The sequence below is a fragment of the Clytia hemisphaerica genome, unplaced genomic scaffold, assembly GCF_902728285.1.
Source record: "Clytia hemisphaerica strain Z4C2 unplaced genomic scaffold, Clytia hemisphaerica genome assembly, whole genome shotgun sequence".
Classification (NCBI taxonomy): Eukaryota; Metazoa; Cnidaria; class Hydrozoa; order Leptothecata; family Clytiidae; genus Clytia; species Clytia hemisphaerica.
The window spans coordinates 1,353,973-1,426,061 of NW_027103680.1; the positions used below are offsets into that span (position 1 = coordinate 1,353,973).

At 34.9% G+C, this 72,089-nt stretch overlaps 4 protein-coding genes across 7 annotated transcripts in view; 1 reads left to right on the forward strand and 3 right to left on the reverse strand.

Annotated features, from left to right (window-relative positions):
• Positions 1 to 1,674: 1,674 nt before the first annotated feature.
• LOC136803759 (copper homeostasis protein cutC homolog) lies at positions 1,675 to 10,652 on the reverse strand. Its single transcript, XM_067060483.1, has 7 exons — positions 10,528 to 10,652; positions 3,482 to 3,541; positions 3,070 to 3,238; positions 2,771 to 2,811; positions 2,611 to 2,646; positions 2,389 to 2,522; positions 1,675 to 2,022 (listed from the first exon to the last, which is right to left on the reverse strand). The coding sequence occupies exons 1-7, from the start codon at positions 10,577 to 10,579 to the stop codon at positions 1,783 to 1,785; spliced, it is 732 nt and encodes a 243-aa protein (XP_066916584.1). The 5' UTR covers positions 10,580 to 10,652; the 3' UTR covers positions 1,675 to 1,782.
• Positions 10,653 to 18,512: 7,860 nt separating this feature from the next.
• On the forward strand, positions 18,513 to 32,284 carry LOC136803760 (uncharacterized). Of its 4 annotated transcripts, none has more exons than XM_067060485.1 (5): positions 18,513 to 18,759; positions 25,399 to 26,093; positions 26,298 to 26,354; positions 26,692 to 26,771; positions 31,708 to 32,284. In XM_067060485.1, exons 1-5 carry the CDS (start codon positions 18,734 to 18,736, stop codon positions 32,104 to 32,106), a joined length of 1,257 nt encoding a protein of 418 aa, XP_066916586.1. In that variant the 5' UTR covers positions 18,513 to 18,733; the 3' UTR covers positions 32,107 to 32,284. The 4 variants fall into 4 exon arrangements, with proteins under 4 accessions (XP_066916586.1, XP_066916587.1, XP_066916585.1 ...); XM_067060486.1 differs by lacking the exon at positions 18,513 to 18,759 and adding an exon at positions 20,132 to 20,331; XM_067060484.1 differs by lacking the exon at positions 18,513 to 18,759 and adding an exon at positions 22,775 to 23,214.
• A 4,538-nt stretch (positions 32,285 to 36,822) lies between these two features.
• On the reverse strand, positions 36,823 to 44,650 carry LOC136803761 (pleckstrin homology domain-containing family A member 1-like). The gene is made up of 9 exons (XM_067060488.1): positions 44,371 to 44,650; positions 43,595 to 43,651; positions 43,293 to 43,329; positions 42,742 to 42,830; positions 42,047 to 42,184; positions 41,621 to 41,713; positions 40,956 to 41,086; positions 39,375 to 39,435; positions 36,823 to 38,572 (listed from the first exon to the last, which is right to left on the reverse strand). Exons 1-9 carry the CDS (start codon positions 44,593 to 44,595, stop codon positions 38,477 to 38,479), a joined length of 927 nt encoding a protein of 308 aa, XP_066916589.1. The 5' UTR covers positions 44,596 to 44,650; the 3' UTR covers positions 36,823 to 38,476.
• A 20,328-nt stretch (positions 44,651 to 64,978) lies between these two features.
• The window catches only part of LOC136803763 (catenin alpha-2-like), a gene marked incomplete at its 5' end in the record, with an annotated part of 15,625 nt that continues 8,514 nt past the window's right edge, over positions 64,979 to 72,089 (reverse strand). Inside the window, 6 exon segments of the mRNA XM_067060489.1 lie at positions 64,979 to 65,148; positions 65,770 to 65,951; positions 67,012 to 67,224; positions 70,414 to 70,526; positions 71,307 to 71,576; positions 72,064 to 72,089. The exon segment at positions 72,064 to 72,089 is cut by the window's right edge and continues 175 nt beyond it. Of these exon segments, the coding sequence (XP_066916590.1) occupies positions 65,082 to 65,148; positions 65,770 to 65,951; positions 67,012 to 67,224; positions 70,414 to 70,526; positions 71,307 to 71,576; positions 72,064 to 72,089 (871 nt within the window).

A 72,089-nucleotide genomic window follows, 5' to 3' on the forward strand; every position in this document is an offset into this window, starting at 1 on the left:
TTAAAGGCCAGCCAGATACCACGTCCCTATTAATGGGGTATAATCATGTAAACCGTTTGGCTGGACGGAACTACTTATTTTGCACGAGGAGAGAAGGCAAAACTAAAACAGGACGAACAAGTACGAACAGGTATGAAAATGTTAAATTCCTAAATGATCCCCCTTCTTGGCATCCCCCAACCTTTAAAAATTCCTATTCCAAAGGATTTTGGACAAAAATAGCTAACAAATATATGTTAAATATGTTCTGAGAGAGAGAGAGAGCGAAATAATAAATTTCTTTCATCTTTTTGACTCAGACTACTCTAACAGAAAACTTCTTTTCATGAAGACCAAAATTCATAAGTGCTTGAAAATAATCTACAATATGTAATATGTAAGCCCCCCTTCTTAAACTATCCCCCCTTTTTCATGAAAACTTCTGACCCTACTTCTACATTTTTTCAGAAGGTGTCACCCCCCCCCCCTTAAGAAAGGGGGATCCAAACTATGGAAGAGAGCTGTGAATACTGAATAATTGATGAGCTATATGATCAAATAGCATATATAGCATTTTTATTTTGAAAGTAGCGTTTTTAATAACTTGAAATTTGAACTTTACAGAAAAAACATCTGTGAAAATTACAGTACTCTATTATTGCTTGAAATCACAAGAGCTGTAAACTTTGCTAACATTAAAGATATTGAACTCCATGATAGAGTCCCTCAGAAGTCACTCTGATCATCGCCAACAGCATTGAAATATTGACATTAAAAACAAAGGAGCTACAGTAAGACAGTTCATTCTACATCAAAATACCGTGGTTTTGAAGAAGTCCAATATTTCAAAAAAGATAGCCCAACGTGCTCAAAGGGAGAAAAGAGATGACCAACGATAATTTCATACGAAATTGGATGCTAAAATGTTCTGGAAACCAAAACAGCATTCAAAAATGCGAAGCAAACTGATTCAGCTTGGTGTGGAAGCCTATTGAGATAGACCATATTCATCTGGTCTTCTAATGAATCAACATCGGGATATTGATGTACTTTTTGGTGGTGACGTGAATCAGGCAAGAATGTGAATAAGAATGTGATATCAAAATTGAAGAGTAACTTCAAAACCAGCAGCAAACAATGCGATATTTAATATGAAACTGGTAATTCCTTGACCAAAATAAAGACGGGACAACCACAATCCTACAAGCCGATTATATCAATGATTTAGAGTCAATCACTCTTGGTATAGTCATTACGATGACAGCTTGTTATTAAAAAGACATTGAGACAGAAAGAACAATCATTTTCGGGAGGAAGCAAACCAGGAGACTAAAGCTTGATATTTTCATCCACATTCACAATTCCTCCTAAATTTTATCAATTGAAGTCAATTTTTCAATTTCAATAAGTTTAGCTAGAGGTTTTCTTGTGCCATATCATAAATCTTGATTAACATCGAAAATGTTAGTTGAATTTGGAAAAAGGAAGTAAATTAGAACTTTAAAAGGCAGTCATCTTAAAAATTCAAACTGATTTGATGAAGTTGCCTGAATATTATATGCATTTGAAATTATGTAAAGTTTGTTTTCGGCCATCCGGTATTTAAACCTACCCACCCTTAATCAATTTCCATTTTTAGGAGACAAGTTTTTAAAAGCTGTCAAATCCTAAATATCCATAAAAAATTGCCTATAATTCCATAACAATATTTTAATTGCCTTATCTTTCAATTCAAAAACCATCAGCATGAACGAACGAGTGTTTTTTGGAAAAATCCAATTACTTAATTCTTTAAAAAAATCGTCACAGCTTTGCAATGTCAATCATTGTCCGTATTCTATTGATATTACTCGTTTTAATAACATTCTCTGCTGGATATAAAGCACCTCCCATGGGAACACCACTTCTTGTGTATTCCATTCCAGAGGGCTCTGAGGATCTAGCAGAACCATGAAATTCCTTAGCATTACAACCATCAAGTATTCTCGAAAGATTCTTTTCCGATATGCCTCCACCAGGCACTATAATTATTCTATCACCAGCCTTTTGAAAAAACAAGAAGATGAATCATGAACAACCAATTTCACTGATGTGCAGCTCTAATTTTACGCGCACTGGGTAAAAGGCTTCAGATATCAACTTTTAATTAAATCTAATTTTATCAGTCTATTATTATCCAGCTATTCCATTTCTCTGAGAGAAAACTTTTTCTCTAGGAAAAAACTCTAGGGATTTTTTAGTAGCTCAGAGATTAGAAGTTTATAATCATATCAATTGTAACGGTGATTCTGCAATATGTGTGCTGTTAATAAAAATTGATCTTAGTAATATCATAGCACAATCTTTGAAATTTTGGATCAATATCTGAATCAGAATATGAAAATGTTTGGGGTGTCAAAAAATGTGTACCTGATCAACCAATTGTTTCAGAAATGGTAAACCTTCTAGTACTGTAGCTTCCATACCACTTGTTAATATTCTATCGAATCCCATTTCAATTATGTGTTCAAGTGCTTGATTACCATCTACCGTCACATCAAAAGCTGGAGATAAAATTGCAGTAATGATACACAAATCAACTCAGATTACAGATAGTTTAAGTTAAAACAAATAAAAAAAATCTATCTTTACCTCGATGGAAGGTTACTTTCGAAGGACGGCATAAGTCTAAAAAAAGAAAAATGATAAAAGTATGAAGCATTTTTTCAAAAAACGCTGCCAAATTAGTGTTTTCTTCTAAAAGAAAGGATGTTCTTAATATTCTTGACTGAGACTTATTAAAAATACAAACCTAATAGTTCTTTGTTTCTCTTCTTATCTACAGTGCCATCACTAAAAAGTAAAAAATAAATAAAAATGAGGAAGATGCTGTTTAATTTGTAAATATGCACTGCAGTACTAAATAATGTGTAATAAATGTTTGTCAGAGGTATTTGAAAGTATGATTTAGAAGCGATAATATGTAAAAAATATAATGCATGGACAATCATGTTAAATAGTTCGTACTGCGTTCAGATATTGCAATAATTAATAAACCTTGATGCTCAAAAAAGCCTGATAAAATGGTGTTAAATAGAATCTAGACTAAACCTGTTTAGGATGCCAAAGACGAATCCATCAGCTTTGTGTTCTTTGAAAATTTCAATTTCTTTTCTCATGACATCAAACTCTGTGTCGCTGTAAAGAAAGTCACCTCCTCGAGGACGAACCATAACAAACACTGGTATTGCTGTTAATTCTTTAATGACTTGAAAAGTCCCTGAAATCAAGTACTGAAAGATTTAAATCAAAATTGATCAAATTAAAGTACAAATAATTCATTTATAATTTTACCTACAGTACTAGACATGATCTTAAAAAATTTTGAGAACTTTTTGTATCTTTCTTTCTTTTTTAAAGTATAGGGACTCTTTAGAGGTATTTACTCATCATAATAGAAGACAAATGATAAATGAATATAGAGTTTAACACAGAACTTTTTTTTTAAGTGAAACTTCTTTACCCAAAGATGGTGTTGTGCCACCTTCAATAAGATTTGAGCATAGTTCCACTCTTGATGCTCCTGTCAAAAATTAAAAGGAAATGAATTTTATTGGGTTTTCTTCAACACCCAACCCCAACAATAAAGTGTACTTTGAAAGGCAATCAGACTTCCCAAAATTTGAAATAGATATATACAAATTAATTTTATAAAAACTTTTCTGAATGTAAAATGACTTTAAAGGTGTGTATTTTTGCATATAATCCAAGATGGCCAATGAAAATGTGTAAAAGTTTTATACTTGTTTCTTTTTGTCTAATGATTTTTTTTTGTTTATCACTCTCGATTTGCTAAGAAATTCTTGAAATACCTACCTTATTGGAACTAATTTTCGCGGGTTTTAATTTTAGCGTTTTTCGCAGTTTTTCGTCTTAAAATCGCGAAAAATTTGATCCCACGAAAAATTTTGAGAGTTGAAAACCGCGAAAAATTTTGAGAGTTGAAAACCGCGAAAATTAATTCCCCGCGAAATACAATTTTTTCCAATTTTATCGAAAAATTTGAATGGAAAAAACCGCGAAAATTAAAACCCGCGAAATGCAATTTTTCGGATATTTTTTCGACCGCAAAAATTAGTTCCGCGAAAATTAGTTCCAATAAGGTATTTTGCTTTAAAGGGACATAAAAGTAGTAAAATGTAAACATCGCGCAAACCACGTGTCATTAAAGAGAACAATTAAAATCACATGTCCAAAACTAACTTGTAAAACAATTAAACAATCAAAATTAGCCATATTTGGTTTGATTTTTTATTTTGACATGTGATATTTGTTTTCATTTGTATTGGCTGCATACATTTTGTTTAAAAATTTCGCAAGTACTGTTATGTCCCTTTAAAACATTTTATCTAATTTTTATTCTAAAATTTCTGAGCCATTGTAGGTAGGGATAATGGCTGTTACTCACACAAAAAATTTAGAAATATCTTATTTTTAGGCCTATTCTCATAATTTTGATGATGTCAGAGGAACATGAATGAAATACAGCTGACCTGAAATGTAATTCAATGAAAGGAAGCATTTCACTAAAATTTCACATTAAAATCAGCACATATCAGCATTTTTAAGCAAAAATGTTTTTTGCTGAAGTCAGCAAGATATTAATAAAAATTTTCTTTTGTCGAAAACTTAAAAACATTTCATAAAGGGCCTGAACCTCATTCAGCCATTGGGAAGAGCCTAAGGTACCCTTAGAATAATATCACCCTCTAGGATGCAGCGTCTCCTATTTTTCCCTAACTTCCTATTTTCCTATCTTTTTTCTAATTTTTTGACTTTCTAAAGTTTTTTTTGCGTTGGTGCAATGCAACATGCTCCATCCCACAGACCCGAAACCCTTTCTAGTGTCTCCAAAACCATTTTTCTTTCTACAAATGAAAGTGAAATCGACAACACTTAAAATAACGCTCGTGTGTAACAACATATTTGCAAAGAGGTTTTTTTAAATGGTTAGTGTAAAACACAGGTCATAGGACACAATGTGATCGCCACACTGGCCATCACAGGGATGGAAATGAAAAATAGGGAGTTGTATGTATGTGTGGCCTCTTAGCACCTAGAGCGTGTGTTTTTAATAAATAAGGACGGGGAAATTAGGCCGACTAAGCTTGCAAATTGTTTCGATCACGCGACTTGAAGCGTAATTTTAAAGTTTTAAAATTTTATGATTGACACGAGAACATTTGCATGCGTTTCATGTGTTGTGTAAAATTGCTTCTCTTATTTGGCTGCGTTTTTAATTGAAAGAATTGCAATGTTAATTGAACTTCTTGTTTGATAGATGAACTTGTTCGATGAGAATAATACCAAGACTTTCATTTAAGATTTGTTTTAACTATTTTGCAGATTCAGTGTCGCAGATAACAAGACGCATGTCGAGGTCAGACAAATCTAGGGTAGATGCCCGGGCCTAGTTGTTCAAAAATCAATTAAAGTAAATCCAGATTAGCGCTAATCACAATTAGATTGCAATTAATTGATCCCGCCGGTTAACTTCTGTTGTTTGATAGTAGGATTAATAATTTTGGACATTTTTCCTGTGTTTTCAAGAATCTTTATCTTGACGTCACTTTTTGAATGTTTCTACTCACTTAAATGTAGAGACTTCACTTTTTTTGTAAGAAAAACTTCTTAATCCTCGTTAATCATGGTTCAAAGAGACCTGTCCTGTATTTTTATAATCTGATATACCCTATACTGGACGGGTATGAGCTGTGAGGCAGATTTCTGCCTCAAAAAATTTACAGTGGGAAATTGGAACTTAGCGATGTCCTCCCTTATTAAAATAAAAACCATTTTTCGAAACTTACGCTTTCTTGAAAAAAGTGTGACCAGTAAAAGAATAACAAAATTTGATTGGCTACCATGAAGTAGGGTAACTTGCATCAGTGGAGGGAAACTTGCATAGCCCTCAAATGACTGACCAAACAAAGCAGCAAAATATCAAAACAAATGAACTAACTAAACCGCTCGCAGATCTACTGCTCCATTTTTGTTTTGATTTAACTTTGCATTTGAGGGGTATGCAAGTTTCCCTCCACTGATGCAAGTTACCCGACTTCACGATGATATGTTTGCAACCATCAATAGGATCTGGGAAATTCAAACTCTTAGCCCATACCATGCTACCGAAAGTTGGTCTAATGTCGACATTCCTCATCTAAAACCTGACACCCTTTTCGTAGATAGGAATAGCAGAAAGTTCTGAATCACTGATTGAAAAAATAAGTTTTCACCACTTAGCAAAGAAATAAAGTTTCAATCAAGGATTCAGACCTTCGATTAATCCAAGATTTAAAGATGGGTGTCGGAATTAGAAGAGAGATCTTGAAATTAGACTAATATACGATATAAAATAAGAAGTCATAGCATGGATCTCCAGGCTCTAGGGTCAGACTAGTCTGGAGATCCATACTCTCTATTCAAAGGTCGTGGCTTCTTCATAAAGACGAAAGACATGCCTGGACTTATTTCGTACTTTCCAGTCTCTTGTTTGTAGTTTTTCTGACTTCCTGGTTCAATGTGAGTTGTTTTCTATGTTTTCTAACTGACTGAATGACTTCCGAATCCCACCAAATGCAAAGTTCCGTCGTTTGGAAAACCAATGCCTTATCCACTGCCCCGCGGATTCATGCCAGGAAAACCTTTCTGACAGCTATTCATATTGTACAAACTTAGCAATAAGCAAAAAGCTCGTCCCAGCTGTTGAAAAAACTACTTAAAGCACTATAGCTCTCACCCAACAAAATTTTGGATTTTAAAAATTAGATATTCAGAATCTATTAAAAATTTCGCTTTCAATGGTATATAACATCATGGGGTTTTGTGAATGTGCTGGAAAGATATTGGTTCTTGAAAGGTCAATAAATGGCCCATTTGGCTTAAAATTTGATGAAACAATGAAAATCACAAATATGAATAATATATTATTCTCATTGTATTTCAACATATTGCCATCAAAACAATTATTAAATATTTCCTAAGGCATGTATTTTCGAAGATCAAAAATCATATACTGAAAAATTAGCACTGTTTAAAAAATATGGACATTTTTGGAAAAAAATGAGAATGAAACATTTTTGAAAAAAAATCTCTTAGTATTTTTCCCTTGGCTATTTCTAAGGAAGTCTAAAATTAAATTTTAGCAGCTAAATATTACCAGATGACTTGTTTGATCATGTCATATAAACATAAAGTTGATTGATGAACAAGTTTTGGAGAAAAGATAATTTTAAAACGCCAACCTGGATTTTCCGTCACGGCGCAACGCAAACTTTAAAGTACACTAAAAAATTACCTTGGTGTTTTAGAGCGAATTCTCTTAGTGATTCTCAACAGTTCCATGTCTAATATTTTAAACATTTAAAAACTGAAAAAATTCTGCTTTGTTCAATTTCATTTAGAAGTTATGATTTTCCGTCACGACACACAGAATTTTAGACCCCCAAAAAACTCCATTGGACATCTGAAATGACTTAATACACCGTTCAGGAGTGTCGACTTTGCACGCGTCCAAACAATTTTCCATTGTTTTGATTTCAGTGACCGCTCTTTCCCGCGTAAAAAACGGTAGGTAAAATTCCGGTTCTCGTAAGGAAACCTAGCAGAGAAACGGTAGGTAAAGAACTCCTTTTAATCATAACTTCTTTTCCTCCAGATGAATTTTTGAGAAATTTTCAGGAGAAATTCATAAAATTATCATTGATATCATGTTCAAATATCTAAAACATTCTCTTTAAAGGAAAGAAAAAAATTGGCAATGTTTACATTCCTCTAACCTTCCACAGTACTAAAGTGCGCATTTTTACCTACCGTTTTCACGGTGGAACACGGTGGAGATAGCGAGACTCCTAAACGGTGTATTTTTTCATTAACTTCAAAATTATCAATTTTTAAAATCATTTGGTAAGGTTAACTACTTTGTAGCCTTTATATGCCCATTTTGTAAAAATCTTAATTTTTGTGAGCTTTCCAGGGATTTTAGCCTGGAAATTGGAAATCTGGTCATAACTTTTCAATGGGGCATGTTCCTGCTCTGATTTTTTTGCATATTGTTCATGAAATGATATTCTTTATGTCTATATAAAAATTGTTGACATTCTGAAAACTTCATTTTTTGCCATTTTTCAGGTTTTTTGGGACGAGCTTTTGCTTATTGCTAACTGCGAACCAGACTATATTATGAGAAAATCCCAGAAGCGTACTTTTTCGAGCTCCAACCCTAACCCTAACTGATAATAACCCAATTCCTAGCCAATCTGATACGAAACCACACCCAAACCACACCCATACCCAACCCTACCAGGTCGCCTGCAGGTCCTGACACTATTCCCGCATGCCGAATCCAAAAAATAGATATACTGTATATATCTCTTTCACATTTATGAAGAAGCCTTCACCCTATTCAAATTTACACCACATAAGCAAAAATCCCATCATCAAAAGCTACTCATTGAGAGTATGGTATTTTTGACCAAGTTTGAATTTGTTTACATTATTTGGTTTAAATTTTATGCCAAAAACAAGAAGCCGCCAGCAGAATTTTTTGAAGTATCTGTTCTTTTTTATAGGAGAGTAAATTTTACGGATAAATCTAGGACTTACCTCAAAACACCCAGGTAAAATCCAGGGGTCGCTTTACAGACATCTGTTCTTAAAATCCAGGAGCACATTTTAATGAAAAACACATACAATTTTCCAGCGGACAATCTAGTTCAAAAAATCCAGGAGCTAAATTGTGAAAAACACAACGAGATGCCAGGCCAGACCCGGGGGTACTACCCTTGTCGACACCGACGGGGGTGCTCTGTTGAGGTTTGAAAAACGGACCCTACGTGGGACTCGAAATTTGCGAAAAAAATGACCCTGAATGCCAGACGGTGTCAATCGAACGAATCGAACGCCGAATCAATTGAACGCAATTGAACACAATCGAATAATTGCGATTCGATTGTCGAACGCAATCGAATCGCAATCAAATATTACCCAGGATTTGCCGTTCGATTGCTTCGATTACGTTCGATTGTATTTGATTATGTTCGAGTATGTTCGATTGAATTGATTTAGATTTTATTCGCTTTCGTACTATACTTAATAAGCGCTCTGCCGCCCCACGCTAAAAAGCTCTAACAGAGTGATCCAATTTAATTTAATCGCAATCAAACTCATCGAACATAATCGTAATCGAACCAATGGAACATAGTCAACTATTAATCGAACCAATCTAACCTTACTCGAACGCAATCGAACACAATCGAATATTACCCAGGAATCGGCCGTTCGATTGAGATTCGATTACGTTCGACAATCGAATCGCAATTATTCGATCGCGTTCGATTACTTTCGATTGGTTCGATTGCAATTTTTGTTCGAAGTTGTTCGATTGACACCGTCAGTATAGACCTAACTCATCATACAAAAATTACGGGAAACGCATGTTTGGACTTTGTACCCTATGCTGCACTCAAGCACTTAAGCCAAAGTCCCGCAAAGGCGGGACAAAAATCAGTTTTTTGAAGTTTGCAAAAAAACGCCACATAGAAGATCTTTCAAATTCAGTATGTGAATAGAGCAGTAAAAAATACAACTTTTCTATTTTTCCTTTTTTTTGCAAAAGTTCTAGGAATGAAAATAAAGGGATAATGATGATTGAATACTATCCATTGATGTCCCGCGGCACTATCGTAAAGCTAGAATCGCTTCGCGTACTCTTCGCTTGAGAAAATGATTGACAGATTGAAGTTTTCACCCGCGCAGGAGTTTGCGGAGCGTTCTCGGCTCAATCCTCGGACCGCGCTAAAAATGGTAGACTGAGCTGTGATAGATCATTTCGATGGAAGTTGTTGGAATGTTTACAAGGCTCTTGACAGAAAATCGTTTGTTTTATTGTCAATGATGACAGTGCGGTTATTAATTTTGTTAGATCTGACAAATTGATGTTTGTAAGTGCACTTTATAGTTTTGATTCCCATTGAAGAATCATATTCTGGTTTTCATGTTATTAGATGCTGTTTTAGAGCTTTAGGTCTACACTGACCGTCTGGTGAATGGGACTGAAATTCCAAAAATTTCTCAAATTTTCTACTTTTCCCCAAATTTTCCAAAAATAGGCACCCTACGAGGGACTGATTTTTCTATTTTGGTGTTTTTGCGACCCTACCTGGGACTCATAGAGGTTAAAAAAGGTACCCTGACCAGCGGAGCATCCCCGTAACCCATCTTGCCCTAGTACCACCCCCCCCCCGGATGCCAGACAGATTTTAGGGAGCTTCATAATATTTCTAGAGAACAGATATACATTTTCCAAGGGAAGAGTCCCATTTTTACCCAGAACAGATGATATAATCCAGGAGAGCCCAGATACAGAACAGATAAAGTTTTTTCCAGGAGAAAGCCGAAAGGGACCTCAAAAGTCAAGAACAGATATTTCATACTTCCTAGCTGGTGAAAAAAGCTGCTGATAAGGTTAGCCAAACCTAAATAACACTAGAAACAGAAACAAAAACTAACCTGCCTTTTCTGCATTAATGGCAGATGAAACAGAGTCGATGCAAATTTCCATTTCGACAACAATTTCTGCACGTGCACGTGGTGTGGTCGGCTCTTCTTCGATTTCTACGCTATTCAGAGACCTTTCGTTTTGGCGGGAAAGGTTATTTACAAACACGGCAGCCGACATTTGAAGACGATAATTACCAGTCAAGGACACCTTCAAATTAGCCTATCATAGGCTGATTAGCCTATCATAGGCTATTTAGACTATTTCATATAAGCTATTTAGCCGAAAATCGATAAAAACTTTGATTTCTGACGAAATATAAATAGTCGCGTCTTCTCTAAGGAATACATGGTTTCTCATTGTCAGAGAAATGTTCATGACAAATTTTGACTTTGGGTCAATTTTGGTTTAGGAAATATTCCACTTTTTGGTACTGCGCATGCGTGCGCATGCGCAGGGTAAGAAAATCGGGCTTTTTGAAAAAAAGAATTTTTTTTAACAAATATGTGTTTTTGTACACGGCACTTCATTATCAGAAAATTAGCCTATAATCGGTTAGTTAGCCGATGGATAATAAATTTATTCATATTTCTGTTTCCAAAATTGAATGTTATATCAGTTTAAGTGAAAAAGATTCTTTTGGCTTTGGGCAATGAAGTAATGGTGAAAAATAGACGCGACTATTTATATTTCGTCAGAAATCGAAGTTTTTATCGATTTTCGGCTAAATAGCCTATATAAAATAGTCTAAATAGCCTATGATAGCCTATGATAGGCTAATTTGAAGGTGTCCTTGACTGATTACCATCATCGTCGTTCCTGCATGGCACGCAGGTTTGCAAGCAATCTGATTGGCCAATAATGTTAACACAATGTCTAGTAAGGATCATAGATTTATAAAGCCCGAAGGGATGGCGTCCCGGGGGGGGGTACTTAGGCAAAAATAGGGGCTGGGTATGTGCGGACGGTAAGGGTCGGGTTTTTCACCTTTCAAAGTGTCTCTAAGGGTTACAAAAATCAGGAAATTTCAAAGTAGTCTCTAAGGGTGGGAAAAATCACGATTTTTAGAAAAAAAATTAGATTTTAAGTGAAAAAATTACAAAAAAGTCTCACTAAGGGTAGGAAATTTTGAAATCAGAGAAATTTTTTCGAAAAAGTCTCTCTAAGGGTCCTTTTTCACTAAAATTTGGTCTCTCTAAGGGTCGGTTTTCGGAGGTCCCGTCCGCACATACCCCTCATTCACCAACCCTAGTTAGTGGGTTTCATATTTCTGTTTCCAAAATTGAATGTTATATCAGTTTAAGTGAAAAAGATTCTTTTGGCTTTGGGCAATGAAGTAATGGTGAAAAATAGACGCGACTATTTATATTTCGTCAGAAATCGAAGTTTTTATCGATTTTCGGCTAAATAGCCTATATAAAATAGTCTAAATAGCCTATGATAGCCTATGATAGGCTAATTTGAAGGTGTCCTTGACTGATTACCATCATCGTCGTTCCTGCATGGCACGCAGGTTTGCAAGCAATCTGATTGGCCAATAATGTTAACACAATGTCTAGTAAGGATCATAGATTTATAAAGCCCGAAGGGATGGCGTCCCGGGGGGGGGTACTTAGGCAAAAATAGGGGCTGGGTATGTGCGGACGGTAAGGGTCGGGTTTTTCACCTTTCAAAGTGTCTCTAAGGGTTACAAAAATCAGGAAATTTCAAAGTAGTCTCTCTAAGGGTGGGAAAAATCACGATTTTTAGAAAAAAAATTAGATTTTAAGTGAAAAAATTACAAAAAAGTCTCACTAAGGGTAGGAAATTTTTGAAAATCAGAGAAAATTTTTCGAAAAAGTCTCTCTAAGGGTCACTTTTTCACTAAAATTTGGTCTCTCTAAGGGTCGGTTTTCGGAGGTCCCGTCCGCACATACCCCTCATTCACCAACCCTAGTTAGTGGGGTCGTTTAGCATAATTTACAGGAAAAAAATAATATATAGCTGAAACTAGACTCCAGACCTTCTCTATAGGATGCTTATGCCTCAGGAAAAAAATCCCCTAGAATCCCACTGGTGGAACATTCCCTTTTTGGGCAATTTCTTTTTTCCCCAGGCAAAACCCTAAGGGCGAAATGTTTTGAAAATTTCAAACTCATTTTCAGACAATATCAGGTATACCATTCGAAAGCTCTCAAAAAACTATACAGAAGACTTTTTAACGTGTATGGCCGATTTCATTACCTAACTCGAGATATCTCATGCGCAAGTTCCACTTTTCGCCACATTTGGTCTAAAATTGACCAAAAATTGCATCTTTGCGTGAATTATCTCGAGTTAGGTAATGAAATCGGCTATACCCGTCTAAAAGTCTTCTATATAGTTTTTTGAGAGCTTTCGAATGGTATACATGATGTTGTCTCAAAAAGAGACATCCCACCAGTGGGATTTTAGGCGATTTTTTCCTGAGGCATAAGCATCCTATAGAGAAGGTCTGGAGAAAGTTTCAGCTATATATTATTTTTTTCCTACAAACAGCCTGTACTTTTGTAACAGCTATCCCCCCCCGGGGGATGGTGTACTTTTGTTGAAAAAAGTGCCGTGATTAGGTAGGGAAATCCTACCTAAGTCACGTGACATTACAATAGAATTTCAGCGCTTGACCAATCAGAAGCTTCGCGGGTTTTCGAAAACAATAGCAACAATATTTTTTCCGATGTTCACTTATTTTGCCTGAGATATGGCTTAAAGCACGACATCTAGGCCTTCGGGCTTTATAAATCTATGCCTGGGATGACATGTTAGCCCAGGGGGCCACTTATAGCTTTTTGATAGACTTGATGGGTGCTGATAAGTGGCCCGGTGTAATTTGGCAGGCTCCATTTTTTTTGGCTTTGCTTGAGGTGGCAGCACCAGCAGCAGCACAAACCCGCACCGTATTCGTTTCACAATATTGTCTGTAAAATGTCTGTTAGGAATTTATGTGGTTTCCAGTTATGGAATTCGCCTCTCATTTCCTATTGGTCAGAAATACGAGAACAATAAGTTCTGCGAAGAATGAGCATTGATTGGTTAGTCAGGTCAAATAATATAAGTAACGTAAAAGGCCCTAAACCCGCGCTAACCTAAGTTTACAAAGCATTAACCAAGGTTTTGAAGCACAAACCTAGGTTTACGGGGCACAAACCCAGGTTTGCGAAGTGTAAGCCTGGCGATACCCCAGAGAAGAATTTTAGGTTTGGCGAGATACGAAAATATAAATATTCAATAAAATTTTAAAACCAGAGGCGCAGTTTCATACCACGTCAAACTTATGAGAGGAAGAGATTTGTAATTGTACTTTCCAAATTGCAAATTTCATTGTCCTTTAACGAGCGTTACACTCCTTCGAATGTTTCCGACTAGATGATGTTATCGAAAATATGGCGGGTATACGAAAAAAAAATCGGCGGGGAGAGTTTCGAAGACTGTAAACTCTTTTCGGCAAAAATACCCATGTGCGAATTTTCTTCGGCTTACTTTGGGCTTATTTCTTAGATAGTGATTCGTCTTAGACTATAGCATAGTCTAATTTCTGACTTTTGCTCTATTGTCTTAAATCTGTCAGTGAAAAAGGCGATTGCATGCTATACTCGATTCAAAAATGACCATACATACTTGCGGCCGAAAATTAGGCCTTTGAAATCGGACCCTTACAGTGCAGAGAAGATTTGGCAAAATTTGAGCAAATTTGAGCGAAAAATCGACCCGTACGGTGCATTTTCTTGAAAATTATTACCATTCTCAGGTAAACTATTGTCAGATTTTTGAAATTTTACACCCTTAGTGCCCCCCCCCCGGGATCCTAGTACTTCTTCTTATGTTTTACCTGTCAGATTTCTTTACAGGGCTATGATTTTCATTAAGCTATTAGATAAAATCTACTGTAATTTAGTACACAATAACAAGTTTAAATTGAAAATCATCATCTTTAAACCATTTTACGTCAATCCATCGATTTCCTACTATTAAAACCTTGTGGTTTTTTATGTTTGATTACAGATCACTTCAGCTATTAACTTCTTAGGTGTGTCATTAATTTTCATGAGGATGTATTAACGAAGTTGTTAACGAAGTTAATATATACACCCCTGTCTCGAATACCCAGTTGGATGTACTCGAAAAATCGGCAATTTGGAGCTCTCCAATATTTAAAAAAAGTCTTTTTCCATCACACAGAGACATCAACATTGGCTAAATAATCTACACTTGGATGAGCTAGGGATTAAAAATATTTTTAATACACCCCTGTGTCACAAAATGGTTGGGACCCTTGCCCAACTGAGAAATTGGCTTTGATTTAATCCTTATTTGAAGTTAAGGCTTGGGGACACGAGAAATTTTTTTCACGTTGGTGTAATGCAACATGCTCCACCCCACCAACCTGAAACGCTTTCTCGTGTCTCCACCCTATTTTTCTTTTAATAAAATTTGTGTTTCTCTCATTTTTGTCCCTGGGGCAATGGAGCAAAATTGATTCAAATCAATTTTGCCCCATTGTCCAAGGGACAAAATCAGCGTGTCTTTTGGGTATTTTCCTCCAATGAAACAAAACAAGAAACCATGAGACACACACTTTTTTCTTGTGTGGGTGGGATAGAGCATGTTGCATTGCACCAACGCAAAAAAGCTTCTCGTGTTATATGGGACAAAGTTCCACCGGGGAGACAGTATCTTTAATTCTCTTATTCAATTATTCACTGCCGGTTTACCATTATACTTAAGTTTATTAGATGCACTATTGACAACCCATTTTATCTTTTGCGAAGACGCCTGTGAAAGTGGTTTTCTCCTTAGTGACCAGCGGTAAATATTTCGATATGAAATTTGGTGCGGGGTGGATGTAGACAATTGTAGACAATTGTTGAAATAATCACAGCTTTCAGCCTCCCGACTGACTAACCTTGAAAATGATGCGATGGAAGCAATTTAACAAAAACTCTCTGCCAGCAGAAGAGCACTATATACCTCTTACAACAGTTTTCAAATAAACTTGAAACTTTCTTTCTAGTTTTTAAGTATTTCTTCAGTTTTTTACAGTGCTCAATACAAAAGTAGAGCGATGTCAGTCAGGAAAGAAATAAATAAAAAAGTGTCTTTTCTCCCTTACTTTCTTTTATTACAATTTTTTTATAAGTCTCATTGTTGGTCATTACACATTTTTATTATAAGAACAAGCTATATTAGCCTCCGTCTCAGAACGCGGTCAGAAAATTTTGCGGATAATTTCACAGCGAAAATGCATCCAGTGAAATGTGAGTAATGTATCATAATTCAAGTCGACTGACATAATTATACACATAATACATGTTACAAGTTTTGCCTACGGATTCTCAAGCTCGGCTATAATAAAACTATTACATGTTAGTAGCAGACCCGACTGACCAATGTTATGTAGCAGGTTGAAACATGAGTTTCTACTGGAAAGATGCAGTTTGTTTTCAAGTTAAATCTTCAAAATAAAACAAACTGTGTGGGTTTCTTTACTTCCAAACAACCTACCAATAGTTTTGGAACACTCCATAATAAAGGAAGATGGCTCTTCTTGTGGATTGGCTTTCTGATACCCCATATAAACACGATGTGACATGAAAGTGAAGAGACATGATTTGTTGGTTTTTGTTTGATTTGTTGACTCATATATCTCATGGCAAATGGGATAGCAAATGACTTTTCATGTATTGCTTGGCTCTACATATGATACCTCTAACTTTGAACACCTCCAGAATGTTGAAAAAAGCATTTTACGAGATAAGTTTCAATTATAATTTTAATGGAAATTTTTAATATCGACAGATTTGGCTTGGCGGGGGTTGATGTTTGGTATCGGGATCATTAACAGCAATGAAATGCCACACAGTCACTCTACACATGATGCCTCCAGCCATGATTGGTATCAGAATGTTGGAAAAAAACATTTTACGAGAAATTGTTGATAGAAATTATTGACTTTATTTTTACAATTTTGGCGGTGTGGGTTTAGTTGGTTGATAATGTTTACACTGTGGGATGGTTGCCAAAAAACTGTTATATTGATTGTTGTTTGTTGGAATTGATTACCAAAAAAAAAGAGAACCTTTTTTTGATAAATACTTTATTTTTTTCGTGAATCGAAAAAACCATGTGGATAGAATGTCTTGTAGTAACCAATGCAGTGTCTGTTTTCAAATTTTGAAAGCTCTATACCTACTGAATTGAAGTTCTGACTAGCTCTGTTTTTAAAACTTTGAGCCATGTTTTTTTTCTTTGTTGCTATTAAAGATAGATTTTTAGATTGTCGTAATGTAAATTTATGGTAAAGTTTTAGTTTTTGATTTTAGTTCATCAGTAGTACATACAGTAGTATTTTTTCAGTAATCCTTTCTTGTAAATTTAGTAACATTTAACCAGACTCATTGCCCTCATTATATTCGAATTTGTATTTTTTAGGACTGATAAGTACATATTTTTAAACACCAAAACAAAGCAAACAACATGCCAGGGTTCTTTCTGGACAAATATATATGTATACTTTATTGTGTGCTTTGATTTCTATTTTAATCAACCCTCTCAACTGCTGATCCTTCAACTATCATTTAGGAGTATAGAATGGGCTTCCATAGTACCATTTTCTCTAAGTATTTTGTGCAAATTTTCAACAAAGAAGTAGACTTCTTGACTGTCCTTGTCCCTTATGTTAAAGTTGTTCTGATGGAGGACATTGCTATTTTTGGTAGCCTTCACATATCAATAAGGAGCTTTGGTGTAAATGTTTTTTCCGATGAAATCATACTAATCTGAAACTATTAGGTCTTTATGAATTTTCTAGAACAATAATCTTGCTCCAATCTTGAGAAACACTGGAAAAATAGGTTAGCATTCCCTGCAATAATTTCACAGATTCCCTCTGCTTTCTGCTTGGAAACGCTGTCGTATAGCCGAAAACGAAAGTGAAACTGTGAAAACGTCCGCAAATTCGGGCCCAGTCCTCTTCCGAGACGGAGGCTAATAAGAACATGAGGCTTAGATGGCCAAAATGTTAGGAACCAGTTAAGAACTGGTTCCTATAGGGCTTTGTGAGCTCTGCTTTGGAAAGTGGACAAAAACGCTTTAAAAATGATGAAAAACATTTTTAAGCTTTAAACTTAAGACTTAAGTTAAGAACATCCGAAGCCTTCAAAAATTTTGGTTGCTCCTATGAAATATGTCTTTTCAATAAAGAATAAAGTGTATGGAATTCACAACTAACCATCACTGGACGACTTGTAATTTATCGAAGCATTCAAATTATTATCACTAGCATCTTTTGTTGACATCAATTATGCTAGGATTTTGAAAGATTAGCGCAAATTTGCGACAGCCTACAATTCGCTAATTAGGTATTAACTTAAAGAAATTTTATCTTCATTTTGCTACGGTAATTTACTCAACGACTCAACCGTTATACGAACAAGAACGAAAGGGAAAGACGCTTCCCTATGACAAAACATTTTTTATAAGAACATTTGAAAATAAATTCTTTAGATGTTTTTAAATTTTCGAGTTTTAGGCTTTGAAATATTCTTAACATGTTCTTTTTTTCCCATTTTGTGAGTATTTATGTCCATTTTCCTGAGTAATCAGGAGCACCCTCATTCTCTAGCATTGCCAATGGGACAGAGGTATTGGACTGACTATGTAATCAATTTCTTTAATAAAATTTGATTTTGAAACCAGGGTAACCAAGCATCGTCTATGGTTTTTAATAGCTTTTTCAACAAACCAATTTGATATACCAAAAAAAGCAAAATACCTAACCATTTCTCGTTTGACTTGTTCCAAAAACCTTATTCGTGGTTAGGGTACTTAAGTACTAATGACTCTATACCAGTCTTTTTTTGCAATAAAGTTGTACTTATTACTGTACTTAATTACATAATTAATAATTAGGGGACTAAGTACTAGATTGCTTAAGGCGCATTTCGGATATGCGATAAGATCATTTTTGACAGTTAAGTTTAAATTATGAGGTAATTTTTTCTTGACGATTTTTTTTCTAGTTTTGTATGGTCTGATATTGTGTTCAGCCTTTGTTACTTTGGTTTGTTGATTTTTGATAATTTCAAGAGCATTCTCAAGTGGATACAATCGTTGGTTGAATATAAAAGATTGCATTGCATATTTTTTAACAAAATTCTTGGATTAACTGTCTCCACAAAAGACTTTCATATTTATATCAAGATGAGGAACCTTAACAATTTAGCTTTGTAAGTATTTCTAATTTCATGCTCATTTATTTTAGTTTTCGCTAAGGATTTCCCTTGGAATTAAATTCTCTTTTAAACATTAGCGTGGGATTTGCATATTATTTAAGCCCTAAATTTTAACATTATTTTTTATCCGTATCATGAATAGAGATAAAGCTCCTCACGTATTCATATAGTGATGAAGTGCTATAATGGTTCCTTTACGTGTGTGTATGTGTGTGACTTCAAAAAATAAAATGATGATTTATATCTTGCATGATTTCAATAAAAGGGCCGAATTTCTTATTCAAAGAAGATTGTCTGAACTGACCAATAAACGTCGACGCAGGGGTGTATTTGTAGAGGAGATTTCTGACGCAAAAATCCAGTGATGGTGATGGTTTTAGAGTTCAATTTTTAAACATTGAATTTTAAGTGGGGATGAAATCAAAGACGATCTCCCGGTGGGGTCGAAATTCCAGAATATTTTCCCACCGGGGACAAATTTTTTGCTGAATTTTCCAGTGGGCTGGGTTCCCAGCGGGTCTGTGACACAGGGGTGTATTTGTAGAGGAGATTCCTGACGCAAAAATCGAACATTTGCTGCCATTAATACATCCAGCGGTCTAAAACAAATATAGAAGGCATGACCTTTTTATGAGCTTCCGAACTTTATGTAAGCAGTTACAAACAGGGTGAAAATGCTGAAAAGGTGAAAGTCTGTTTCTTTATCTGGGTTCATTATATAACGGTCAAACGTTTAAGTTAACGACGCGTTGAAAAAAAATGTGTTAAAAGAGTATTATAAAGTACGAAAATGAGGGGGAGATATGCTCGCTCGCATTTCACGTTTTGTAAAACTTTACAAAGCAGTGAGTTAAACATTTTTGGACTTGGTATTGAAAACACTTGAGCTTTTGAAGTGGTTGAAAAACAAGGTTGTGTTGATTTTGGTGGCTTTGCTTTTCGTCAGTAGCCCACTAGGTTATGGAATGGACGTTAATTGAATGTTCTATGAATGGATACATCTTTCTAATGACATTGAATGAATATTCTGTATTTTGAAGTAAAGAATTTCGAATCTGAATCTATGTTGAAACCTTTTTCAAGATTTCAAGAGGCTGTCACGAGCGTAAATATGGCGGACTAAGAGGTGCTTTAATATTCACGATGAAGAGATTTTTATTTTGCCACTTACCAAATTTGACATTTCTCATGCTTCATTTGAGATTCCCGCTTTAGATATCCCTGAAAAAGGTTTCTTCATCGCAGAGAGGAAATGAGACCTGTCATTTTTATATAAACTAACGACCTTCAAACAGGATATCCGCTACCACGGAGTGCACTAGGTTTGCTTCTGTTAATATTGCCTACTCATTACATAAAAAAAATCGATGACTTTTTTTCTTCTAATGTAATGTTTGATTCGGCCGGCTCCTTGAAGGGGTAATTTTTCTTATTATAAGGACGTGGGTTGTAACAAAAAAAATCTAGTTAAAAAGTTTGTTGTTTTGGATTTTCGCGAGATTGTTTGGATCTTGGTATTTATTCTTCTTTTCAAATGAAGATGAATACGTTGGACGTCTTCAACCCGTAAGTTAAATTTCATTTCATAAACTTAGTATCCTGATATTGGTCAAGAAGATTTTCAATTTTTTTGCCGAGAACTTCAATATACCTATCTATGTAAGGATTATCTTTCGAATTTTCAAAGGTTAAACCGACGGACTCAGCTGTCATCCTCGTGTATTTTGGATAACTTAATACGCGGAAAACTTTTCCACTAAGTGGAAAATAAGACATTAACTACTGTTGAGATCTAATAAGGGGTGACGAGGTGAGGTAAAAGTCGGTTTAGGAACAAAATACAGATCTTGAAATCGTCATAGTACCAGCAATCAGAAGAATTTGCTTTAAAGTTAGCTTAATAACTTAAAGATATTACGTAAAAATTCTTATAAATATAATCACGTTTTAATTTGACGCAACGACTTAAGAATATCAGTATTTTGCTAACTGGTCAAATGGGTTCATCATAGCTCAAGAATGTTCATCGTCATTTTTCCCTTGTAGGTGACACTAAAAACCTTAATAAGCAAGCAGGGTAAAAAATACTTTCCTAGCCTCCCCCCCCCGATGATTTAAAATAATTTATTCGAACAATACAAAGAGCTGGTTAAACAATGATTTGATTATCTCGAATAAAAAATATCTCGTTTTGGTTATATTTAAATAAAGTTTTTTTCAAATTTCGGAATTCTACCGAGATATTATACCTGGTTGAAGCGCCCCCCTGATTTAAGATGCATATTATCTTTCACATTCTGAACTCATTGGCTTTCCCTGGAAATATTTGACAGTTAAATCTTAAATTACTTCTTAGTCTCCTTTTTAATGCCCTTTATGCTTCATATCCGTTAGCTGATGGAAATAAACTATGTTTACTTTTGTCGATTCAATCAATTGTAAAAAGGATTTGATTTCAATTTCCTGATTAGCTAAAACAGGCAAGCAGCCTGTATTTATGTTCAGGTCCGATTGGCGGAAAAACTTCGGCCGCCATAAGGATTAGGCGGTCGCTTAGTGATGCAGATAGAATGTCGTCTACGTGCAATAATAGTTCCCTTTGAATGTACTTTGAAGATCTAGATAACATACCTTTTGAATGTCAGCGTTGTCTGATATTTTTAAGCCATAATCTTTTATAATTATACTGTCTGATTTGATTTCATATTAGTCGTTCAAATTAGCTTTACCCAAGTCTAGTTTGTAAATTATCAAAACAAACTATCTTTTAGCCTATAGACTTGTAGCCTTAAATTTAAGAAAAAATATACGAACAGTTGCACCAAATCTGGTTGCATCTAATCAAGAAAGGAAATACGATGGGCTATTTAATTATTGAAGGGTCGTCTCGATTATTACATCCTGAGAAAGCTTCATTTATTTTCAAAACGAACTAAACAACATTGGTTACTTCATTTAACTGCGGTGATACCATGTTAATATGGATAGTTTGCAGACATCGCTATTTCACTAACCCTGTGGTAATATATTTTGGCCAATTGGAAAAAATGACGGAGTTTAACGATGAGAATGTCTTATAAGGTTTGGGGTTTTGTTATTTTTGTTTAAAAGAGCTAAAAAGTTTTTTTCCAAATAATATATATGGGATCAGTGCATTCTTTCAGTTAAAGCAATCCAGGGCATTTTTCTCACCGGGAAAACTTATTCGACCAATTTTTCCACCCAGATACGGGGATGTTTCTAGATGCATGTCATTTCTCTAAGCAACAAGGTGCCTTCATAGAGTATGAAATTATCCGTTATGTCTAAGGAATGCATATTTTTGTCTTGCAAATCTCAAAATCTTGTTAAAAGATTGCAATTGCAAAATCACAGCATAAAAGTTTCGTAAACACAATCAAGATCAAACAAATTAGTGGTCTATTAAGTATTATCAAAGAGGACCTCCGTCCGAACACCTATCTTGTTTTTAAGCCTATGATAAATTGATTTCTTATAAGATACAATGCATTGAGAGTAAGCTTTCCCAGCTGGCACACAACGTTTTTTCGACGTTTATCTAACGTTCATAACATCCATATAACGTTAGATGAACGTTGAAACAACGTTGTGTGCCAGCTGGGTTCTGGCCTGGTCAGACAACCTCAAATTTAGAAATGTAGAGAATTCTTCCATAGTTTTCTCTTGCTCTGAATCACTATAACGGTCCATTAGCTTAACCTTCGCCTACCCTTTGCAATCTTCACTAATGATACCCCAAAGCTCGTATTTGAAAGAAAGAAATAATGCCCCCACTGCACTTTTTTAGTCTTATTTTTCTTATAAAAGAAATAGATAAAAAAGCGTGATTTTGTCTCTGAGAGTCTTCAAATGCCATGAAAAGGATTACAAACAAATAAATATCTGAAGACATTGCATTGGTCTTGGTTTGACGTCAAAGGTTAGGATGACCCATTTGTTTTTCTTACGTTGATACCCACCTTTACGACAATACGACTTAGCGCATTCCAAATGCGAGTGGGTATTCTATTCTAAAAATACCATTAGCGATTTTTTTTATGAAAAAGAGCTCACTTCACGACTATCTCGTTTCATCATCTGGATTGCATGTTTGTATAATTTTTCAAATGCGTATGGACTTTATGTGACGAAAATTTGCATTTAATTTGTTTGACATTGGATTCGTGACTCACAGTCAATATTTTTTGACTTTTTTGAGTTCGAAGAAAGATATCTTATGTATCTTAGTGAGAGAGGAGAGTGGATGATTCAAGAATACATTTGCTAGAGACATCGAGAAGCATAGTCGATCAGAAAATTTGTATGTTGTTGTGGTGTTTTAGATTCTTGGTTATTTACAACTTTAGTGAACACAAGATAAAATACTAATTGAGAAATAATGGTTGCGGCTGTTCGAAAAAGTGCAATTGTTCCACCACCCCAAACCGGGTTTGTTTCTATTTTAAGTCTATTTGTATCGAATGAGATTGGACAACATTTTCTCTTTAACATAGACTCCGGAAAGCCAAAGAAAACCCCAAATGCCTTGTTTACAGAAGGTCACTGTAGCTCAGTACTACATGAGACAGGGGTGATAGATGAAGAAATCTCAACATATTCTCCCAGTTCTCCTAGTTCTCGCTACCCGCACTTTTTTTTAAATTGTTCTTTAAACCAAATAGATATTATGTTTGTTGCAACTCCTTGCTTTGGAAATTAAATCAAAATCAATTTAAAATTCAAGTTGCGTAATTAACAACATTATGGCCGCCATTCAAAAATTGCGTGTGTGGCCATAATCTTTTTCCTTTTCTTCAATATGCAGACATACTTTAAACCCATAATTGTTTCTGATCGTGACAAGGAATTGGATTGAAAAGAAAAAGCAATGAGTTTGCAAATGCCTTCTCAAAATGAATTGACAGGAAAAAATACAGAAATGGGGAGAAGAAAACTAATTATAAATAGCCCATTAATTATCATTAATGATACACCGTCAAAACACCCGGTTTTCTATTATAATCATCATTTGATTGACAATGCCAATCTTCAGGAAAGAGCTACCTTGTTTGAAAATACTATATATTCTATAAAGTTGGTAATTTTGACGATGCTCTTTTTTATACTTGGTCAGTTGAACTAAGGATTGCTTTTTGCAACATTTTGAAGATTTTGACTTGTAACTTTTTTTACCGAGGGGAAAAAGATTGATTGAAATTTTAATTACTACATCAGTATGTGGGTTCTAAAGTAAGGTGATTTTTAGTTTTATTGGAAGTAAAATGTTGATGAAGAAAGTCTACTACACCTATAAGAACCAGCAAGCTTTTTATGAAACTCGGCTGTTCTTATTTAACAGCCCTAAGTAAGAGCCTCAAATTGTTCTTTTCATGGTTTTATTTCTTGTGATAAATTGGAGTGGTCAGAATTTTCGCATTTAAATTACTTGAAATTCAGCCTTTTGTTGAGTTTGAGCCCCAATATTCTTATAAAATTGTTCTTATAATTTTTTTATTTTAATTAAAAGCACTAAAGACTAAATAGTTCCAGAAACTAATATTTCTTGTTCTACATCCGGAAATCAAATTTTGGAATCTTCAAGACTTTATAAAATATCTTCTCTCCGTGACGTCAAAAGCATTCAAGATTTTAGCACTTTAATGCTACAATATTGAAAAATCTCTTCAAACTATTCATAAATCTAAAAGCTCGTAAATTTAGTTGCCCTTTCTTTTATCCGTGTTGCTATTTACACCTCTCAAATACTGTTAAAATTTGATTTCATTTTTTTCATGCCCTTTTTCTTGTTTGCTTGGTATTAATTTTCATGGAGATTTTAAAACGATTTATTGCAATGTATACTTTTGAGAGAGAGTTATCTTTCTTAAATTTTGTTCTCGAATTTTGAATTTGATAACTATTTTCATAATATTGTCTATCATTGCTGTGAGTTTTTCATCATCTGTCTGTCTGTGTCTCAAATTTTCTTGAACGAATGGATCTTTTCAAAGGTATGACAGATCGATAAAAATAGGCTGGAATTTGAACTTTGTTGCAATTGTTTTAAAGTTTGAAACTTTAGAATAATAAATCTATTATTTGGAAGGAGTGAGAATATTGCTTTTTGGTTTCACCAACTCTAACTTCAACAAAAAGATATCCTAGACATAGACAGGATCATTATTTTGCTAAAACACTTTTAAAAGCAAGAACATTTATTTCTGTATGAAGAGTTTGACGCAATGGCGTATTTAAGCCCGAAGGGCTAATAGCGAATCTCCTTGGTAGAATTTGAAACCAACAAATCCTACCAAAGCTGCGTGGCTTAGAGCGGCCCGCCTGATTTTAACACATATGGCAGATTGAAACAAAAATTTACCACTGAATTTCGAAAAAAATATCACTCGGAAACAAAGGAATTGAAAGATTCAATCCGTCGACAATAACACGTGGCATATCTTAGGGCTTCCCTTTTTCTTGCCTGAGAAAGGTTAGAGATTTGCTTCTAGCCCTTTGGGCTTATACTTCATTGCTTTGACGGGCGGCAATGCTTGTTAAAGTTTACCATACATATATTTTGAAGACCTTATTGGACAGTTTGCTAATTACGTTTATATTTTCTTTTAATTTTAGGCAAGGGGAGGGAATGACAGGCCCATATTTCCAACACAACATATACAATATGAGCAGCGAGCCACATTTCCGGTCTGAAAGTCCAATTCCTCGTAGTCCACGATTCGGTAGTTTACGACGACGAAAACGCATCGACCGAGAATATTTTGATGATACGAGTGAAGGCTCGGATGGGAGGACGAGTTCCGACGAATATGAATCTTCATCAAATCAAACATCGAAAAAAATGGACGATAATAACAACACAAATCAAAAGAATCGAAAAAACAGTCATTTTGCTTTTAGTAATGTTAAGAAAAAGATTACGTCAACTTTTCAGCGTCGGCATTCTGTGTCAATGCACCCTCCCTCAGCGACAGTTCAAGGTAAACAATTACCGATTCGACGATCGTCAACGACCGGAAATCAATCACCAAGACTTTTACGTCAATCTTCGTTTGATGAGAGCCATACCGCCGTACATAAACGTAAAACGTCGCTACGACGACAAGTTACCATGGCAGCTGTACGTTTACACGAACAAAGTCAAGTCAGCGGTAGTAACCCAATGTTAGACAGAATTTTACAAAAAAGCCAATTTCAACTTGAATCAAGTTCCTCTACACCGGATATTAAATCACATTTATCTTTGAAAAAGACACATTTAAAAACATTTAAAATTCATATACTTGGAAGCAAGTCCGTCGGAAAAACAGGTTGGTATCGCCTTCTTATGTTCTTTGGAAGTAACACTCGCTAATTTATCAATTTTTCTGATTTTACGGTTCCACACGAAGCTTAGAAATGATGTAGCAGCACATTCCTCATTTTATTGGATTTGCTTGATTAATTTTTGCCAATCGCATAAAATAAATTTTAGTCATTTTTAATCAATTATAGAAATATTTCATGTTTTTCAGCTCTGACGGTGCGTTTTCTAACGGGAAGATACATTCACGAATATAAATCAGCAGCAGGTAAGCAACGACGTCATTAAGACGTTATTGAGTGTTTAGCAAAGGACCTAAGTAAAATACTTGATAAGACTCTCATGGATCGGTCCACTCCAAATCTAATATTTGAGTCATAAAAAGGATCACGCCATTACACCAAAAAATAGGCCCACTCACACTATCGCGCAAGCGACTGAGGAGGCGTGGTAATAAAAGGCTAAGATTAAGATCATAGTCATGATGTCTCTCTTTAACTTTAATCCCTGCTAGCTAGAGGACTATGAGCTGGTAAGATTCGATAAACTGAGGTTAAAGGTGAACTTTGCAATAATCTATATTTTTCCGACGTTTTATTTTGTAGAAGAAACATACACACGTGTGATGAAATATGAAGATGAAGAAGTCAATGTTAAAATACTCATCAATGATATTGAATCTATGGTGAGTTAAATATGGTTTTTATGAAATTTTTTGAACAGCAGGATGTAAACAATACCTCTTGTCTTATAAATCCTTTGGTACAAATGCATTTTCAACAAATGCTAGGATTCGTATCTTATTTTTTGACAAAAATTAGCACTTTGGTTGACGCTACAATGCATTCTAAAACGGATCGAAATCAACTTTTGTTTTTATTTTCATATGACTTTTTCTTGTTCAAGCTTTTTCTGAACACTTTTAACAATACCTTTTTCTCACAGACCCGGTGGGGTTTTACCAGCTAGTGGGGATAAAATTAACGGACCAAAACTCGATGAGATTGACATTCCCATGTTTTTTATGGCTGGGGATTTGAATTCCTTTGTTTTCCAGCCAGAAAAGGGGATGACATTCTAGGTAATTTTTCCAGTGAGAAGGGTTCCCAGTGGGTCTGTGAGAAGAGGGTGTTTGACAATGTCATGTAAATTTACAAATGTAATAAAATTGGGTAAATTGTATGATTCAGATACAGATGGGTAGAAGATTTAAAACAAAAATACGAAAAAAAATACTCTAAAACTCTTGGACAAATATTTCATCCTGTTCTGGAGGAGTCACAGAAAGTGAGCCACAAGTCAAAAATACACATGAATTGAAATGATAAAGGATGATATCAATATTTTAGTGGCAATGCTCTTTGTTATACGTTTTAGAGAATTAAATTGATGCTAAGTAGATTAAAAATAATTTGAAGATAATTTCTTGCATGTAATAATGCTGCGGGAGTCAATCGGAAATAATAAAGTATGTCTTCCAAATCAGATAGACAATGGATTTAATGTTTCCTAATCAGCGGAAGTGAGAATTACAAAGAAATCGTCAGCCAACACCAAACCAAACCAAACGCCCACGATTCATTCTGCTCTTCAAAAAACCTTTTCGTGTGTCTCTACAATAAGAGTCTGGTAATTGCTACCAAATTCAGTTGTTTTGTAGACTTTAGAGACAAGTGCGTAACGTTTGTGAGGTTCATGTAACGATAAAAAATACAACACAATATTTCAAGATTATGCGATACTTTCCGGCACCCGAGACCAGGGCTAAAACTCATCAAATAAAATATAAATAAAAATATCCTTGATGTTCACCCTGGGAACGAAGGTGGCTACACAGTACAGCGTATTTGATTAGCATCTATGGCAAATCTTTACCGCGATGTATTTTCGATAAAATAGAGTGCATTTTAGTTTGTGAACTGCGCAGCAGGACGGCTCTGTGGAAAATATATGTAAACAAAGTGTAAGGAGGTTTAAGCATTGAACATATAACTTTGTACTTCAAGAAGAGGCAAAAAACGAGCCTTGAAAGTAAGAAATTAGAAACCTGTCGGTAAATTATTAAAACCTCGTATTTTATGTTAAGTGTATGGTTAGTAAAATCAACAAATAACTTTCAGGTACGGAAATACCAAAGTAACCTCAAATCAAAACAAAACATTAGGTAATTTTACTCACGACCATCACAAAAGTCCTTTAGGGGATTACAATGTTTTTATTTTTTGGTGTATTTTGTATTCTCTCGTGTTTTCATTGCAACATCTCTACATTCCAGGAGTATCAAATTAAATCTTGGCGTCAAGACTTATCTTTAGGAGCCATAGAGCCTCTCACATCAGTACTGTTACTGCATAGTCTAGCATACTAGAGACGAAGGGAAAAATTGTAGTCTATTCAAACTGATATTATTCCGTTACGATTATCGTATTATCATCTAACACCCATATTACTGTATTACATAGATTGTGAATGACTCCAGTCTATTACTTCAAAGAAAACAATCTACATGGGGTTGCAACCGTTTCTTAAACCTCGAATCAAGTCTCAAAACACCCCTATCTCACAGCCCCTGTGTAACTTTTTTTCTCAGTGGGGATAAAAATTCTTATTGAAATCATAACGGGGATAGAAATTCCTTTGTTCTAAGGTTAAAAAATTCAGTGGCAATGGATTTGAAGCGCAGTTTTTAAATATTGAATTTCGAATGTGGATGAAATAAAAGTTAATTTCCAAGTGGAACTGAAACTCTAAGGTATTTTCCAACCGGGAAAAACTTTTTGTCAATCTTTCCAGTGGGGCTGGGCTCCCAGCGGGTCTGTGACAGAGGGATACCTCAAAGGAATTTAAAAAGATTTCAAAGTTAAAAATACATCATTTTCGAGTTTCAAAAATGAGTAATTCTGGGAATCTTAGTCATCATCATTTAATTGACTTTAAAATATCACTTTTTGCGGTTATTTTCAATATCCTGTTATTATTTCTCATAAATTACATAGAGAGGTACAATCTCATTTGAAGTGTTTTTCAAAATAAAAGCCATACCTAACGACCATAACACTGACTCAATTTGTATTACGTAGTGCTTAGTCTTTTATTGGGCTTATTATATGCTTAATTTAGAAAGTAAAGTTTGATTTACTCAAATCTCTCTGAGCATCTGATAATAATTCAAGAAGATCAACAATAAAAAGACTTCACCAAGGTTTTGGTGTTGGTAAACTAAATTGTTTCAAACTTCTCATTTATTGCTTTATGGACGTTGTGAATGTTAGGCGGACGTTCAAACAACATATCATCTGTCAGCTATGTGACCAGTATTGATGACAAATTAAAAGCATGAGTTTTGAAAAGCCGGTCACATAGATTCTAGATATGAATTCTTTTACCACGTTCGAGCGTGGGTTGAACTTCCTGATGTGATCTACAATTTCTTAATTCAATATGTCATTTATAAAAATATTCATAAATTGTAATAGATTTGCGGCAGGCAAAATCCTATCGGGAAATGTTCTTTGATAGATTTCCTTAAAATATAAATATTTGATACTTTAATCTTGGAATGACGAAATTCGGTTGATGTTTACTTTAAGTAAATACGCCTACTCCTTATCTCATTCGTTATATCCGAACATATTGCCCTATCGAATTATCAAACTTCCAAATTACATTATTTTTGACATGTTTTCAATAAACTTCACTCTGCCCTAAAACGGCTTAAAGTATGTCCAGATATAATTGGCAGTGGAGACAAGAATGCCTGTAACTTTTGATAGTCAAATATAATTATGAAAATTTTTTTTTGCTTGTTTTAGAGAATCAAAAGCGCTATATTCGAATGTATTTTTGGTTGAAAAATTCGCGATTTTTAGTGGTTAAATTTGCGATTGCAAAAATTGAGCTTTTTTTCTACTTATGCTATAACGTTCATTTTTACATCAGTTGTAGTTCAACCTTAGGTTAAAAAGTTTCTTAAATTTCAAGGCAAACAGAAAAGTCCTTCGGAAGATATGGGACCCGAAATACCCCTTGGTAGCACTTTTCTGTGAAATATCAAATCTCCAATTTATTACTAAAAACGGGGGTTATGTTATCTTTTTTGAACAGTGCAAGTAAAAGTTGGAAAGTGTCGGTTTATTGGTATTATTGGTATCATTGATTATTTCGAAACGAAGTGAAATCACAGTATAATTGCTTTTATTGAAAAGATAAGCATGAACTTATATTGCCTTTGTTATTTTTAAGTCATTAAAGAACTTTGCTAATTCCCAAAACACTAAACACAGTGGTCGTGTTCAGACCAAGGTTTAAAGCAATTAGGTCTACATGTTTCTTTTATATTCCTTTTGTATCTAACGGCACGCTCCTCATTAGTTAAACCAAAGTTTAAAAAGGAATCACCCTCTAGTTTAAAAAGTGAAAAGCATGCTCCTTTTGTAAATGAAGAAAAAAGAACGTGAAATTTATGACTTAGAGACGGTCGGAGCATCTCTAGCAGTAATGGCTTCAACGACCACGAATTAGTGTTTTGCAGAGGGATTCCCTGAAATCTTTTTTGTTTCAAAGTATCTCAAGAGAGAAGATGACATGATTTCAAGTTAGGAAAGGAGATTCCTCGAGATCGCCAATCGATGATGACAAAAGAAAAGTGATTATAATTAAATTCCCATATCAACAAAGTACTACTTGGACCTTAAACTTAAACTTTCAGGTCTGAACACGACCAGTTTGGCTATGAGGTCATTAAAAAGATCGTAAAATGTGTTATGATCGAAAAACTGTTTTATCAATCATATCACTACCCCCGTTTTTAGTAATAAATTGGAGATTTGATATTTCACAGAAGAGTGCTACCAAGGGGTATTTCGGGTCCCATATCTTCCGAAGGACTTTTCTGTTTGCCTTGAAATTTAAAAAACTTCTTAACCTAAGGTCGAACTATCACTGGTGTAAAAATGAATGTTATAGCATAAGTGGAAAAAAGCTCAATTTTTGCAATCGTAAATTTAACCGCTAAAAGTTGCGAATTTTTCAACCAAAAATACATTCAAATATAGCGCTTTTGATTCTCTAAAACAACCAAAAAAAAATTCCATAATTATATTTGACTATCAAAAGTTACAGGCATTCTTGTTTCCACTGCCAATTATATCTGGACAGACTTTAGTTATATTCTTCAGTTTCCATTCTTGTTTTTTACCCAACGCCCTTCATTTTATATCGGATAGTTATTTACACATTGAGCTCCAGGATCTGAGACAGGGTTGTTCATCTCACAGTTTTGAACATAAAGCCTGGACAAATGTAGAGTTATCGTCCGTTACAGTGATAGTAAAGGCGGCAAAGTATGGCGGTAGGGCGTTATGGCGGTATACAGAAAAAATCGGTGGGAGAGTTTCGAAGAAACGACTGGCAAACTCTAATGGCTATAAACTCTTTTCAGCCCGTTTGCGAATTTTCTTCGGCTTTGTTCTTATTTTTTAGATAGTGACTTGTCATAGACTATAGCATAGTCTAGGACAATTGGTATTGGTATAAGTTATAGTCTCAGAACAAGTTGAAAATGCTATTATATCCAATGTAAAATCTAAAATATTTCATTAACTTCCTTTCTTCGTTTTTAGGAAAATGACATTGAACTTGGTCAAAATTCTGGCATCATGATTTTATACTCCATCGTTGACCGCACCTCATATGATTATGCGAAATTTGTTTTAAATTATTTATCAGAGAACAATATAACTGGTTACTACCCTGTCATGCTAATGGGTACTAAACGAGATCTATCACGCATGCGTCAGGTGGACCGCAAGGAATCATTCAAGGTTGCTACACAATACAATTGTACACCTTTTGACGTTTCGTCGGCAAGTAATCGACGTGTGACGGAAAGTTTTCATGCAATGTTCCGACAAATTGAAATTCGAAATTTATTGAATCAAAATGAAGGTATTGACGCACCTACCATCGTTAATCCACCTATTGTTGCAAGGTCAGGTAAACTCCGGTATGGAACTGCATAGGAAAATTCAATCACAAAATAAGAGTCGAATGAATTTTAACATAACACGGATTTTTAAATGAAGCCGCTGGATTAGAGACAAGATAAGAGAGAATAACAAATTTATTGAATTATTAATATTATATTGTAACTCTCTCCTCAAAATCGGCTGTCACAATAATAATTCGATATCATTTTTATTTTAAACTTGTCGATATGTATATATAAGATTTGTAATTTCATTTCGAAAAATAAAGCTGTGCTTTCTAATGAAACGAACCAAAAGAAGTGACATAGAAGTGATAAAAACCCATACTCTAAAACCCCATTGGGGCTTAGAGAATGTTGGGAATGTGCGGACCAAGTTTACCTAAGTACCCCTCCCCCTCCCCGACTCACTCACCCCCCCCCCCCCCCCCCCCCCCCCCCCCAGGGACACACCATTTCCAGTAGACAAATGAAAACAAAACTACAAAATATTTTTTCTCTTAACATGAACATTTTGAAAAGTGAAATTTTTTCTTAAGCTGTGCAATCAGAAACTCAACCAGTTAAATTAGGAGTTTTTTTCAAGGTTTGAGATTAGCGGAAAAATTTCATCATGTGCTGAGTGATTATTAAATAAACTAACTAAAAGTGTCAAATTCATTCTCTTTACTTACAATACTACATCCACCACCTTCTCACAGACCCGATGAGACCCCTTCCCCATTGGAAAAATTCGCCAAATATCGTCCGAGTGGAAATTTATACTCTAGCTTTTGTCCCCGCTGAAAATAACCAAGTAAACTTATCTTCACTGCAAAAACTGCGCTACATTTTCCATCTGAGCTGAATTATCTAATTTGAACGATGGAATTCAAATACTCAGCCATATTTGGACGTTATTCAGATCCTAAAGACCAGTGTTTCAATTTCGGTGTTTTCGAACTAACATTGTAGACTCAGTGAAACAATAATTTTCCCATCCAGAATTTTTTGCATCATGCCAATGAATGCCAGAGTTGCCTGTGAGGTAATTGGTTTCTTCTCCACAAACTTGACTGACAAGATCCACCTTGTAGCAGCCTGTAAACCACCAGCCAACGTCAAAATCAATTGCACATTCTTTTGAAGACCAGTCTTTGTCTTTTGTCGAGAATGGCGCACGATTGTGTACATAAAACTGATCATCTACACTTTGCGGTAAATTGATAACGCCAGGTATTTCTCTGTGTTGGCCAATGGTTAATTTGTAGTTAGATCCTTCGTCACCAATAAAGAAAGTTTTGTAGTGACCATAATACATAACTGATTGATCATCCTTTAGAATCACCAGAAGCTCTGTATCTTCATTCGCTGTCAATTGATGAATAAAGTTATTACCAGCCCAAAATGATTTTCTGTAATCTCCAAATCCTTGTTTGTAAGCTTCCCAGTCACCAGCAAATGTGATATCACCTTGATTATGCATAATGGTCGTCCAACCACCTCCTAATTCATTCATATTGCAAAGAATATACTGGAGGTGATTTGATGAAGAGGTTTTTATGGTTTCATTGATTTCATACAAACCGGATTGCGTTCCACCAAAGTTTTTGACATCAGAGCAACTTTTTGCTTCTTTGAATGTGCCTTGAATGGATTTTTCAGGTTTTTCCAGCGGACAAGGTACACGTTCAAAGAAAGAGTGATTTCCATTCTCCACGAATCTTGTCGATACTTGGGTACGTTTTTCAGATTTTCCAGGATAAACTGAGCATGATCCAGAATTCTCTCCATTAACTGGTTTTCGGAAGTCGAAGATAGAACATTGGTGTTTCTGGCATTGAGCAAAACATTGCTGATAATATTGAATTCCAGGAATTTCGATCGGCGTTTCTTTTAGTTTGATGGTCCTCTTTTCAACTTTTCTCAAATAAAAATTTTCATTGCTACAAACATTTTTGTCTTGTAAAATATTTGATGTTTCTACTCTTTGAATAAATATAAGATACAATATCATGATTTTAAGGAATAATTGTTCCATTTTTTTCTTGATATCATGTCATCTACTTCCACTTTCTTCGTTCTTCACTTTTCTATCCTTTTTCTAACCAAGAAAATTTTAGTCTCCAAGTTTTTATTGATACATGTTATGATTAAAAAATGTTATTGCCAATAAGGAAAATGATTCAACATGCTCTGTGTACCATAAATTAATTATAAATCTTATAGGTTTAAAATCATAATGCGCATGAGCATTTTGATAAACATTGATTAAAATTCATTATTTCAATTATTAATTTTCATATCAAAAGAAGGTTAAATATTTTGAACATTTCCATATCTTCAGTTTCAACCCAGCTATCAGAGCAATATGTATATAAGCAATCGGAGATAATATTAGAAAAATTATATTTTTCGGCTATACAGAGGGTCGAAATCGACACAAATCCACATTTCAATTTAACTCTTTAGCAGTCTTATCCTAAAAAGTTTCAAAGTAGTTCCATTTTGTCTCAATTCTTCGAAAGGCCTCGAAAAGCTTAACTGATCTTTCGTAAAACCTTCGGTCTTTCGATACACATTTCTAGTGTCAAACATATCTTTCCAATTTGTTCGAAATTGGAAACACAGGAGCTATAGTACCTTAAGGGAACTTATTTTGGCGGGAACTAATTTTGGCGGGCAGCAAAAATCCTAAAAACTTTCAAAATGGTGAACTTTTTTAATTTTGGCGGGAACTAATTTTGGCGAATGACAGCGTAAATCTGTTCTATTTTGCCTTATTTTGAGCAACTTTGCTGAATTTCAGGGTTTATTTTGGCAAGATAACAAAAAAAAATTTGGCAGGAACTTATTTGGGCGAGTGAGCAAAATATTTAATTTTGACGGGAACTTATTTTGGCAAATTTTGCCTAAATTTGCCAAATCCTCCAAAATTAGTTCCCGCCAAAATAAGTTCCCTTAAGGTATACCCTGAGTATCAGAGGCCGAGTTTTTAAAGAAAATATCAACCTCTGACGACCAATGAAAGAAGTTTTATCGCGCATGTGTCAATCTAATCAGTGTAGAAAGAATCAAAGATGAAGAGCAAATATTATCATCTTAATGTTTAGCAAACTGTATCAGTCATTGAGTTTAAAGCCCGAAGGGCTAGAGTAGAATCTCTAACCTTTCCCAGGCAAGAAAAAATGAAGTCAGTGATTTCACATACAGAACGCGTCTAAAACGCACCGCAATCATGACAATATATTGTATCTATTGGTTCCTTTGTTTTTGAAGACTGCATTCTTTGAAATCTAGCGATAGATTTTATTTTCAATCCGGCGTTTGTGTAAAAACCACGCGCGGGCGTTCTGGATAGGAAATAAGTGCCTTCATTTTCCATCCATTAGTCAATGATATCAGTATACATGTTTTACTATTGACGAATTCCCTGAAATCTCCGAGTGCATGATTCACAATGCATAACAGTAATTACTAAACTATTAATTATAGTAGTATTACCTATTATCGGTCCTTATTGGCGTTACTTTTGGGCTCGTGGCGTAATAAGGGCCGGCGTTAAAAGGGCCGATAAGGTACTTCAATGGAATCGAAATAATAGAAAGATCTTTATGTTATGATTCTCTCACTGCCTCGTTTTTAAAAAGCATTGATGACATTTTTGAGTTGTTTTTTCAACGACGCGAATAAAAATATCAACTTTGAACTTTATCCAAGATTTTGGATTGTTGTCATGGTTACTTTTCTCTGCGTTCATTGCGCTCTGAATAGAATCAGGGTTGGTCGACACAGGTGGGAATATGATTTCGGCATGCGCTTTTCACGGTATAGCTATAGTAGGGTGCCATTCTTTAGGACAACAATTTCCGGTATGGAATTTTGGACGGCCACAAATCCGCCATCGGAAAATACACGCTTTTTTATACGAACCAGTATATTTTAGCTCGGGCTGGGCTCTTCTTAAATTTTTGAATTTTCAGGGGTTGATCTAAAAAGCAGGGCAGCCAATATTGGCTACCCCAATTGGGCTAGGTTGTGGGTATCCCTTTTTGCCCAAATATTTGAAGCCTCGAGTGTTTCAATTTGCGAAAATACAACGTTAGGACGTTCTTTCTCTCCTTCTATTTACTGAGTGTGGTCGCCATCTTGTCTTCCTTCCTCTCACACTTTGAAAAATGACAGACTAGACCATTTTTATGGTTGAAAGTCAGAATATTTTTGGATCCCCAACATCGTAACAGAGACTCAGAATGAAAATCAGAACAATGGGAAATCTCATAACATCAAAGGATAATTTACCTTACACCTATCCTATGGTAACTTAGGGATTCACATCTTAAAGGAAATTAAATTTGACAGTTACTAGACGATTCCCGTCGTCGCAAACGCCGGTTAAGTGTTTTTGAACGCACACAATGCTCCTAGAGATAGCTACCATAATAATATGATAAAAACATAGATACCTTTGTGTGTATGGCTTGATGTCCATTTGTTATGTTCCGATTTTCATTTATGTTTCTGATTGAATATTACTTTTTTTATTATTATCACTGAAAATAAAAAAGGATAGTTATGAAGTTGACAGATCAACACTTGCGTATCATCAAAGACTTTTTAATGCTTACTGATAGCACCAGATACTTTGTATTCTCTGGCGCCCATCAGTAATGTGAATAAAGCCTGGGATACACGGAGACGAGGACGCCCGATCCCTAGATACAAAAACCTAGGGGTAACTTAGGAGAGTATTATATTATTTTAAAGATACTTCTTTTATTTATAAGAAATTTGTAAAGATATTACAATAAAAAAGTAATAAATTTTATATAAAGTTCTTATAATATAGATGATAATCTTTCACTACAAAGAAAATCATATTCTAAATATATACAAACTATAAGGAGTTAAAGTGACCTAGTGTATTTAAAAACTACTTCTACATTTTAGTACACACTACAAAGTAACCTACTATTTAACACCCATTTTACAAGTATCAACAAAAAAATCTTGTTGGAGATAAAGGATAAAGCCCAGGTCGGAATTTTGATCTCGACCCTAAACAAAGAACCTAAGATGTGGTTGAATGGGCTCTTCCAGAAAAAAATTCGTTCATGGGAGTGGGAGTGGATTATATTTTCAATGATCTACCCCTGGACATTTCGACTTTTCACCCCCTGGACACGCGTTTTATCCCTGGACAAGCATCAAACCGTCCCCCTGGACACTAAAATTTACCCCTGGACATCATAAGTTCACCCCATGGACAGTTTTTCAGGATTTTTCGATGCCCCTGGACAATATATCTTCCACCCCCTATGAACGTTTTTTTCTGGAAGAGCCCAATCTCACCTTTATCGGGTGCTATCAAAATCATCAGATCCAACCTACGGGACTGGAACGAGTGTTTAATCATACGAAAATGTCTTTTTTGAATATTTTTTTCCTTTGAGGAACTTAACGGTATTAGAAAAGTATTGAATGGGTAACTTTCCACCCTTTTGCAGGTAATATTTTTCGAGGATTTGGATAAATCTTTAAGACTGATCTTTTTTATCTTATCCACATCTAAACTCATCACATGTCATCAAAGCTGAATCCAAATTATAATATTATTCATGACATGCAAAGTTGAAATTATCTATCTAAATTATCTTGGGGCTTCCTGAAAAGTTCCTTGAAAAAAAGGTAAATACAAAAATGTCCGAGGGTAAATTATGTATAATCTTTTTAACCTTAAGTCGAGTAGAGAATTTAAAATTTTCACGTGGACAAAATTTCGCGAATCGGCTTGGTTATCACCCGATTTGTTTCATTTTCCTAGGGGCTTTGGCCAATTTTTTCGCGAAAACGGCCAAAATTTGCTAAAATCGCTAAAATCGCCAAAATTAATCCACGCAAAATTTACTCCACTTAAGGTACCCGATCGACACGAACATTCTGCGAAAGAGCCCATTGTTATTATCTAACACAACCCCGTAGACTAAAGTACTAACATAAACATAAATTATATATAAAAAATTAAGATTGAAAGTAGTTCGAAACGGTACAAAATGGGTATGTGTGTATGAATTCTTAAGATGAGCTTTTCTTAACGCTTTTAAATTCGATACAGATGTGTATATACAGTTTATATTTACAGTTTTCAGGGTTGAAGATGCAAAACAAAAAAAGAATCCTTAATGATGAAGTCAAAATAAAGATGAAAATAAATCCAGGATAAAAGAATTGGTTACCTACGTGTAGATACATAATATATACAGACATGACATGATATATTACTTTTCTAGATACGACATCTCAAAACGAAAATGATGGTTGAATAAACAGTCCACAAAAAGAAAAATATAGTTTGGTTTTTTAGCAAAAATAAATAAAGGCATAAATGTTAAAATTAATATAAAACCGAAACAACCTCTGTCTTATTAAACTGATTTGGTACGTGGTAGATAGACAGAGTTACTTTGAGCAATGTCTTCTAGAGCAGTTCTCCAAACTTGTACTTCTTCAATGTTCTCTGGCTAAAAAAGAACAAGACAATGTAAACTTTGTTACTTTAAATGGACAAAAGTAGGAGCTCTATGTCATGGGAACTTTTCATAGGCTTTTCCAGAAATAGTCTGTGCCCCCTCTTGTTGAGGATATCGGATATCCAGTGGGTTTATCTACAAAGGAGCGGATATCCAGGGGGTAAAGTGTCTTTTCAAGTAAAAAATACGATATCCATCTTTATAAGAGTGGATATCCAGGGGGTTCGATACTTCGAAAATCAATATCGTCAACAGTGGGGTAAAATTGTTTTCTGGAAAAGCCCAATAACAAGTCATAAAGCCAAGTCTCTATTCTAAACTCCGACATCAGAAAGAGGGTAAGGGGCAGTAACAGTACGAGTTAAAGACAATCCGATTTATGGAGACATAAAAGTAATTAACATTGACAAATTTTGTTTTCCCTCTAATGGGCTATTCCAGAAAAGATTTGTACCCCCTATGTATGTTGGGGAGATCTTCTTTTTTTTTAAAGTGACCCCCTGGACTTTTTTCCAAATTTTCAGGATCCCCTTGGACTTTTTTCTCCCATTTCTTTGGACCACCCTGGATTTTATCATTCAAAAAACCAGACCATTAATTGGGGGTACAGACTATTTCTGGAATAGTCCAATCAAGAAAGTTTCTTGGTCCAATAAGCAACGATACAACAATATAACAACTCAACAACAAATTTTAATAAAAATAACCAGAAACCTTTCGGTAAAATAAACACCACGTTATGAAGGTTCGAGTTTTGAATTTGGAATTGTGATAAGAAAGAAAACCACCTTACATGCATGTAAAACTTCCTTCCAGGGGTATCAACTTCAATCACGTTAATTCGGTTACAAAACCTACAATGAAAATATTGGTATATTGACAACTATCATAAGTATACCTGCGCAGTCGGGGAGGCGACCCTAAGGCTCCTCTTTCGATAGCTATCTACCCGAAAGTAGGGGATGGCGCCACTCTTTCTCCCTGGATTGCTCCACTTACCCTTGATCCTCTTCTTAATTGCTGAGCATCAAGCAGAGAGGATTTAAGTACCATTTTGATAATATTTGGTATGACCCGGCTGGGGGTTGAACCCACAACCTTGCGAACCGTAGCAAGATGCTCCACCACTGCATTACGGTCGCTATCATAAAACGACTATCATAAAATATTATAAATCAGTTCGATCAGTCAGCTAAGTGCTCATGAAGAAATTGGGTGTGGGTGGGAATTCATTTTCAAAATAATCTAAAATTTCTAAATATATTATGTAACCGAATTTTTGTAAGCGAAATTACTTTTTTCATTGAAAACTCGATGACAGTATCACAGGAAAAAGTCATCAGATCCCACGGGTGGGAAAACCCCAGCGCTGGAAAATTGTAAAATTATTTGTTCCGGGTAAATTTTCTCAAGCTGTGAAGTGGAATTTTTTAAGCCCTAGGATTCGCAAAATCACAATGCGGACTTTTTCCAAAAGATATCATAGTCTATGAAGTTTAGACGTGTAATATGGAAATTCTAACTACAAAAAGTACATCATACGAGTGTGAAACATAATTTCCTCCATTGGAATTTTCCCGCAATAAAATTACGGGTACATAAATAAAATTTAAATCTTTAGGATTTCTCATTTCACACCCTGGACTTTATCTGAAATATGTTGATACATCGATACATCGGTATTACTAATACCACACTGCGGAATTATATTTGATACATATAATCTTAGGTGTGAATTTCAAATAAACACTTAGCAACTATAGTTGACGAAAACTTACACTACAAAACTCTAAAAACGCAGAAGGTCAAGGCAGACAAAGGAAAAAAATCATTAGTTCCCACGGGTGGTAAAGTCGAATTAATAGGGTGTGAAAGTCAAATTAATAGGGTGGGAAAGTACAATTAATAGGGTGGGAGAGTAAAATTAATAGGGTGGGAAAGTACAATATATAGGGTGAGAAAGTACAATTTCCCATACTTGTACTACGCATGCGTAAAAAAAAACCACAAGTGAAAATTGGGTCAAAACTGTTCAGATTGTATGCAAATCATTAACATCATAAGAGTGTATTCGATCAGTGTGTAACACAACGCTAAAGGTGAGGCGTCCCACAGGGGCGGCCTCGTTCGTTTGCAATGGACTTGCGTCGCAATGGCTCAGTGGAATCGTCAGTCACCGTGTGGCCGTTCAATCGGTATCACGTCGATGTTCCGCTGTTGTGACAAAGTGCCGGGATTCTCAAAGTAGCGCAAGTACATGACAGAACGAATGGGAGCTATCGAGCCAATATTTCTCATCAAAAAACGATGTTGGCGATTTTAAGTTCCCCATAAATAAAATCAAAAAGGTTTACGAAAGAGCATTTTGTTTCACCTTTCCATGATTTTGACTTTACGAATATCATTTGTGGAAATGGATTTAATGTAATTCTGCTCGTTATGAGTTTCGTAGTATGCTAAGCTGACAGCATTCAATCGAAAGTAGCGTCGTTTCCAATTCTTCATCTGAAAATGGGATCAAATCAAAAAATATCAAATCATTATCCATGAGGTTCAAATGACTGGAAAAGAGCCAAAATCAATTTTTTTAAAACAATGATCTCCAAAAAGATAGGATTTTCTTTAAGATATGAGGTAACGATTTCAGGATTTGGATTTAATTAACAAGCAAAAGTTGTCGTGGAGCATTAACAAATTTTAAATAAAGGCAATGGGCAAATGTGATAGAAAGGCCATAAATAATTACGAAAACAATTTTAAAATACTACTTTCAGTTGGGTGGTCTACTGGCAAAAACCTACAGAGTCACAGAAGAATTTGTAGGATTCTATCAAGAATTATTGCGTGACCTTGATTGTAATACACACATTTTCTCTGTCGAAAGAATTTCGAAAAATGGATGTAGACAATTTTCTCGACGCATATTCAAGATTCACATTCAAGATATTTTAATCAGTGTCTATGATTGAACCTTGCTTTAACATTTATAGAATAAAACCTAAATTCGAAGAATTCTAGGCATTAAATGAGGAATCTTACCACTGCACCTTGCTTCCAGCAATATCCTTCCCGTATTATACGAAGTGCACTCCTTGCCACTGTATTGCTATTGTTACGTTTCTTATCAATCTGCTACATGAAAGAAATGAAACAAAAATAGGGTTGGCAATCCATTAGGATTCAATTACTGTATAGGAAATTTTGATTGATAGCATTTTAGATGTTCGATATTAACCTTATAGAGGGTTGATAGTCTTTCAGTATTTGGTGTCTCTCATTAACTTTTAAACACAATTTTCAATTAAGTAAAAGTTGAAAGGTAAACCAATGATATCAGTAGAATTTGACTAGACTGGGTAATGTATTATAAAAATCTGACATTACCGCAATAGGTCTCCATCAAAATCTTATCGTATTTGGTCATTAAAATAATGATAAAAATAATTAAAAAAATTAGTCTTCTACCTGTGATACGGGCGTAGTAATAACACAGCCGCCGATAATAGAGGTACTATGAGCTTCATTGACTTTGTTCAATTGTTCACATGAACTCGATTTCAATGGATTGCTTTCAGTGTTCTTTTGAGCATGGTATGGACTCGTCTGAGAAATAAATTGATATCATTTTTAACACCCCCCGTGTCAAAGAGCCACTGGAAAATTTGGCAACAATTTCGTCCCCGGTGAGAAAATACTCTAGAATTTCAACCTCACTGGGAAAAAGACTATCCCCATTTGGTTTAAAAATTGCACTCCAAAATCATCTCCACTGGATTTTTTAACCTTGGAACAATAGAATTTCTATTCCCATTGGAATTTTAATAGGAATTTTTGTCCCCGCTGAGGGAAAAAGTTCCAGTGGGGCTGTGGACAGGGGTGTTTTTTATGAGTTTATAATGAATCAAAAGTTCTCCTCCTCCCCACAATGCTGTAATGATCTCCTAACATGGCAGTAAAATGTGCTAAAGTCGATTATTGATATGAAAACATATTTTATCCCAGGTCTGCAAGTAAGATTACTACATTAATTGTTAAAGCGGTACATTGAATTTTGGAAGAGGGAAACTTTTATAAGTAAGCCTATGAGCATCTAAATGGTAATCTTTAAAAAAATAGCCCTCTATCGAAGATTAAGATTGGAAAAAAATTAATTCACTCACTGCAGCTTTTTTCAAAGCTTGAATCCAAATCTTCATGTCACGCTCATCTTTGGCCGCAAGAAAATATTTATTGCTGTGCGTGCTGACCTCTAAAAAAGAAGAATACAAATATTAAATTCCACGTTTTCCTCATTTCTTTAAATTTCCAGAAGTAACTTCTATTAAGTATGAAATAATACCTATATCCTCAGTTGACCATAGGCATTTTCATATTTAACTCTGGGTTACACGCTAGTAAAATAATTAGATTGACACCCAAGACGTCAAAGATTACTGAGGTAACAAAAAAAGATTCAAGTCATTCAAAATTAAAGGTTAAAGTAATTTTGCGGAACCCACCCTAGGCATTATTCTATCACAGGGTGAGCACGCTTATTTTAAAAGAAAAATCCAGCTTCTTTGGTCAAAAACACCTCTTTTTCCATTTATTTTCAGCTGGAAAATATACCTTAAAAAAATTACAATAAGAAAGAGTTGTGCTGCGGTATTTTAGCTGTTATTTTATGTAAAAAATAATGCAACTTCGATACCTCTCCATATAATAAACTTACCAAAAGCAAACTCTTTTAGATTCGGTTTTGCAGTGACCTGGATAAAAATTTAGAATTTCTTTAAAATTGTTAACTTTAAAAACCAAATTAGGAGTATGGCAATCTTAATAATATTGTTTTGAAAAACTTTAAGTGAATAAATCACACTTAATAAAGGTTAAAGAACTTTTACACTTTGCAAAAATAGTATCAAAAAATCTTCATGAAAAATTCATGCCATGACAAATGATCGAGGAAACCAGAGCAAGTTAAAGATAATCAAAGCTCCGATTTCATTGGATAACTAATCAACATTATTATACTTTTGTAATATCAGAGACAGAAATGGAGTCCAGTGTGCACTGTGAAGCATTGGATCTCTAAAAAAAGAAAAGAAAATGGTAGTATGTTTAGGAACTCTTTTAAATGTGTTGAGAGTAGAATTTCACCTTATGGATAAATCCATTTTATATATACAATGAAGTTACCCGGATCCATCGTTAATAAAATGCTGTGACTGGAGATGCAATCTTTCAAATTTGGCTAAGGGGTAGGGGAATCAAAATAACTTGGGTGCCAATTTTTTTTCGGACACTTTGGTGTGATTTTCAGACAAATATGGCGGTTTCAGGCAAAAATTATAGGGTCAAAAATCAATGAAATTTTAGCTTGAGAAAATAGACCTGTTGTATATTTTTGGAAAGCTCTCAAAAAATTAAGATTAGAGATATATTGCGAGTATAGGCGATTTTAGTACCTAACTCGACATATTGAGCTTCAAAAAGCGCAAAAACTGGTCAAAACAGCTGTTTCTGGCTGAAAAACACTGTTTTAAGGGTTAACATCTCGAATTAGGTACAGAAATGACCTATACTTGCAATATATCTCTAATCTTAATTTTTCAAAGTGTCCGAAAAAAAATTGGCATCCAAGTTATTTTGATTCCCCTACCCCTTAGCTTTCCAAAAATGTATAAAAAGTGCTATGACTAAAAAAATCGAGCGACCTCAAAAAAACGAACAAATTTCTAAATGATTGGAGTAAGAAAGATTACTAAGCACAAAAATACTAAAAAATAAAGACTAGTAGAAGAACTAACCTTTGGATTGACATTATAATAAGAAAATGAGCGCTCCAGCAAATCCAAAACAAAAAAATATTTCTTGAAAATACTCTGTACTTGAAACTCTAAAAAGCCTTCACAATTTCCATTTTCTTTCAAAACAAATTGCAATCGTTCTTGTTCGCTCATTGACTTTCGAGCCTGTTGATAATACAAAAGCTCAATGCTTTGTTTTCTCTCCTTTTGTTTTTCTTCAGCCATCGAGTAATTTTTCTCACAATTTCATCATTTATTTTATATGTCTTACTTTAAATCCTACTCTAAAAAAAGATACATTGTGTATTAAAAGTTTTCATCTGACTTTCCTGATTAGCAAATCTTATAAAAATTAAAAAAAAAGTTACCTATTAATTGCAAAAGTTACAAAAGGGGGGGGGGTAGTAAAATCTCAGACATATACGAGTAGTAAAAGGATTTTTACGAATTTTTACATAACACCACCCAGACTCTTGAAAGAGGTATTTTACTACCCTGGTAGTAAAAGTTTTTGGGACAATTTGTCATGGAGACCATTCGGACTGATTTTACAAAAAAAGCTAAAAAATGATTATTTCTGTGACACATTTTTCACTTAGTGCAAAAATTAATGTTTAGAATTTAAGTCTTTTTTATATTGACAAAAAATTTCGAGATTTTTTTGTTTGCAGCAAACAACTTTCCAACAGAAAATTTTTTCAAATAATAAAAATGTTCAGATTTTTTCAGAAAAGTCATCCAAAAAATTAAAAGAAATACAAAAATAGCTAAAATTTGCTAATTTTACCAGTTTTAACTACCCAGGTAGTAAAATTTTTTCGATACCACCCATTTTAGTATTTAACTACCCTAGGTAGTAAAATTTTTTTTCGATTTTTCGCCACACCACCACCGTAGTAAACGTCATTATGTCTGAGATTTTACTACAGTGGCGGCCTGGCAGGGGGTGCAGGGTGTGCAGTGCACCACCCAGAAAGACCTGAGAGGGGCGCCAAAAAAGCTTTTCAAGGGGGCGGCAAATTTTTTTTTGATGTTTGGTTGGGCGATTTGGCGCCCTTTGACACGTTTTTAGCGTCTTTCTATAAGTGCAATGTAAATTTTTTTTCGCCTGCGGCGCTTCGTTTTATTTTACGAATTTTTTCAAAACTGCTATCAACATTGAATTGCGAAAAGTCAAAGCAAGAGAAGTGTTGTGTATCCACCAGGGGTTAAAGAGGATGCTCACCCTCCAAAATAAGAGATTGATCGAAACTGCTCGCTGTGGTTTTTGTGGTCTTATGCGGACTAACTTTCTCCTTTTTTGAATATCTTTTAAGGTGTTTGACCTTTCTTACACCAAATTTTTTTGCCTGCGGCGCCAAAATTACTAAGAACCCTTATTCCTGCCAACTTTCGGAATTTTAGGGCCTCTTTCAGCCATTGATCTTTAATGGAGAGTAAAGTAACACCAGGAAATAACAAGGAAATAGATATCAAGTTATCATTACCACCACCTTCGTATAAATAAAAGTTGGTTAACTCAGAGATTCCGGGCATTACTTTCAACCAGTCACTGCTCTTACAGTTTAATATTTTCACTTAATGGTGGAGGGCGCAAATAAGGACAAAAATACCAGGGGCGCCAATTTCATAGTTTGCACCACCAAGAAAATTAAGCCAGGCCGCTACTGCTACCGACCCCCCCCTGTATCAAGTCGCTTTCTTTGTAACTTTCACAAGCATCTTTTGCCTGTTTATGCTTAGTTTTATCAACCCAGCTTTTCTCATAATTTCCACAAGTGTTTCCAATGCTTTAATTTATCAACTTTTTACGTGCTGATTTCCATAAGTGTTTCTATAACGGAAAGAGTTCCTTCTGTGCTACCAAATTAAAATATAAACTTTATTATTCCAGCACTGTGACCGATTTTATTGATAAAACCTTATTGTTTTTAACAATAGAATTTATCGATAGAACATTTTAACCATAAAACTTTATCAATAACTGACTTTTCATTGATAGATTTTATCGATTAGCTATAGCGATATAATTATCGATAGAACTTAATTATGCTTATCAATACAATACAAACCAGTCTATCGATGAAGAATCTACAGTCACAGTTATTGATAAGATTGATCACGTTATTGATACACCTTCCCATAGAAAACGAAAGTGATCATTTTTCCTGCATTGGAAGGTCACATATTTATAGTACTTGGTTTTTACTGCCTTTCTTGGTAAAACAACTGATTTATTTTGCTCTCGTAAATATTTTGTGTCACGTAGCCAACCGTGAAACATGCCAGTGTGACGGGATTTTGTCTTTTTTAATGTTCGGGAGGGATTGGGCCAATTCCAGAAAAAAAACATATTACCCCCTAATGGACAATACCAATTTTTAAATTAAAATTTGGCACAGAATTCCTGGCAAACTTTAACTAGAGAAAGTATCGGAATTCCATGAATTTTACTTAATTTTGCATTAAAGTATTGGAATTCCATGATTTTTAGCTATCGATTAAAGTAACAGAATTCCACAGTTTTGATAGGCATTTTGTAAAATAGACCTTTTCGCCTTTCCGTCTTTGCCGAATTTTTTAATGGCAGGAAAACAGAATATTATGCTATATATATGTATGTCTTTAAGAACAAATTTTCAAAAAGGATTTTGTTGTTCTGTAAATATTTCTTTTTGGATTATAAAATAAAATTTGAGCATCTTGCCTACGGGAAAAACGACGCTCTGAAGCAAAGTTCTCGCTATTTTTCTGACACAGCAACGTTGATCAAAATAAAGACAAAGTTAAAGACCTTGGAGTCACCCTAGACACTCAGTTGACATGGTTTCAGCCCACTTTTCAGGTGCCCCCATAGAACAATGGTACCCCCAACGAGTTAGGTTCCCTTGAAAAATTGCTTTGAGTTAGGTACCCCTATTCAGCAGATAATTTCTTTGAATTGACACTTTTTGTTCTTTTGTCATTCCTAAAATCATGCTCACGCATGATGCCTGCTAATATGTAAGCTTTGTTGTTATGCTATAAAGATGGCGGCTGTAAATCAAAACAATCACATTAGAAAAATATAGCAAAAGATAGCGTGATGGGAAACGAAAGAAAAATTGGTTGGGAAACTAGGTGCTGGGGTAAAAAAATTCAATAATTTGAAATATTTTAAAATATTCTATTTGGAGCCTCCATCAAGACAGCTAGGTACCCTTAATGAATAGGTAACCCCAAAGAATTGCAAGGCATTAGCCCCCCCCTCTACTAACCTAGCCTAGGTGCCCTTCAGATTTCTGGGGGTGGCTGATACCATGGTTGACTTATGAGAAACATATCTAAGAACAAATGAAAAAAGTAAAAAATATAAGTGCATGGATATACCGCACATATTCAAATCAAGGGAAATTGAAACCATGTTAACTTTATGGAAAGCACTAGCCATCCCTCATTTGGACTACTGCTCTCAACTCTGGTCTCCCTGGAAGCGTGGTCTTGTCCAGCAACTGGAAGAAGTTCAGAAATTATTTTTACATGGAATTCCATCCCTCAGACATCTCAATTATTGGGAAAAACTCAAATCATTAAAACTGTATAGCCTTGAAAGACGGAGAGAGCGGTATCAAATAATTTATACCTGGAACGTCATTGAAGGCAACGTCCCGAATTTTGATTATGACGAAGGTAAAGGAGGCATTTCCTGCAATATAAATCAGAGATTGGGGAGAATTTGCAATCTAAAATCTGTCAATATCAAACACAAAAATATCTGGAGGGGTCTTTCCCAAGAAGGCCCTCGATTATTCAACAACCTTCCCAGACCAATAAGAGACAAACTGCCCCAAAGAAGTATTCAAAAAACACTTAGACACCTTCCTCACAACTGTTCCGGACGAACCTCTGCTTGCCCACTATTTTAACCTTAGGCAAGCTGACTCCAACAGCCTCAAGGAAATGTCGAAGCATCGGACTCAACGAGTTGGATGAGCTGTTCAAGTAAAAGCCAAAAAGAGGTACAAAAGAGGTAGGTTATAAGAAATTCCATCTTTTTTATTGTTCTATATAATAATGATAAGGCCAGGCCCAATTGATTGTTTGGTTCGTGTCCTATAGTCAGGCAGCTGAGGTCACATAAAAAAGTGCAGTAGCTACACAAACTTTAAACAGTTGTTTTCAATAGATACGAACTTTCTGAACACAAAATCATCAACCGGACAGTTTGAAAATATTTACCGGACGCGTCCGAATATATATTCGTATTTGATGACGTCACAAGCAAAATGAAAATTTTTATGAAAAAAAGCATAGACATTATATACCAATCGACGCGTTTTTTGACGTAGATTAAGAAAAAGGTCAGTAAATTGTCTGAAAATTTGATGATAAAAAGTTAAAAGCTTACGAAGTTTTGATGACGTCATATTTACACTTTCTTTAGGATCAATTTTCTCGAGTTAGGTTGAGAAATCATGTATCCACTTAAAAGTCTTCTATATCGATTTTTGAGAGCTTTCGAATGGCGGTCTTAGATTTCAATTTTGATAAGTTTGAATTTTTGATTTTTTTTTCGTCTCGGACAGGTAAAATTGACGTTACGGACATAAAGGAAAAGCGTTCTAACTTTTTATAGCAAAATTTTCAGATATGGTTACTGACCAGTTTCTTAATATACGTTAAAAAACGCTTCGATCGGTATATAATATGTCTATGTTGGTTCTCAAAATTTTTTCAGTTAGCCTATGGGCACGCATGACGTCATCAGGTCCTAAAATATTACCGGACACGTCCGGTAAGTAATTTCAACAACTCCGGTTGATGGTTTCTAGATATTTAGGTTGTATATTTTCAATTAAAAGTGGTTTGGGATTGTTTGCACCCCGTCCAATTTTTTTGTGACCTCAGCTGCCTGTCTACTAGAAGCTGTGAAAAATGGGTCAGTTGGTTTGTAGCTAAAATTGGAACTTTTTTTCGGTTTGTGTAAACTGCGTTACAGGTCGCAGGTTACAGGTTACAGGTTACAGGTCACAGGTTACAGGTCAACAAAGTGCAGACCGGAAAAAAGATAATAAGATCATAAAATATACATAACATGACATCAATACATAACGCATTAAATTACAAAAAAGTAATACATGTTATTTAGATATTATAAAATGACAATTGAATAGAATAACAACCTAGTCAGTGTAGCTGGAACCTTGATATTCCAGGATTAGAAAAAGCTATACCTGTTATCTTTTTTCTTTAACTTTAAAGAATCAACAAGCCATCAACATCGATAAATTACACACATTTACTCAGAGAAACTCTTAAAATTATCTGCCATTATGACTTTCTTGAAGCCGTTCCGAAATGAACCAATCCGGTTATGAATCGGAATTCCTATGGGATTTCTTTTCCGAAATTTGTAAAATAGCTAAGTCGGCAAAAAAACTTTTCCCGGGGGTTTGAAGAAAAACAGAACTGCTGTCATTTGTTTTTTATTTAACCAGATATTTAAATTTGGGCTCAAAAATATTTAAACAAATAAGTTGATAATATTCAATATACTATTTGTATCTATCAGAAAATAAACACTTACAGAACCAGAACGACATCGTTTATCATTTGGAATACCCCCGCATTTGGACCATTCTATCGTGGGCGCAAAAAGGGCGGAAACTAAGTAGCACCCTCAGTGCAAGATTGCCGCCTCATCTTTATTCGCACGCGCGAGAATGCGAGCTAATCATTTTTTTCTCACGCGCTCAAGGGGAAAAGGAAAGTGATAGATATTCTTTGAAGCAGAAACAAATCCAAAGACCAAAAGATGTATTTTGTTGTTGACAATCGATCCTGTGAAGATGAAAAAATTTCTGCTTTGCGTTTTTTTCGGAACGCTGAAAAACTCTAATTTCGATCATCCTTTAAGGTAAAGAGGTTGCGAGATTTGGGTTAGCGAGGCAAAAATCGCTAAAAAGCTGGTAAAATCGTAATCCTCAAAAATCTCAGTTCCAGTGCTAGTGACACTTACTTACAAAAATAATGACAAAATCATAAAATATGATGCCTAACAAGACAAAAGCACGAAAAATATTTATCATGCAAAATGTGATGTGGATGGTGTGAATGGATAAAAAATGGCACCAAACAGTGGTTTTAGAAGGATGAAACTAATTAATCATTCAATTGTTATTTTAATGACTTAATGACAATTTTTGACAAAAATATTGACAGAATCACAAAATATCATGTCTTACAAGAGAAAAACACCAAAAATATTTAGCATACCGAATGTGATGATAACAATATGGCTGGATATAAAATTACACCAATCAGAAGCTCGTGAGTTCTCTGAGAAGGTAGTTTTAGAGCGATGTGTTTCATTATATGTATATAACCATCATATAACATTACAAACATTACAATATGTAATATACCTGTTATACGTATAATATGGTTTCAAATATTTTCTGGTCTGCGTTATACACGGCGCAAACTGCGAAAGATCGATAAAAGCACATGGTTAAATTTTGATGCTTGAAATGGTTTTATATGGATGAAATTGTCGGTTAGTGTAAAACGCAGGTCACAGGTCGCAGGTCACAGGTCACAGGTCGCAGGTCACAGGTCAACAAAGTGCAGACCGAAAAAAAAAAAAAGATCATAACATATAAATAACATAACATCAATACATAGCGCATTAAATTACAAAAAAGTAATACATGCTATTTAGATATTATAAAATGACAATTGAATAGAATAACAACCTATTTTGACATAGTGACACTTACTTACAAAAATAATGACAAAATCATAAAATATGATGCCTAGCAAGACAAAAGCACGAAAAATATTTATAATACAGAATGTGATGTAGATAGTGTGAATGGATATAAAACGGCACCAATCAGAAGCTTGTGAGGTCCCTAAGAGAGTGGTTTTAGAAGGATGAAACTAATTAATTATTCAATTGTCATTTTAATGACTTAATGACAATTTTTGACAAAAATATTGACAGAATTACAAAATATCATGTCTTACAAGAGAAAAACACCAAAAATATTCAGCATGCCGAATGTGATGATAACAATATGGCTGGATATAAAATTACATAAATCAGAAGCTCGTGAGTTCTCTGAGAAGGTAGTTTTAGAGCGATTTGTTTTATTATATGTAACCATCATATAACATTACAAACATTACAATATGTAATATACCTGTTATACGTATAATATGGTTTCAAATATTTTCTGGTCTGCGTTATACACGGCGCAAACCGCGAAAGATCGATAAAAGCACATGGTTAAATTTTGATGTTTGAAATGGTTTTATATGGATGAAATTGCTTGAGAATTATGTTTTTGATAATTCTTTGTGTTTTCCAAACATTTTCATCTGCAATGACATTGATTAGAGTTAACCTGTCATCACTGACCTGTGACCTGTGACCTGCGACCTGTGACCTGCGTTTTACACTAACCGTGAAATTGCTTGAGAATTATGTTTTTGATAATTCTTTGTGTTTTCCAAACATTTTCCTCTGCAATGACATTGATTAGAGTCAACCTGTCATCACTGACCTGTAACCTGTAACCTGCGGTTTACACAAACCGACTTTTTTTCATTTTCTCACCAAAAACCTCAATTTTTGAAATTCCTCAAGCAATCGTGCAATCCTGGAATCCAACTGCAGAGAATCTACTCAAACAGTTACATCAATATGCCTTCTTACCTGTCTTTAAAAATATAAATAAAAGTAATCACGGAAAAGGACGCGAAAAAAAAAGACATAAGTGTGAGAACAGAGTAATCAAACTCGTTAGAAAAAGTACCATTAGAAGTCATAAAAAATCAACCTGAATAAATGCAATCGAAATTCCAGAAAAATTCATAATTCCCCAAACAACATTGCATTACTATGTCAAACTCCCATCACATAAATTTTACAATTACGTCAGAGTAGACTACCCTCGCCACCGAAGAGGTTTATTTGGAAAGGGTAATTATATTTTATTGTTCGCTTCTTTTTTAAAGATTTGCCAAGTTGGAAAAGTATGAAATTCTTTGTACATATTTTACCTACCCCAAATATTTGGGACGCTGAGTTTTAAACGAATGGTCAAGTTGAAACGAACGATAAATGTATCAAGGTCTGTTTTATTTACCCCCTGGTGACTTAACAAAAGAGACTTAACTCGATGTTACAATCCAATTATTGAAAGTTTGTCTCGGCCTTTTTATAATGAGCGAGACATACGTTCTCTGATTACGCAATTTTCATATCAACATTTTCGAGGCATTTTGATGTAACTGTCAAAGTGAAATGAAACACTTTTTCTCAAAAATTTAGAGTTGGTTGGAGGACACAAACAAAACTATCAATTGGGCCTGGCCTTCAATCAGGGAAATCCCTCAATTGCGGTAGTAATTTTTTATAAACTTATAAACGTATAAACGTCACTTTTACATTTTTCATATATATACCGCAATTGCAGGCAATTGTCAGTATATTCAAGAAACATAATTCAAGATTCAAGAGAAAACAGATAATTTTTGTACATAATTGATCATATCATTTTAACGCAAAGACAAAATATTTTTTCTGTAGATCAGATTCTTTAAATAAAGAAAAGCTTTCTTCTCGTACGATTTTTTACAGTCAATGTTTGTTTATGTTTGTCGACCAGCACTATATGTAGCTAGTAGCTGTTATAAGCCTTTGTAGGCTAACCACAAATGAAAACTACTGCAATTGCAGTATACCGCAATTAAGGGATTTCCCTGACCTTGGCCTTACCCTGAGATTGGGTAAAGTGGAGGATAACAGGACCCTGCCGACGCACCGGACTTAACGAACACCGGAAACGCGAAAATCCGGTGTAAAAGAGAATTTTTTTTACCACCGGACAATATCTACACCGGACTTAAGGAAGTCGGATGTCCGGTGTCGGAGAAGGAAATTTTTTTTCCACCGGACAATCAAAACACCGGACATGACCAGTCCGGTGCGTCCGGTGTTTCTTAATTTTTTGTTTCATAAATGTCCGGCGTCCGAAATTCCCTGTATGCAACACCGGACTGACACCGGACTTATTACGTCCGGTGTAGCGAAAGGATACTTTTTGCCACCGGACAAATACACCGGACAGTCCGGTGCGTCGGCAGGGTCCTAGGATAACATGCATAGGCCTCAAATGAATGACCTGTCTGGTGTCATTAAAATATACAAAGTTAGAGCTCACTGTGTAGTTGATTTGTTTTGAAATTTTGCTGCTTTAATATTAAATTGGTCAGTCATTTGATGGCTATGCAAGTTTCCCTTCACTGAGGCCCATTCTGGTATTAAGGCAAAAAATTTTATGGGAAAAAAAAGGGGTTTTCGAGCCCCCCCCCCTCCCCACAAGAAGCAAGAGGGAAACCAGCACTGAACCTTGATGCTACATAGATATTACTCACCTACACTAGTGCTATCACACTACTTTCAATAAGCTAATAGGAAATAGGAAATTTAAAAGAGAAAATGAAAATACTTTTATAGCCGTGGATGTCCAATTTTGGGTTTCTTCGAAATTTTTTGTTTCGCTACTCTGGCTAGGAAAATGTTATATCGGATGGCCAAAAGTCACCTCACCTTCTTTTCTTTTCTTTCCTATCTCTTATCCTATTTTTCTCTTTTCTGACTGTCTGAGTTTCTGAGACTTAGTTTCTCATTTCTGACTGACTTTTCATACCTGTCAATCATTTGTCCATCAATTTCGACCAGTCTAATTTTCGCACCGAGTGGGATTCGAACCACCACCAAAGAAAGACCTCCAGATTCGGAAGCCAGCGCTCTATCCGTTGAGCCATCGTAGGCTGCGCGCATCCCCAGAATTTATTTTTGCCCCCGCAGGAGCGTAGCGACGAGGAGGCTCTCATAGTTTCACGCATAGATATTGGACTGGAATCTCAAAATTTTGCGAATTGTTTTGTTGTTGTTGTTGTTGTTGTCGCGCAAGCATATCCGTAGTTAGTCTCTTCCGTAAATGTTCGGTTTTTTTCCGGGACGGTAGTATACATATTTTCATATTACGTTATATGGTATTATCATTATTACATATTACAATTTTAGTTTTGATTTAGCTTTGAAAAGCTGGAGCGAGTGTTATAAATGCAAATCAAAACAGTGTATGATATAACACGAATTACAATATTACTTGTGCAAATCAAAACAAACAAAATGGCAGACTACTGTAATTTAGTCAGAAGTTCACTTCAGCAATGATTTCAATTCTTTTTCCAGAATCTTTAAAGAAATTTGCTTAAGTTTTCAAATGTTGAATGTACAACATTTGATATTTTTGTTCAAACTCTAATTTATTTTTGTCTGTCATTTTATTGATAACTACCTTTATTGTTTATAGGGCTTCTTGAGCTCTAAATACATATATGGTCGTAACTCGAGAAAGTCCTTCTTAACTTAGTAAAACAACCGGCAAAGTACAAAAAAGATGAATGTACGCATATGTAAAGTTGAATCCAAACGGTTGACTTTTTCTTTTGGTCTTCAAAATAATTTACCTCACTTAGAGTGTTTTTACGTCTTTTCAGTGTGGTAAATCTTTTTCAAAAACCTGAAAAAAGTTTGTTTACTCGTTAAACTTTACATGCGTACGTTAAACTTTTTCATGCAGTTGTGATAGCCTAAATAACTTACGCTCCAGTGGTTTGGTGCTCCAAATTCTGGCTTTCTAAGTTAGGAGAGACCTTCCCGAAGGCATTTAACGATGGTTAGACTAGGTACACAGACAGTCATACAGAAACACCATAAAGGGAAAGTATATCGCTAGCTATAAACTCAAAAAGTCTAGCTTCCTGAAGGCACGTCTCTTCATTGTCTGCGCTGCGATCACCTTGGAGAAAAGATTGCATCATGAAAAAGGACTATGCACTTGAAAAGAAATTTAGGCGCATTTTAACTTTTCCCGACTGTACGTCTGAATGAACCACAATGGCATTCCTTTACTTTTCTTTTGACCAACAACATAGAAGATTTTACTTGAGAAGTGCAATCACAGCGTACGCTTGTGGAGCCCGGGCCTTAACTAGGATAAGTGAGTTTCTATTTCACCCAACTTAAGATGACGCAGAACTTTTTGATAAATTTTATACGCAGTATCCTCTTGACTTTTGTTTATTAGGCAAAGTAGCAATAGAGAAATGTTGAAATATAGCAGCCAATGAAAAAAAAAAAGTTATTTCTGATTGGTTACCTTGTGGATTTATTCACTGCGTATGTCCTAGCCTGGATATCCAGCCCGTAAACTTTTTTTTGATTTTGATATTTCTTATGTTTACGGTCTGGTTTACCTAGATCGTCTGCATTCTCATCTGAGGATGATTATGCGGATATTCTGATTGGTTGGTCCAAGCGAATCAGAGATCTGAATGGTGGCGCGCGTATAAGAAATTATGCGAGCCGACTTGAAGTGTATGCCTAAATAATTAGGTGAACCGCGCGGGCGATCAGCAATGCGCATACGCTGCTTTGCAAATCTCCCTGACTTTTCTTCTTCGAAGCAAATAACAATAGAATATGTAATTATCTCCCTTGGGTGTTTGACCACGCATCCAAATAAAAATAACAATAATGGTAGGGAAGAAGTGGGAAGATCAAAACATGGGAATTTTTTGATGTTCTGGTTGTTTTCTTTCCAAATACTTGCTTAGATATTCTTGTTTTAATCTTCTTAATGACTTGGTTGCATCGTGTAAAGAGCTAAAGGTATATCTTTATTTTGCTTCAATTCTTCTTTTCTGTTTGCCAATTTTGTAGTGCTGTTTTTTGGGTTGAAAGTTTTGTTTTGATATTTTTTTTTCTCCAAAATAATTCACTTTGCACTTTCTGTCTAACAGACTTTCCACCACACTGTCTATATTTTATGGTCAAGGCTGCCATTCTAAATTAATTTATCACTGCTGGGGTAGCATCTTGAAATTATGCATGTCATTATGTGCATAAATTTATTTGCAGCCATGGGATTCATGCAGGAAAATCTGTCAACAGGGGTTCACCTGATTTCTAGGTGAACCAAGCTCTATAATTTTAGAACTTTGTCTGACTGAGGTAAAACTTATTTTTTCTAAAATTTTGAGCTTGGATATCCAGGCTACGTATGTCCATATATTTTGTCTACAATCTAAGATGTCTGCGACATTATTAGAAAAGGTCTATTTAGTGAATAATAATCATGACATATATATATCGTTTTAAGAAAGAAACTAGGAGAAAAAACAAACAAACAGGAAATGTGAAAATCAGTAAGATAATGATACCATAACTTTTTAAATATATTTTTGAGAGGCTTTTCCAGCTTTTCCTTAAATTTTATTAAGTTATCAAGCTGCATGAATTCTTCAAGTATGTATTTTTTTATAATGGAATATAATTTTTTTTTTCAAGCAAACGCCTCAATCAATCAATAAATCAATATATAGATCAATCAATCAATCAATCAATCAATCAATCAATCAATCAATCAATCAATCAATCAATCAATCAACCAATCGATCAATAATTAAAGCAATCAATTATTCCTGATTATTTTTTAATGTTTAATCTTTAAAGCATTAAAGCTTTATAAGTGCATGACATGATCTTTATGTGGGGGCATTTAGTGAAAGCTATGACTAGTGTTATAGGGGATGCGTATCGTGTATGAAATTCTCGTCCGAGAGTTACCTCAAATTTGGGGTAACCAAAATTTGCATAAATTTACATAATTTCGTCACATCCAATCAAAGAAAGAAAAAAATTGTCATTGTGCTGTTGTTTTCATAATTATCAATTTTCATTCCATTGAACAAAGAAAAAAAGAAGTCATTGTATTGCTATGACGCATAATCAAAAAAGAAAAAAGAAAAGACGGGGGTAAGTTGGGACAGAAATATTTTAGACGATACGCATCCCCTATATCAAATCATATCAGAGGGGATGCGTGCAGCCTAGAGCCATCGCCGCACAGCAAAACCACGCAATTCATAACATATTATACCGAACTGGCAAAAGACGGGGGTAATATTATTATAATATGGGTAACAGTACCCCTTTTTTAAACCTGACTGAAATTCGAGCCGTTACTAGCAACCCTGCGGGGCCCAAGGCGCCGAGTATGCACCCGGCACAGTGACAAGCCGTTACTAGCAACCCTGACCCTACCTAACCCCCGGAAAAGTGACTATCAGCGATCCGTGGATAAAAAAATAAAATTAAAAAATGAAGGTGACTATTGGCCATCCGATATAAGAGCATCCCTCTGGCTACCGTTATGAAGATATACTCCATTTTCCGCCCGCACACCGATCCCCAACGCCCCAAAACTAGCCGTATTGTATAAGGGTTGCGAAGCGATCCAGACTCCACCTCAATTCGCAAGTTGCTAGCAAAATAAAGAGACACTCTAAAAATCCCTCTAATAAAGCCGCTATAGAGACAGGGTCGTAAGAGCCTTAATGCCCCAAACACACCACATGCATAACCCACGGCGGTACATCACCCGCCGCCGCCCGCATCGCTCTTTTTTTCCTTCTAGTTACTCTAGTTGCCCCCGCAAGGAGCGCAGCGACTGAGGAGGCATTCATAGCTTCACGCAATATATTGGACTGGAATCTCGATTTTTTGCGAATTGTTTTTGTTTTTGTGTTTGCGTCGTAATCGGCTTTCCGGCCAATTAAGTGTTCCGCGAAAATATGGCGGTAAATTATACAGCGGTAAATGTTATATATATTTTCATGTTAGGCTATATGCTATTACCATTATTGCGTATTACATTTTATTAGTTTTGATTTAGCATTGAAAAAGTTGAAGCGAGTGTTATAAATACAAATTATAGAAAAAGTATAGTGATTACACCATAACACGAATTACAACTGATTACAATATTACTTCTGCAAATCAAAACAAACAAAATGGCAGACTGGTTATGATGATGAGCTGATTCATTTTGAATGGAAAAATGAAAAAGTGTTTTGTATGTCAAATTTTGTTTCTTGTCTTTGAAACTGAAACTAAATACTGTAATTTAGTCAGAAGTTCATTTCAGCAATGATTTCAATTCTTTTTCTTGGAAGTTTTTCAGCTAGAGTTTGCTCAAGTTTTCAAATGTACATTTGATATTTTTGTTCAAACTGTAATTTATCTTTGTCTGTTATTATATATAAATAACTAGCTTTATTGTTTATAGCGAGCTTCTTGAGCTTTAAAGACCATCATATGGTCGTAACTCGAGAAAGTCCTTCTTAACTTGGTAAAACAAGATATCGGCAAAGTACAAAAAGGTTGAATGTACACATAAGTAAAGTTGAATCCAAAAGTGGTTGAATGTGCTGAATGTCAATCAATGGTTTTTTTTGGTCTTCAAAATAGATTTACCTCACCTAGAGTGTTTTCACTGTTTGTTCAGTGTGGTAAATCTATTTTAAAAACCTGAAAAAAGTTTGTTTACATTTGTTTAACTTTGCATGCGCACGTTCAACTTTTTCATTCAGTTGTGATAGCCTAAATAACTTACGCTCCAGGAGTTTGGTGAAATAGCTCCAATTTAACGGTGGTTAGACTAGGCACACAGACAGTCGTACAGGAACAGCATAAAGTGAGAATATAGCTAAAAACTCAAAAAGTCTAGTTTCCTGAAGGCCCGTCTCTTCATTGTCTGCACTGCAATCATATCTTAATGGCTTCAATCCTTTCAGCTTGGAGAAAAGATTGCATCATGAAAAAGTACTATGCACTTGAAAAAAATAGGCACATCTCAACTTTTCGACTGTACGTCTGAATGGACCACAATGACATTCCTTAATTTTTCTTTTGACTGCAATCACAGCGTACGCAGGTGGAGCCCGGGCCTTAACTAGGATTGGTCTATTTCAGATGGCGCAGAACTTGTTGATAAATTTGAAATTTTATACGCAGTATCATCTTATCATCTTACTATTGTTTATTAGGCAAAGTAGCAATAGCGAATTGTTGAAATATATAGCAACCAATGAAAAATAAACAAGCTATTTCTGATTGGTTACCTTGTTGATTTATTCACCGCTATATATTTTGCCTACAATCTAAGATGTCTGCAGCATTATCGGAAAAGGTCTATTTAGTGAATGATCATGACATATATTGTTGTAAGAAAAAACAAACAAACAAGGAGATAGTCAGTAAGATAATGATACCATGATTTTCGAAATATGTTTTTGAGAAGCTTTTCCAGCTTTTCCTTGAATTTTATTTAATTGTCAAGCTGCATGAATTCTTCAAGTATTTTGTAAATGGAATATGATTTTTTTTCAATCAATCAATAAATAATTGAATTAATCAATTATTCCTGATTATTTTTTATGCTTTAATTTTTAAAGCATTAAGAGCTTTATAAGTGCATGACATGACCTTTCTGTGGGGGCATTTAGTGAAAGCTATGACTAGTGTAAATGGTGCCTTATTAATAAAATCGAACGATCGAACATTTTTATTCGAATCACGAATCGTCTGTCGAAATCATCAAAACATAAAAATAAAACATAAACAAAAATGTACAAAGATGGCTTGTTGGTTCTTGGGCGGCTAGTTCGAAACGCAGGTCACAGGTCACAGGTCGCAGGTCACAGGTCACAGGTCAGTGATGACAGGTTGACTCTAATCAATGTCATTGCAGAGGAAAATGTTTGGAAAACACAAAGAATTATCAAAAACATAATTTTCAAGCAATTTCATCCATATAAAACCATTTCAAACATCAAAATTTAACCATGTACTTTTATCGATCTTTCGCAGTTTGCGCCGTGTATAACGCAGACCAGAAAATTTAAAACCATATTATACGTATAACAGGTATATTACATATTGTAATGTTTGTAATGTTATATGATGGTTACATATAATTAAAACTCATCGCTCTAAAACTACCTTCTCAGAGAACTCATGAGCTTCTGATTGGTGTAATTTTATATCCAGCCATATTGTTATCATCACATTCGGTATGCTAAATATTTTTGGTGTTTTTCTCTTGTAAGACATGATATTTTGTGATTATGTCAACATTTTTGTCAAAAATTGTCATTAAGTCATTAAAATAACAATTGAATGATTAATTAGTTTCATCCTTCTAAAACCACTCTCTTAGGGACCTCACAAGCTTCTGATTGGTGCCGTTTTATATCCATTCACACTATCAACATCACATTCTGTATTATAAATATTTTTCGTGTTTTTGTCTTGTTAGGCATCATATTTTATGATTTTGTCATTATTTTTGTAAGTAAGTGTCACTAGGTTGTTATTTTATTCAATTGTCATTTTATAATATCTAAATAACATGTATTACTTTTTTGTAATTTAACGCGTTATGTATTGATGTTATGTTATGTATATGTTATGATCTAATTATCTTTTTTCCGGTCTGCACTTTGTTGACCTGTGACCTGTGACCTGTTGACCTGTGACCTGTGACCTGCGTTTCGAACTAGCCGGTTCTTGGGCAGTTTTGATTTATTTCTTGACAAATTCGACAAATTTGATTACCTCCGTACTTCTTTATCATAGAATATCCAATTGGTTTTGCAAGGTAAGTTTCGTTCACTAAAAGAGCACTCCAAACGCCCGCGCAACTTGCCAAAACCTCTCATTGATTGACCTTATTTGATACTTGATACTTGCTGTAAAAGTCAAGGGATGATGAAGATCCTTTCTGTCACCGTTCAAACTAATTTTTTTCTTCCATTTAACAGCAAAATAAACGTTTAAAACCGAAGAAGCACTGCTTAGATTGCTTAGATTGCTTAGATGCGTGCCGCCCGCGCGTCAATTTGATCCACTTCAGATTCTAAGTCTGTGTTTCGGCTTCCGGTAATTTTTTTGCTGTTCACTGCTAGGGTACACCATTTTAAAACGGCATTTTTCGCAGTCCTAGCTACCAAACCGAGAAAGTTTTCGTGGCTTTAAGCCAAACCATTCAAGGGCATTTTGATAAAATCATCGGTTTGAAGATGTGATTTATATAGCAAATTTTACAGCAAATTTTCGCTTGGGATAGAAGTTAAAGGTACGTGCACAATATAGCAAAACTGCTTCGCTCATAAATTCGCTTCGCAAAAATTAAACGATCACGCGCTTATTGTATAAGGGTTGCGAAGCGATCCAGACTCCACCTCAATTCGCAAGTTGCTAGCAAAATAAGAGACACTCTAAAAATCCCTCTAATTAATAAAGTCGCTATAGAGACAGGGTCGTAAGAGCCTTGATGCCCCAAACACACCACATAATCCACGGCGGCATAACACCCGCCGCCGCGCATCGCTCTTTTTTTTTTTCTAGTTATTCTAGTGTAAATGGTGCCTTAATAAAATCGAACGATATTCGTCGAACGATCGAACATTTTTATTCGAATTACGAATCGTCTGTCGAAATCATCAAAACATAAAAATAAAACAAAAACAAAAATGTACAAAGATGGCTTGTTGGTTCTTGGGCAGTTTTGATTTATTTCTTGACAAATTCGACAAATTTGATTATCTCCGTACTTCTTTATCATAGAATATCCACTTGGTTTTGCAAGGTAAGTTTCGTTCACTAAAAGAGCACTCCTCTCGCCCGCCCGCGCGACTTGCAAAAACCTCTCATTAATTGACCTTATTTGATACTTGATACTTGCTGTTAAAAAAGTCAAGGGATGATGAGGATCCTTTCTGTCAACGTTCAAACTAATTTTTTTCCATTTAACAGCAAAATAAACATTTAAAACCCAAGAACCACTGCTTAAATTGCTTAGATGCATGCCGCCCGCGCGGCAATTTGATCAACTTTAGATTTTAAGTCCGTGTTTCGGCTTCCGGTAATTTTGTTGCTGTTCACTGTTAGGGTACACCATTTTAAAACGGCATTTTTCGCAGTCCTAGCTACCAAACAGAGAAAGTTTTCGTGGCTTCAAGCCAAACCATTCAAGGTCATTTTGATAAAATCATCGGTTTGAAGATGTGATTTATATAGCAAATTTTATAGCAAATTTTCGCTTGGGATAGAAGTTAAAGGTACGTGCACAATATAGCAAAACTGCTTCGCTCATAAATTCGCTTCGCAAAAATTAAACGATCACGCGCTTTTTTTATAAGAACAATAAAAAATATTTTGGCTATTTTTTGTCATTTTTGGCCGTTTTAGCCCTAGTTTCCAACGGTGTATAGCTAACATATAACATATAATTAGGTGCTGAGAAATTGTTGAACAAGTGAACGTCGGCGGAACGTGTCTACAAGAGTTTAGATATAGCTACGTAGAAAAATTCAAATATCTTGGTGCTTTCACAAAATACGACCAGCCGAATACTGGAGATGTTGAACTAAGCTATCGTATCCAAACTGCTATCAGTAAATTCGTTGAGATGTCAACCCTATTGCAGAATGTGAAAATAAACTTGAAATCTCGTATCACTTTCTTCAATAGCTTCGTCAGGAGCCGATTGACTTACTCTTGTCAAAATTGGAACTTGACAGCCGATCAATACGAAAGAATTGATGTTACATATCGTAATCTATTGAGACGTATGGTAAGAGGTGGTTTTAATCGTGTGAGTGAAAATGATTATAGATTTAAATTAAATAACAAAAGTCTTCACTCGCTGTGTGGTACGAATGATGTTTCGATATTTGTTAAGAAACAGCAACGAAACTACACTGAACACTTGATGCCATAGTATAAGAAAGCCGCGGCTTTCTTATACTATGTTGATACGCATGTCTCATAATCGAACACCAAAACGGCTTTTATTCAATGATGATAAATCGAAAAACAGAGGAAGACCATCAAAATCTCTCTTAGAACAAGTTCTTGATAATGAGTTATTATCTCTTGACCAGCTATGCAATTGCGCAATGAAAAAGAAGAAAATATCATGATTATTTATTTAGATGAAATTTACATGCTCTTTGGAACAACTCGTACTCAGTGTACTTGTTGTACTAGGGAATCGCATGTACAAATATTACTAGGAATTAGTAATTTGTAAATTTATACATACATACATACAAGCTCTTCTTAGCATTTTCTTTCCATTTTTTTTGTGATAGTTTTTATAAGCATCAACGTTATAAACACAGGGGGTAAAAGTTTTGAGAGCCTCTATGCTTGGACAAAATTAATTTTTTGAGCCTCAATTATGTCATGCTTGTGTAGTGGTGCAGTTTACAAATTCTGCGTGTTTTTGCAATTTGAGAGATATTGATGAAATGAATGCTTTTTAATTTTGTAAAATGCGGCTGCTAAGCAATGCCTAAGTTTTTTCACGATTTGATGAGCCTGTGCTTATTCGAGGATGTGCTTACAGGAGTTATGCTTTTAAAAAACGTGTATGCAAAAAGCACCGAAGACTGTTAACGGGTGGATTTTGGTCCATTTTCAGATGTCAGAACAGGTTTCTCAGCTCGTGTGTTTTATACAATCCCTCCCGCACATTTCAAAAATCCATTTCGGTACTTTATTTACAGCTTGTCCCAAGAAAAGCGGACAAATTTTTATACAAAGTAAGACTTGGTTTCGAATAATTTAAAAAAAGATTTAAATTCTCTGTCGGCAGAGGAATGTAAAGAGATGGAAAAACAGCTTTTCTGATTACTCAAAGTTCAACGATCACTTCTATTGAAAATTCTATTGTAAAAACGTTGATTAGGTCATTAAATGAAAGTCCAGAAAAGACGGCTCGCCATACAAATCGGACGGTTTCTACATGGTTTGACGATAAAAATGAAGATTTGTTTTTCCTTTTTTGCCGATTACTAGTTCAATTTTTAAGAATAAGGAGCAATATTTTTACCAATATATAGCAAAAGAAATTCTTAGCGCAATTATATTAAATTGGTTCTTGTAAAACTGTCAGAAGTCGAGTAAAATCAAGACGAAGTTATAATTTTCTCGAGCTCTAGCTTTCCATATTATGGTGCTGTCATGATGCGGTTATATCTGTAGAATCGCTAGGAAATTCTGAGCAAGAAGATATAGGTACCTTTTCGTATAGGAGAGGTGTACCCAAAATATAAGCCCTAAAAGTTTGCGCATAATCAGGCTTGAAACAAAAGAATTTTGTCACAACACGCTAATTATGCAGATTTTTTATAGCGGACAACAAAAGAAACCTATTTACTCGACATAAACTCCCTTAAGGGCAAGAGACCTGGTATATGACGAGCCGTTTTTCCATTGTTTTCAAGGAGTTGCTTTTCCATCTCTTTACATTCCTCTGCTGTCGGTAAATAGATATCCAAATTCTATAAGAAGATTAAATAGGTTTTTGAGATTGAAATATTAAGTACAAAGTCATAAAACTTAGCATGAATTGTGAGAAGTTAACCTTATTATAATAAGAATTCTTCTGCTTTTTTTAGGCACATTGTTCAGCGAGAAGGCTTTTTTATCGCCACTTTACAACGTAGATAGCACCAATTTTAAAAACACGAGACTCTCTTGGCAGGCGAAAAAGTAGCTACTTATAGTTTTCAGGCGGTTAGTCCGCCGGGAATTGTTCAGGTTGATTGAATTGTTTTTGCCGATATCCTTAGTGAAAAGATTCGGTCGGTGAATCCACCAGGAATGAAAATGTTTAAGACACCGTTATACTTCTTTCTCCTTTGAAGGCAAAATATATTCACTATTACACACTACTAATTACAAAAAAAATGTTTCAAAATTATAATACAAATATTTAAGTGTCACTAACAAAACAATATTATTCAAAACAATGACGATATAAAAATAATTGAAGAAGAAAATAATCCTGGCAATGCAATGATATCCTAAAAAATTTAAAGGGAAGTGGAAAAACGAAAAAACGACAACGAATATTCATAAGAATAAATGCAATGGACCGTTCCATTAAAAAAAACATACAGGGGAAATGGAAATCTTTCTCGGATAACCCTCTGGGAATGTTCCTCCACCCCCTTTTATGGATATAAAATGGAATGGCCCAATGATGGCAATATTAAATATCAACTCTGCAAATAAATAAATCTACGAAACTAAGATCCATTTTGCTTTAATTGTAGACTCTTCCTTGCTACAATGTATGTGGAAACCATTCTTAATAGGACTGACGAGTCTATAAGTCTAATTAGTTTTCACATTTCCGACTGGACTTTAAATATTCAAAGCCCAGTTCCACTCACCACGCGCTCCTTTTTCTAACTCGTGATGAGACCAATGAATGAAACAATGAGAAGCCAATATAATTAAATAAGGACAAATCCGAGAAATTAAACCGCCTCTATGGGTGCTGTGGTGGCATGAGTCGCGACGCCCTAGGTCCCTACTGGCGGTCGGTACACAGTCAAAAATGAACGTGACGTAACGTACCTCTTCCCCTAGAATGGTCATTAATTGTTTAAAGAACTAAGATAATAAATTTCCTCACATACCTGGTGAAATCACTCATATCCATCATGATCATGCACATTCGTTTCGCCAAAACAATAATCTCATTTCCAGAGTCGTCCCATCTACTGACTTCACTAATCAAACGATTTTTCTCCAATAGAAAACCTTCGTTCAGCTTGGAGATTTTGGCTTTTTCTTCGTCTGGTAGTGACCTCATAATTGACTGAACGAAATGAAATAATATGTCAAATTAACAGTTTTCTTTATTCAACGATTTATGTTTAGGATTTATGTTTTAGCTCACATCCATACTAAGAGCTGGTTCATTCCGTGATCCGGACATACAGAAAGTCATGATAAACTTAGACAGCAGCCTATTTCTGAGTCTGACTGAACTTTGCCTTTTGATGATTTTGAATCTAGTGAAGTAGACTAGAAGATACCGTTATCTTGAAAATAGATGGATATTTTAGATTCGTGTTGTGTTCGTAACTATTGGGTGAGTTTCATCAAAAGTTAATCAATCAGCGATTATTATAACCGATCGATTTTTCATTCATTTCACTTATAACACAAATTAGTTACAGTCACGTTAATAGTGAGGTTAAGTAAATCGGTAAAATCACGACGACGAACGAAAATTTAACAGGCTAGTGAGTTTCAACCAATCAAATTTCGTATTTTCACTAGCCTTATACATTTTTCGTCCGTCGTCGTGATTATCCTTGTATGCTTAACCTCACTAATTACAACCGTTGAACAAAAGTTGAGTCAAGGTCATTATTCGAAAGCCCTACCTTTTGCATTAATAAATTATCAAACTTATTAATCCCGCATTGAATACTTGATTAGTTATAAGTGTAATGAGATACAGACGATTTAGCGATTGATCGATAAGCGATAATGAATTGAGATCCAAATTGTGAATAGTAATTGATATCAACAATCGATTTTGAAAGCCAATTTGAAAATCGCCAATTAATGATCGATTAGTCATAAAATATCACGAATACCCGTTTTTTCATTAAAAAAAATAAATCTTGGTTCAGGCTGGACTATTCTTAATTTTTTTTAATTTTCAGCCTTAAATGTTCTTAATGTTCTTGATACGCTTAGTTTATTTACTTAAAAACTAAAAAATAGGTTTAAAATCAGTACTTCCTTAATAATTTTTAAAAATCTAAGGGCCTCGCGTTCTCAAACTGTTCTTTTGGCCAATTTTTATCCTTGTGTTCCTATAAAATTGTTCAAATAAAAAAGACTCAAAACATTTTTTTACTCACACTAGCACTGTGTTTAACTGGTTCTTCTTCAGAAGAAAGAATAATTCTTTCATATTTATTTTCATCAAAATGGTAAGCAGGTTCTTCGAAGACTTGTTCCTCTTCTTCCTCTTCCAGAATTACTTCTTCAACGGCAGCCGGCGTCAAAATAAATTCATTGATCTTCGAAGGTCCTTGTCGCCGTTTCTTGTGAACTTGTTTCAACCAGCCAACCTATCAAATTGAAAGAGATGTCAATTCTGGTATCAAATTTTTTAGGAGTTTCGCAACTTTTTGACATTTTACGGTTATCATAATTTGTCTTGCTTATCCAATATCATAAAAATATTATGAGGACTTAAGCTATACCTTACGATCAGAGATTTGGGAAAAGAGGATAAGAAACGCCGCTGCCGCTCGCTGTTTTCCTATTCTTTCCCTTTGAATTCGGCACCCTTTGAAGAAGCAAGGCTGTAGAATAGTTGAGCAAGAAGGAAGGCCGAAACAAAATGGCGTTACGTACAGGTTAACCTATGTTCAAGAAAAAAGTCCTTGAATAAAGCTTTCCAGTGAGTTCTTTGTGAAAAAGAGACTGGGGAGTGAATCTTTGATCTTCTAGGGGTTTCCCCTGAGAAAATCGAGGAAAATCATTCTATATTCTGGGAGTAAAGATGGCGGACATGAGGCATGCTTGAAATTTTGAAAAATTGGGACCAATTTCTTTCTGGCTTGTATTGCTCTGAATGAATTTTTTGTGTTGCAGACATAATTTTTATGGGTAGTAGGAAGGTTGATTGTGACCACCTATGCCTTAGTTTTCCTGGGCACTCTCTAAAACTTCTCGGCATTTTGAATTAAGATGGGCAAAATCGATTGATAATTTTGTTGTTTTTTTCAACTTTTAGATTAAAAAAATAGTGTAATCTAGAAAAACTTCCTCCATGGTAATGGACTTGAGATTCAGTAAGTATACTTGATTTCCTCTGTGTATACTTTTAGCTTTATCTAGGGAAAACATTGACTTTTGGGTTGGAAATTTAAAGTTTTGGCTAACAAAAACATTGTAAAGTTCAAATAACTTCGACATGTGATATTTATAAAGTCTGACTATTGATGGGCCATGATTTTGACTGGTCAGTGGATTGACTCACAAGGCTTGGATAATTTTGCAGCCAAAACATAATTTCATCGGTGGACTTTACAGTCTGTGTTAGGGTAATTCATACAGATTATTGCTTATACAAAAACAAAAAAGCCCTAGTTTTACAGCAGATTTTCATTTTATATATTTTCAGGATGACTCAACATTTTTGCATTTTGACCGTCGCGTTTAAGGCATGGCAAAGTCTGCTAAAAAATGAAATTAAACCTGCAGAAACTACATTACGTGCATTATTTAGCTTGACCAAAACAGAATGGAATAATAAAAATATGCAGAGGATGTTAATATTTTGTAAATGTTTTCTGGACAACCGTGGATATGAACAGTTGAACCTGGTTGAGCACCGCCTACATATCCTTTGAAATTGGACATATACTTGGAAAATGTTCTCTGGAAAAAGTGGATTTCCATATACGTATTATGTAAATTTGATCAGTCTGGAGAATTTTTATCGAATCTGTATTTATTTGGATGTTTGTTTTGTATCCAGGTTGTCCCTGGAAAGATGGTCCAAACAAGTCATCAGAGCCAGGAAACACGTGGGCCAAAATTACCAAATGTAAACAAACTAGGAGACCCCAAAAGTGCTTCTATTTAAATTCTATATACAATTCTACTTGAACACATATTTTCACTTGTTGTTACCTATGTAACACGTTTTTCTGAGCACAGGCTGATATTATTTTTCCAATATTTTTTCCAAATGTAAATGTATTTAATTTTTTAGCAATGAGTTACACATCTGTTGAATTTAGTCCTCTATGGAGCAATGATATAATTTTCTAGTCCAGCTTTCAAGTTATACAATCTGAATCAATGTACTAATTAAAAATCAGTTGGAAGGTTTTAGTCTTTTTTTATAGTCTTCTCAATTTTATTTCAATGGAAAGTCACAAGTGATATTGATTTTTTCATGCAATACATCTTTATTTTCCCAGGTGTTATAAATGAAGGTGAATCATAAAAAACCCTTTTGGGTTTAATCTTTTTTAGAAAAATTTCAAACCTTTTTTAGCAGCATTTACAAATTAAAAGAGTTGCATACTGTAAATGTATAATGGATATTTTTAATTTTCAATTCTTATGCACTTTTATTATACTGTTTTATTTGCTAGATAGATATTTCATTATATCAAGGGAAATCCCTAGATGGAGCTGTTTTGTATAACTATTGTATTTTTTTTTCAATAATGTTTTTGGATTATTTTGTGCTTTATTGTTTCGAGTTCATATAAAGCTCTTAAGTCTTAAAAGAAAGATTTCATGATATTTGTGATCTTCTAGCATTGATATCATGAATTATCATCGCTTCTTTTTTCTATCTTTCTTTTGAGCTCTATTTTTGTCCTGTTTCCAATTTGTTCTAATATACCCAACATCACTACACGTTTTTTTTTTTATAAGAACGTCAAAAACTTTCGAAGCCTTCGGATGTTCTTAGTTTTTTGGATTTGAAGCCTAAAAATGTTCTTAAAATGTTCTTATTTTCAGCATTTTTTGAGCATTTTGATGTAATTTCTTAAGAAATTGCATGTTTTAAGTCTCCAAAGCCTTAGTATGTTCTTAGAATGTTCTTAGATTTTTGGGCCTCGAAGCCTTATGTTCTTATATAGTTTGTTCTTATAAAAAAAAAAACGTGTACCCGGCTGAAGAGGCCTCCATGATATTGTTTCTTAGAAACTCTAGTCCAAGAAATAACTAAAAATTATCCTAGTTTTACAAGCTTATCATTTTTGGTTTTATAATGTGAATTTCAATTCTTTTAGCTACAGTATGTATAAATTGATTCGATCATTCTATAAGGAAAATATTTTGGTCAAAGCTGGGAAATTCTCCCCTTGAGAAACACTGCGTTCAAAGTGAAAAGTCACTTTCGATATCAATCACGGCTGCCATTTTTTGTTTGTACTTCTAGTCTTGTGCGCATAACGAATCAAGCGCTCTGATTGGTCCAGAATAAAAACAATCGATCGGTCGCAGACATTACAATAGAAACAAAAGATTCTACAGCCTAGCTTCAAATAGATGAATAGCGCATTTCTTATCCTCTTTTCCCAAATCTCTGTTACGATCGTGCTTGAAAATAGACTAGATAAACGATTTATTTGCAATAAACAAAAATAGGATAAGGAAAAGTCTAAAGGTACACAATAGGAGGTAAATTTGAATTTATAATCCTAAAATCAAACAAAATCCTAAAATCAAACAAAATCATGAACTTTTTCCGGTAAAAGCAAAATGTTTGCAAATAATTAACAAACCTTAGCTGGGCTGGTGTAACCAATGAAAGCAAAGGATCCGTTTTGTCCAGGATCGATAGGCGGACGCGCGCCAACACGATATAAAGCTTCCTTCGCCTCTTCTAGACCGTCACCTGTGAAAAAATAGTTTGACGTTTGTTTAATTTAAATAAATTCTTTCCGGGCCTCATTCAAATAACAAACAAAATCTTAGTGTTCAAAGCAAAAATTTTCATTTCAAACGGGAAATGGGCCATTCCAAGAAATTGAAACACTTCTATGGGTGCTATCAAATGGTCGCATGGGGCCGTGGAGCTCTTAGGTCTCTTCTGGTAATATCCATTTAAAAATGAGTGTGACTTAACGTACCCCTTCCCCTGGAATGGTCATAAATTGTTTAAAGAACTAAAAAAAATGAATCTTCTCCAAATTAGGCAAGATTCTCAATATGTTACGTGATTTTGTTATGTTAAGGCTCTTTTTATACTTCGCCGAGACGGAAGGACTATAGACACTGTTCTTAGAAAAATGACGGTACTATTCCCGTCTTATACCTAGCACAAATTTGAAGATAGTCATGAGAATATGTCGTGGCCCCTAAAGATACGTACGAAATGAGCCAGGATCAATGAATCGTCATTGCAAGTTAAGTTTGCTTAGACTATTTTTAAAGAAAAATACTTAAATGTTGAATCAACACAGGATATTGCAATAAACATGATATTTGAAACATGCATCTATCCACAAAAACGAGTTTCGTCCTTCCCAGGACTCATCAGTGTGGCTCCGGGTAAGCGAGCATAGACTGTCGTTATCACAAGAGTGCTCAAAACACTAAGTGTTGAGCTTGAAACATATAAAAAAGATGATTCACAATTTTGAGAATCAAGTCCAGAAACTTTCAATAGACTTACCAACACTTTCCAAAGATGCAATAGCCACAATCCGATCTTCCGGCAATTCATCCAAAAACTTTGACATTCTTTTCCCTTCGTTAACTGCATGGTACGGATCGGCAGTATCGAAATTTTTTGATAACAAATAATTGCCTGATTTGTCGAGTACGACAACATTCATGCCACGCCCCATGGGACTTCTTTCGATAGAATTGATTTTGACGGATGCGATCCGATCGTAAGGATTGTCTTCGCAACCTTCGGCGTGAATAGAAACATGAATCTGACCTGAAAGTATAAACGGAAAATAGTTGTTTTGCAAAAAAAAAACACTCTTTTCTGGTACTCCCTAAATCTTTTGCCAATAGGCAATTTTACAGCCGAAATGAGTCATGGGTAATTATGACTAATTGTGCCCTCGTAACAGTTTCCCGCTGACTAGACACAAAAAGGGCTATTTTAGACCAACATAGAAAGTCGTTATCAGAGCGCGTTGGTCCTGATTACCCATGATTCTTTTCGACCGTGAAATGACCTAATGTCCCATTTCCGTATATTTGTTGTATAATTTCATGCTGACCACAGTATGTTCTTTTAGTTGAATCACAGTGTACCTATCTTTAAAGCTTTTCATATTTTCAGGTATAATTCTTCGCTATTTGTAACAAAACTTCAATAATGCACTTAATTGGATTCTCTGTTGAAAATGACTCGGTTTCTCTGGAATTGAATGATTTTTTAAAATATTTTTTCATCAAACTCAAAAACGTCTTACCCATATCAGCAGCAGGTGTGTTAATC

Bases quoted from the DNA above. Each gene is read 5' to 3' on its own strand.
- LOC136803761 (XM_067060488.1), bottom strand. From the start codon at position 44,595: ATGGCTGAAGAAAAACAAAAGGAGAGAAAACAAAGCATTGAGCTTTTG. The intron at 43,330-43,594 runs GTATAATAATGT...ATTTTTATCCAG, and splicing joins CTGTCTCTGATATTACAAAA to GTCACTGCAAAACCGAATCT. The intron at 38,573-39,374 runs GTAAGGTGGTTT...GTTCTTTTTTAG, and splicing joins GAAGGAAGTTTTACATGCAT to CCAGAGAACATTGAAGAAGT.
- LOC136803759 (XM_067060483.1), bottom strand. From the start codon at position 10,579: ATGGAAATTTGCATCGACTCTGTTTCATCTGCCATTAATGCAGAAAAG. The intron at 2,647-2,770 runs GTTTGTATTTTT...TTCTTTTTTTAG, and splicing joins GAGAAACAAAGAACTATTAG to ACTTATGCCGTCCTTCGAAA. The intron at 2,023-2,388 runs GTACACATTTTT...TTTTTTCAAAAG, and splicing joins TGAAACAATTGGTTGATCAG to GCTGGTGATAGAATAATTAT.
- LOC136803760 (XM_067060484.1), top strand. From the start codon at position 23,165: ATGGTTGCGGCTGTTCGAAAAAGTGCAATTGTTCCACCACCCCAAACC. The intron at 26,094-26,297 runs GTTGGTATCGCC...CATGTTTTTCAG, and splicing joins CAAGTCCGTCGGAAAAACAG to CTCTGACGGTGCGTTTTCTA. The intron at 26,772-31,707 runs GTGAGTTAAATA...CTTCGTTTTTAG, and splicing joins TCAATGATATTGAATCTATG to GAAAATGACATTGAACTTGG.